Source organism: Aspergillus japonicus (genome assembly GCF_003184785.1).
Source record: "Aspergillus japonicus CBS 114.51 unplaced genomic scaffold BO86scaffold_46, whole genome shotgun sequence".
Classification (NCBI taxonomy): Eukaryota; Fungi; Ascomycota; class Eurotiomycetes; order Eurotiales; family Aspergillaceae; genus Aspergillus; species Aspergillus japonicus.
In genome coordinates, this window is record NW_020291683.1 from 1 (window position 1) to 53,496 (window position 53,496).

At 54.3% G+C, this 53,496-nt stretch overlaps 22 protein-coding genes across 22 annotated transcripts; 11 read left to right on the forward strand and 11 right to left on the reverse strand.

Annotated features, from left to right (window-relative positions):
• The first annotated feature begins 14 nt into the window (after nt 1–14).
• On the forward strand, nt 15–934 carry BO86DRAFT_391051 (uncharacterized protein). The gene has a single exon (XM_025672518.1). It carries the CDS (start codon nt 418–420, stop codon nt 763–765), a length of 348 nt encoding a protein of 115 aa, XP_025525234.1. The 5' UTR covers nt 15–417; the 3' UTR covers nt 766–934.
• A 2,045-nt stretch (nt 935–2,979) lies between these two features.
• BO86DRAFT_391055 (uncharacterized protein) lies at nt 2,980–3,791 on the reverse strand. Its single transcript, XM_025672519.1, has one exon. The coding sequence runs from the start codon at nt 3,463–3,465 to the stop codon at nt 3,187–3,189; it is 279 nt and encodes a 92-aa protein (XP_025525235.1). The 5' UTR covers nt 3,466–3,791; the 3' UTR covers nt 2,980–3,186.
• A 571-nt stretch (nt 3,792–4,362) lies between these two features.
• BO86DRAFT_152877 (sugar porter family MFS transporter) lies at nt 4,363–6,392 on the forward strand. The gene is made up of 3 exons (XM_025666329.1): nt 4,363–4,776; nt 4,843–4,955; nt 5,014–6,392. The coding sequence occupies exons 1-3, from the start codon at nt 4,578–4,580 to the stop codon at nt 6,361–6,363; spliced, it is 1,662 nt and encodes a 553-aa protein (XP_025525236.1). The 5' UTR covers nt 4,363–4,577; the 3' UTR covers nt 6,364–6,392.
• Nucleotides 6,393–8,971: 2,579 nt separating this feature from the next.
• BO86DRAFT_343384 (putative GTPase NOG1) lies at nt 8,972–11,688 on the reverse strand. The gene is made up of 5 exons (XM_025669146.1): nt 11,589–11,688; nt 11,395–11,503; nt 11,176–11,277; nt 9,398–11,091; nt 8,972–9,339 (listed from the first exon to the last, which is right to left on the reverse strand). The coding sequence occupies exons 1-5, from the start codon at nt 11,607–11,609 to the stop codon at nt 9,298–9,300; spliced, it is 1,968 nt and encodes a 655-aa protein (XP_025525237.1). The 5' UTR covers nt 11,610–11,688; the 3' UTR covers nt 8,972–9,297.
• Nucleotides 11,689–11,939: 251 nt separating this feature from the next.
• On the reverse strand, nt 11,940–13,741 carry BO86DRAFT_391057 (polyamine acetyltransferase). The gene is made up of 4 exons (XM_025672520.1): nt 13,595–13,741; nt 12,885–13,476; nt 12,365–12,817; nt 11,940–12,313 (listed from the first exon to the last, which is right to left on the reverse strand). The coding sequence occupies exons 2-4, from the start codon at nt 13,275–13,277 to the stop codon at nt 12,278–12,280; spliced, it is 882 nt and encodes a 293-aa protein (XP_025525238.1). The 5' UTR covers nt 13,278–13,476; nt 13,595–13,741; the 3' UTR covers nt 11,940–12,277.
• Nucleotides 13,742–14,645: 904 nt separating this feature from the next.
• BO86DRAFT_366801 (alpha/beta hydrolase) lies at nt 14,646–15,735 on the reverse strand (the record flags this gene model as incomplete). Its single annotated transcript, XM_025670117.1, has 2 exons — nt 15,043–15,735; nt 14,646–15,008 (listed from the first exon to the last, which is right to left on the reverse strand). Exons 1-2 carry the CDS (start codon nt 15,442–15,444, stop codon nt 14,646–14,648), a joined length of 765 nt encoding a protein of 254 aa, XP_025525239.1. The 5' UTR covers nt 15,445–15,735.
• A 59-nt stretch (nt 15,736–15,794) lies between these two features.
• Nucleotides 15,795–17,232, forward strand: BO86DRAFT_366802 (putative pyroglutamyl peptidase type I). The gene is made up of 2 exons (XM_025670118.1): nt 15,795–16,202; nt 16,260–17,232. Exons 1-2 carry the CDS (start codon nt 16,092–16,094, stop codon nt 16,959–16,961), a joined length of 813 nt encoding a protein of 270 aa, XP_025525240.1. The 5' UTR covers nt 15,795–16,091; the 3' UTR covers nt 16,962–17,232.
• A 161-nt stretch (nt 17,233–17,393) lies between these two features.
• On the forward strand, nt 17,394–18,824 carry BO86DRAFT_391060 (MOSC domain-containing protein). Its single transcript, XM_025672521.1, has one exon. It carries the CDS (start codon nt 17,473–17,475, stop codon nt 18,652–18,654), a length of 1,182 nt encoding a protein of 393 aa, XP_025525241.1. The 5' UTR covers nt 17,394–17,472; the 3' UTR covers nt 18,655–18,824.
• A 3,844-nt stretch (nt 18,825–22,668) lies between these two features.
• BO86DRAFT_436075 (MFS transporter) lies at nt 22,669–24,382 on the forward strand (the record flags this gene model as incomplete). The annotated part of the gene is made up of 4 exons (XM_025675994.1): nt 22,669–22,940; nt 22,998–23,370; nt 23,424–23,507; nt 23,555–24,382. The coding sequence occupies 4 exons, from the start codon at nt 22,669–22,671 to the stop codon at nt 24,380–24,382; spliced, it is 1,557 nt and encodes a 518-aa protein (XP_025525242.1).
• A 725-nt stretch (nt 24,383–25,107) lies between these two features.
• BO86DRAFT_153013 (uncharacterized protein) lies at nt 25,108–26,341 on the reverse strand. The gene is made up of 2 exons (XM_025666330.1): nt 26,102–26,341; nt 25,108–26,019 (listed from the first exon to the last, which is right to left on the reverse strand). The coding sequence occupies exon 2, from the start codon at nt 26,010–26,012 to the stop codon at nt 25,203–25,205; it is 810 nt and encodes a 269-aa protein (XP_025525243.1). The 5' UTR covers nt 26,013–26,019; nt 26,102–26,341; the 3' UTR covers nt 25,108–25,202.
• Nucleotides 26,342–26,731: 390 nt separating this feature from the next.
• BO86DRAFT_343401 (uncharacterized protein) lies at nt 26,732–28,264 on the forward strand. The gene is made up of 5 exons (XM_025669147.1): nt 26,732–26,910; nt 26,964–27,417; nt 27,471–27,557; nt 27,615–27,809; nt 27,877–28,264. Exons 1-5 carry the CDS (start codon nt 26,848–26,850, stop codon nt 28,179–28,181), a joined length of 1,104 nt encoding a protein of 367 aa, XP_025525244.1. The 5' UTR covers nt 26,732–26,847; the 3' UTR covers nt 28,182–28,264.
• Nucleotides 28,265–31,227: 2,963 nt separating this feature from the next.
• On the forward strand, nt 31,228–31,836 carry BO86DRAFT_318678 (FAD-binding domain-containing protein; the record flags this gene model as incomplete). Its single annotated transcript, XM_025668222.1, has 1 exon — nt 31,228–31,836. A coding segment is annotated over one exon (609 nt), but the record flags the coding sequence as incomplete, so codon positions are not given.
• Nucleotides 31,837–32,783: 947 nt separating this feature from the next.
• On the forward strand, nt 32,784–33,107 carry BO86DRAFT_401863 (uncharacterized protein; the record flags this gene model as incomplete). Its single annotated transcript, XM_025673805.1, has 2 exons — nt 32,784–32,849; nt 32,979–33,107. 2 exons carry the CDS (start codon nt 32,784–32,786, stop codon nt 33,105–33,107), a joined length of 195 nt encoding a protein of 64 aa, XP_025525246.1.
• Nucleotides 33,108–33,546: 439 nt separating this feature from the next.
• On the reverse strand, nt 33,547–35,671 carry BO86DRAFT_318608 (CoA-binding protein; the record flags this gene model as incomplete). The annotated part of the gene is made up of 3 exons (XM_025668220.1): nt 33,547–34,672; nt 35,218–35,527; nt 35,587–35,671. 3 exons carry the CDS (start codon nt 35,669–35,671, stop codon nt 33,547–33,549), a joined length of 1,521 nt encoding a protein of 506 aa, XP_025525247.1.
• A 189-nt stretch (nt 35,672–35,860) lies between these two features.
• BO86DRAFT_153098 (Rad4 family protein) lies at nt 35,861–39,312 on the forward strand. Its single transcript, XM_025666332.1, has one exon. It carries the CDS (start codon nt 36,038–36,040, stop codon nt 39,197–39,199), a length of 3,162 nt encoding a protein of 1,053 aa, XP_025525248.1. The 5' UTR covers nt 35,861–36,037; the 3' UTR covers nt 39,200–39,312.
• Nucleotides 39,313–39,350: 38 nt separating this feature from the next.
• On the reverse strand, nt 39,351–41,547 carry BO86DRAFT_391065 (uncharacterized protein). Its single transcript, XM_025672522.1, has 3 exons — nt 41,314–41,547; nt 41,020–41,262; nt 39,351–40,962 (listed from the first exon to the last, which is right to left on the reverse strand). The coding sequence occupies exons 2-3, from the start codon at nt 41,248–41,250 to the stop codon at nt 39,427–39,429; spliced, it is 1,767 nt and encodes a 588-aa protein (XP_025525249.1). The 5' UTR covers nt 41,251–41,262; nt 41,314–41,547; the 3' UTR covers nt 39,351–39,426.
• On the reverse strand, nt 41,402–42,018 carry BO86DRAFT_153096 (uncharacterized protein). Its single transcript, XM_025666331.1, has one exon. The coding sequence runs from the start codon at nt 41,923–41,925 to the stop codon at nt 41,503–41,505; it is 423 nt and encodes a 140-aa protein (XP_025525250.1). The 5' UTR covers nt 41,926–42,018; the 3' UTR covers nt 41,402–41,502.
• Nucleotides 41,734–42,781, forward strand: BO86DRAFT_391066 (HD domain-containing protein). Its single transcript, XM_025672523.1, has one exon. It carries the CDS (start codon nt 42,136–42,138, stop codon nt 42,619–42,621), a length of 486 nt encoding a protein of 161 aa, XP_025525251.1. The 5' UTR covers nt 41,734–42,135; the 3' UTR covers nt 42,622–42,781.
• Nucleotides 42,782–42,855: 74 nt separating this feature from the next.
• On the reverse strand, nt 42,856–43,458 carry BO86DRAFT_318511 (HIT family protein; the record flags this gene model as incomplete). The annotated part of the gene is made up of 2 exons (XM_025668214.1): nt 42,856–42,973; nt 43,046–43,458. The coding sequence occupies 2 exons, from the start codon at nt 43,456–43,458 to the stop codon at nt 42,856–42,858; spliced, it is 531 nt and encodes a 176-aa protein (XP_025525252.1).
• A 421-nt stretch (nt 43,459–43,879) lies between these two features.
• On the reverse strand, nt 43,880–45,791 carry BO86DRAFT_411645 (Mob1 family protein). The gene is made up of 2 exons (XM_025674598.1): nt 45,394–45,791; nt 43,880–45,301 (listed from the first exon to the last, which is right to left on the reverse strand). Exons 1-2 carry the CDS (start codon nt 45,625–45,627, stop codon nt 44,018–44,020), a joined length of 1,518 nt encoding a protein of 505 aa, XP_025525253.1. The 5' UTR covers nt 45,628–45,791; the 3' UTR covers nt 43,880–44,017.
• A 272-nt stretch (nt 45,792–46,063) lies between these two features.
• Nucleotides 46,064–48,125, forward strand: BO86DRAFT_436091 (CobW family GTP-binding protein; the record flags this gene model as incomplete). Its single annotated transcript, XM_025675995.1, has 6 exons — nt 46,064–46,184; nt 46,298–46,381; nt 46,448–46,462; nt 46,560–46,656; nt 46,719–47,268; nt 47,372–48,125. The coding sequence occupies 6 exons, from the start codon at nt 46,064–46,066 to the stop codon at nt 47,726–47,728; spliced, it is 1,224 nt and encodes a 407-aa protein (XP_025525254.1). The 3' UTR covers nt 47,729–48,125.
• A 159-nt stretch (nt 48,126–48,284) lies between these two features.
• BO86DRAFT_318530 (uncharacterized protein) lies at nt 48,285–51,002 on the reverse strand (the record flags this gene model as incomplete). The annotated part of the gene is made up of 1 exon (XM_025668216.1): nt 48,285–51,002. One exon carries the CDS (start codon nt 51,000–51,002, stop codon nt 48,285–48,287), a length of 2,718 nt encoding a protein of 905 aa, XP_025525255.1.
• Between the last annotated feature and the right edge of the window lie 2,494 nt (nt 51,003–53,496).

The following is a 53,496-nucleotide window of genomic DNA, read 5'->3' on the forward strand; positions in this document are numbered from 1 at the left end:
GGGGGGGTAAGGGAAGCGGACTCGGTGTGAGAATCTGTCACTCGGCAAGCCGAGCCGGATGGATCTAGCGACGTCGGTCTCGGGTTGCCGAAGGGCTTCGGGGAAGGGGGAGGGGGGTTTGTTTAGTACCTTTTTTTTTTAGCCTTATCTTTTCGGCTTTTTCCACGCAGGGGACGGGAACCGGCTGGTCCTCGCCATCGATCCCCTACACGTGGTGATATTGGGCCAATCAGGGTGAACAAGAGGGGGGGATGCTCACAATCCCAGATCGACAGATAGGGAATCTGATCTCTTACTCCAGCTACCCTGAACGTTCCAGTTCGCAGATAGCATTTCCCTAAACTGTCGGGCAGTTGCGATTTCGGGGCCATTTCCCCTTAGCTTCCACTGTCAATCCCACCGCCTCGCCGCTCGGGGATGTATGCACGTCAGCGTGCGTGGACCGTGGACTGGGCTCCTCAAAATTGGGACAAAACCTTGAGCAAGATGTCTGGCGTGCAGACCGGCTGGTACATAGAAGATATTCGGCAATTAGGGAGAGAGTCCATTGTGGACCTGACAGGGATCTTCCCTGCCGTAAGCGGCCTAAGACGTAAAACGAAGAGAGGCGATTGCACTGGCGCGCCCGAGGTATATACTACGCAGATTGTAGGTGTCGTAATCGTTGCTGCCAGATATTCTTATGCTTCTTTGCGCTTCGACATGTCGTTCCTGACGCCACTTTTTTTTTTGGTGGTGATGCGTGCGTGGGTTGGTTACAACTGAATGTCTGAAACCTTGGTTTTGAGTATGACGCTGAACTTGGACGTTGTGTTTGGAATTCTCATTTCTCACCGCTTGTACTGGATTGGACTGTTGGCATCCACTATGAGGGTGAGGGTGAGGGTGAGGGTATGATCTCATCAGCCGCAGGGAATTACACCTCCAGCGAGTCTAGACCAGGGAGAGCTAGTGGCTACCTGACTACTATCATCATCGTTGTCTTGGTGTCGGTGGTCGGGATTGCTTCCCTTTTTGATGGGGCTTTCCCTGGCAAGGCAAGATTTTCAAGTTTCAGGATGTATGATGTTGGTGTTGATGTTGATGTTGATGTTGATGCTTGGATTGCGATGACTGCAGATATCCTGGGGAAGAGCCACTGGGACGGAATGTCTTTTGTTGCATACTTGGTAGTGTACGCGGTGAACGGATGTCGGTTGACGGAGTACAATGCCCTCATACACTCTGGCCTCTTACGTGTTCACTGGTTCAATTGGATCCTCGCTATAGACATAGATCAGAGCCTGCAGTGCTAGTCTGCCCGCACCCGGTCCGGTCTGCTTCGCTTACAGTGAGGTTTCGCGTTTGAGGTGGTTGTTTGGTTTGATCCAAACACAGCCAAAATGAAACACAAATAAATAAATCAGAATTCTTTTTTTGTTCTGGAATAATTGAGTTTGGGTTTGGGTTGGGATTGGGAATGAATGGGTCAGGAACCAGGACTGAGTTTTTCTTCTTCGCCGCCTGCTGCCTGCTTGGTGGTGGTGGTTCCTGGATGCCTTAGGCTGGATTTCCTTTTACCCGTAGATGTACGTTGTTTGGAGGTAGTGGTTGGATAGGATTGTTGTGTTGCTACCGGGTATAGTTGTCGGGGGTGTGTTTATCCAGACACCCAGATCGCAGGTCTTCTTTCTGTGTGCCAACAACTGCGAGCATGTTATCTTGAACTATCATTCCTAAGGCCCATTGTTTGTTGTTCTGATCTCGGGTGAAACATCAGGCTGGCTAGACCGCATTCGGGACGGGTGAGAACCAGTCTACGTCGACTCGAAGTGGAGACATTCCTTGGTGAGGCCGGCTCCACTCTGCTTCCGGCAGTGGGCTGTTGAGTCCTCAGTCTAGAGAACAGCAGGTGGTGCTGTTGCCGGTTGGGTGGTTTGATTTCTTCACCCCGACTGGGTGATCTTTTTGGTGGTGTGAGGCTTTGCTGTGGTTGTGTGATGGATTCAGATGTTCTAGTCTGCTCTACCTTCTTGCTGCTGTATACGCTCTTCAAGTCGAAAGAGAAGTGGCATACTGAATGCAGTTCACACTGGAGTGATGATTCGGCCATATCGGCCGAATCACCACGTAGAGCGAGAAAATTTCCATCGTGCACGGGCAAAGCCGAGATAGATGACGGGCATCCGTTGCGCCTGCCAGTGTTGGGCGTTCTCGCCCCGTCCGGCATGCCGATAACAACTCATCGAGAGATCAATTGTCTGACCAGCGAGAAAATTTTCACCGGGCCGCCGAAACCAGTTTGAGCCAGTGCAGATCGGCCAACTTCCGTCGAGTGGTTGCGCGCTCCACCCGCCACCGGTGAGCTTCAAACGGGAAGGATCCAGATTCTGCCTTGGCTAGCGGCCCCTCGTCTAGCCTCGTCTAGTGGGCTAGTCTGCTTTAGCTGGGTTTAGCCTGCTGGGTTCGGCACACCGAGACAACTTTCTGGGTTTGTTTGGCGGTGCAATGCCGATTCCGAGGGATTTTGTAGGACTAGGCTGGGTATATCGGGTGGCCGAGAGGAGGGGTTCGGGTTGGTGCTGACGCTGCACTTGATTTGCTGGTGAGGGGGGGGTGCATGGTGATATCGCTAGAAATTTAATGTACTTATTTCACAGTATGGTATACTCAACACATTGCAAGATAACTTCTTTGTTTTGTCGGATGGTGTTGTGTATATCAGCCCAGACGGCGAGACCGAGAGCGATGACGCTGTGGTGGTGGTGTTGTTCCTGAGTGCGCCGGCCTTGGTTCGGGATCGACACGGGATTCTCTGATTCGGCTGGGAGCAGAAAATTTCTGCGTGCAGGGCGAAAGCACACTAAGTACCGTCCTAACCACCACTGGACAAGCCCCACTTGGCGCCCGCGGATCTCCCTTCACTGGTACCGCTTGCGGCAACTTTACTACGACTCTCACTATCAGGGGTTGTGTGAGGTTCGTTTGGCACCGAGGCGAGGCGAGTAGAAAAATCTTTTCATTTCCTTCGCGTCAATTCTCTGACACAGAGAAAAGCAGAGGGATGGAGGGATGAATCGCTGGTGGATCATGGTCTCTGGTCTTCGTCGTGAAGAAGGCTCTGTTTGTTCTGCTGCGGTGTTGGATTACTTCATCCTGGGCCATGCTGGGCTTTCCTGGGCTTAGTAACTGGACCTAAGGTGTTTTCTACACGTAGCAACCTGAGTAAGGAGGAGGAGGAGGAGGTGGTGGTGGTGGTGGATCATGCGCCCGCCCATCCGCCCTTCCACAGCATCCCATCCACCCATCCGTAACACAACCTGAAGCTGTCATCGGCATGCACGGCATCCTTTGTGTATAGCTGGGTGTAGTGTCTTGTGTCTGGGTGGCAAACCAGCCGGTCTCGAATAAGGCCCGATTGGCGAACAATGGAATTGTCCTCAGTAGGAGGAGTGGTTGATGGGCGCATCCGCATCGCATCGGCATCGCATCGCATCACACGGGCCTCAACCTGGTCACGGAGGGCTGGCTATAGGAAGAATTTTAGATTGCAAGCGGCATCACCATGACGGAGGCCACGAGGCCGAAAAGGGAGTCAATTCCGGAGCCGATGGAAGGATAGAATCGATAGTGCAGAGAAAGACCGCTGTCATTCAATAGCAGTAGTCTTATGCAGTGCAGCAGCAGTACTGAAATAATAATGGAATGCATAAGGTGCAGTGCAGAATGACCGAATCGGGGAGGAACTCGTGACTTGAATGGCCGGATTGGGAGGTTTCCAGAAGGGTTCCATTCCAACTTCCCCATCAACAAATCTCCTCACTCTCTCCTCAATCTCCTCACTCTCCCACTTTCTCCCACTTTCTCTCCCCCCCCCCCCCCAAATTCCTCCCTCCTCGACTCCGCCGTCTTCAGCCTTTAGTCAGGCACGTTTCTCCGGGTTAGTGCCGCTTTCTATCGGCCTTCTGCCCTCTCCAGTCTCCAGTCTCCAGTCTCCAGACCCGGTTTCTCCACTTTGTCCCTTATGCCCAATAATGAGCCCGGAATCTCTCTCCCTCCACTTCCCCCTAGCTTTGCAATGTTCCGAATTCTCCCACCCTCGTTCGTCCCGGCTCTGTTTTCGGGGTAAATCCCGAGTCCAAAATTCACGCGACAAGAAAAAAACATCCCAAAAAATACCAAACTGAGACGCTGAGATCTGGGCCCCCCGTTTTTTCCTTGCCCACGCCCATGGTCCTACCCCGACAAGAATGGGCCATGGGGTGTCTCCTCCAATCCCTGGGATGGAGGCGAATTGCCGACGGATCGAGTGCTGCGTGCTGCGTTCAAAAATTCTTTTCCCTTTCCCTTCCTTGCCTTTTTCAGTTCGTTTGTTGATGACGCCGCCGTCATCCTTACCGAGTCCGTTCGGGTCTTCTTCTCCATCTCTCCGTATATAATTCCTCCACTTCCCCCAGCTTCTTGCTCTTGACATCTTCCCCTTCACCCATCATCAGTTTGTGTGTGCTTCTTTCTCACTTCCCTTTCACACTTCATCCACAACTGTCAAGAGGGTTTCCATTCAAACTACCTTTTGTGTCTGTGAACCCACCGACAACATGGGTGTCCACAACATTATGTCTCGCTTCAAGCCTTCGACTGAGCACTCGGAGGCTTCCACTCCTGCTCGCTCCGACTCCTACGCGGAGAAAGACCACGGCATCGTCGATGACTCTCCCGTCAAGTATCTCACCTGGCGCTCGTTCATCCTCGGTCTCTGTGTCTCCATGGGTGGTTTCATCTTCGGTTACTCGACTGGTATGCATGGCGATCCTTTCCCCCTCTTGACACCCGACTCCCGCTAACACCCCCGCCTCCCCCCAGGTCAAATCTCCGGTTTCGAGACCATGCAGGATTTCCTGATGCGCTTCGGTGAGCAACAGGCTGATGGCTCCTATGCCTTCAGCAACGTTCGTTCCGGTCTGATCGTCGGTCTGGTATGTTGTTCATTCCGTGCTCGGCTACGAGATCGCCCTAAACTAACCGCCGTGTCAGCTCTGTATCGGTACTATGATTGGTGCCCTGACTGCTGCTCCCATTGCCGACCGTTTCGGCCGCAAGATTTCTATCTCGTTCTGGTCGCTCATCCACATTGTTGGTATCATCATCCAGATCGCCACCTCCACCAGCTGGGTCCAGATCGCCATGGGCCGTTGGGTTGCCGGTCTCGGTGTTGGTGCTCTGTCCAGCGTCGTCCCCATGTACCAGAGTGAATCCGCTCCTGTTCAGGTTCGTGGTGCCATGGTCAGTGCCTTCCAGCTGTTCGTCGCCTTCGGTATCTTCATCTCCTACATCGTCAACTACGGAACCGAGAGAATCCACTCCACTGCCTCCTGGCGTATCACCATGGGCATCGGTTTCGCCTGGCCCTTGATCCTGGGTATTGGTACCCTCTTCCTGCCCGAGTCCCCCCGTTACGCCTACCGCCAGGGCCGCGTCGACGAGGCTCGTGAGGTCATGTGCAAGCTCTACGGTGTTGGTCCCAACCACAGCGTCATCATCCGCGAAATGAAGGAGATGAAGGACAAGCTCGACGAGGAGCGCAACGCCGGCACTGCCAAGTGGCACGAGCTCTTCACTGGTCCCCGCATGTTCTACCGTACCATGCTCGGTATCGCTCTCCAGTCTCTCCAGCAGCTTACCGGCGCCAACTTCATCTTCTACTACGGAAACACCATCTTCAAGTCCACCGGTATCTCCAACAGCTACATCACCCAGATCATTCTTGGTGCGGTCAACTTCTTCATGACTCTGCCCGGTCTGTACATTGTCGAGCACTATGGTCGCCGCAAGAGTTTGATGTACGGTGCCGCTTGGATGTTCATCTGCTTCATGATCTGGGCCTCTGTCGGTAACTTCGCTCTGGACCTCAACAACCCCGAGAGTACCCCTGCGGCTGGCAAGGCTATGATCGTCTTCACCTGCTTCTTCATCGTCGGTTTCGCTACCACCTGGGGTCCCATCGTCTGGGCCATCTGTGGTGAGATGTACCCTGCCCGCTACCGTGCTGCCTGTATCGGTATGGCCACTGCTGCCAACTGGACCTGGAACTTCCTCATCTCCTTCTTCACCCCCTTCATCAACTCCGCCATCCACTTCGCCTACGGTTACGTGTTCGCCGGATGCTGCTTCGCTGCCATCTTCGTTGTCTTCTTCTTCGTCATTGAGAGCAAGGGCCGCAGTCTCGAGGAGGTCGACAGCATGTACGTGCTGCACGTTCTCCCCTGGAAGTCCGAGAGCTGGGTTCCTCCTGAGGGCATTGTCGATGACATGCACCACCCTCCCTCCTCTCCTAAGGCCGAGGGCCAGGCTGAGCACAGTGAGCCCACTGAACTCCGCGAGTAAGCGGGTCGTCTTGCGATTCTGCGCTCCTGTACATTGACCATCTCATCTACATCGCTTTTAATGGCTCGCATTTAATGGCTTGCATTTTTTTTTCTTTTGCTTCTTGAATGGGTATGAATGCATCAAGGCATGGTTGTACGACCTGACCTCTGGCTGGGAATCTGATGTTCGGCGTTTGTTGATACCTCTAAGTACGATTGATTGATTGATTGATTGATTAAGAAATGAAAATCCATACACTATCACAAGCATGTTCTGTTCCACGTAAATTTGAGGGTAGTGATTGGATGGATTCTGCCACGTCAACGGTGTCATTGCAGTGTTGGATTGCGGGTCAACGGAGCACAAGGAAGGATGTTCAATCCCGTCTCTCCATACTTCCCGCTTTGATTCGTATCTGCATGTCTCAAATTTAAGCTTTGCATCCCTGTCATGCATATTTGGTCCGATGCGGTTATTTGTATACAACCCGCCTCAACTCCTTCGGAGGTGGCATTTCTGATCTTGTGATTGTTTTTCATTCCTTGAGGACGTGGCGGGGTTGCCTTGACGAGCTGTCGGAGTCAACAAGGATGCGATTGACGGTCCTAAATCTTCGGGTTGAGGTGGTTGTGTAAGCCGGTCATCTGGCCTCCTTGCTAGGCTTCTTTTCTTAGTGTAAGTCCCGCGATGCAGTCCGGATTCCATTTGCGATACGATCCCGAATCCCTAATCCCTACCCTGGGAGCACAATGCATACACTTCCCACACACAGACACACACGCACCCTCTCCGAGGAGAATATGATGCAGTCAGTGGATTATGTTTGACTTGTCGTCTCTGGGCGGGTTCACGTCACCTGAACTGTTTCACACTTCGATCTCGACGCTATTCATACCACGTTGGTTTGATCTGGCTTTTAGCTAACTCACACCGGTCCATCCACTTTTACTGATAAGAAAAATGAGTGAGTGAGAGAGGGAGAGGGGAGGGTCGTATCGCTTCGCGCATGGATTGATCCCTACCATACGTACCCTAGATCCTAATGCCAGGACCTTAGCTGCATCCTGAAGTCTCAGCCGTACGCTACCAGCTGGAGCTAAGCTAAGCCAAGCTACGGCTAGCAAAACGGGCCGGTCCTTCTTTTTCCCTTCGTCCCTCGTGACCAGGTAGGGAAGGTATCGTATACTTGTGATTCCGAGGTAGTGGCACGGTACAGTCCCATTCAGGACCCCAGTACGGACGCTGGGATATTGGAAAGGGACGGGGGAGCGGGGGGTTAGCAATCTTTTACTCATTTCGTTCCTTATCTTTTCATGGTCCCTGGAAGGATCGTGTTGACTTCGTACTGTACCTCGAGCTCAGCTCCTGGTGATCGTTGACATTGATCCTGATAAGTTTCCCCCGATCCCATGCATAACTGTATGTATCCAGTGGGTGACAGCTCTCTCTAGAGGCTATCGCTTCGCAGGCTGCGATGCTTACGCTCAGATGCGGAGCACATCATTTCTTAAGAATAGCGCCTGTGGGGAGATGACGATATGCTTGGGTTTGAACAGTAGCTTCCATAGGCAAAAACAGAAAAAAAAAAAAAAAAAAAAAAGAGAGAGAGAGAGAATACGTTCAACTAGCATCAGAAGTAGAAAGCAACCCCGAAGCTGGGAAATTCTTGAACTGTTGGTTCTCGAGACCTCTCATAGGGCAATGGATCCCCTTCTCGAAAAGTTGAGGGGGGTCAACAAACAGTCTTTGCACGATCATCAACAAGCCACAGATTCTATTGTAGCTGCCTCTTTGTAAAGGAATCCCGTTGAGTTAGAGTATCAACCTCCCTGCCTCCTGCGTCCAGCATCTTAGCCCTCTCTTTTCTCCGGAGTTCCACGGAATGCATGACCTGCCTGCCCGTCAGTGGGATGGGTCTCTGGAGAGGGTTTATGACAGGAGAAGCTCAGCCGTCTTCGGATATTCTAGTCAAAGAGATTTCCAATATATGCGGGTATGAAGTGGGGATACATACAAACAACCCAGTCCCGGGACCGATCTTGGCTACCTTTCGAGAAAAGTCAGGGGGTTTGGAGATGTGCCTGTTGAGATTTCCGCTCTGAAGTCTTTTGCTTCGTTCGATCGTTCGACTCTAGGGGCTGTGGTATGGTGGGGATTGTGTATCTGTCGGGCTGGGTTGGTTATGGAAGGCTGGGTTCTAGGCTGGAGGGGGGCGTGATGTTGCTTGCTTGCTAGGTGGTCGGTGGTAGGTAGTTTTTACCAGGGTACAGCGCTTTTGAATACCTAGTAGTCCCTGAATTTTGACAGTTGATGAAATCGAGTGGGACAAGGGAGGTCGCGTGAGGCATATATAGGCTATTGTTAGGCCGTGAGTATCGATTCTCGTCGGTTGAGGAGGTGGAGGAGAAGTCGCCGCATCGACCCTTCAATATAAGAGAGGAAATAAGATCAACACCAGACGTTCCAAACGTGCAGTGTTTGGGTCCTGGCGTTATCAGGCAGCATACGCCTCATTCTATACACTCTCTGTAAATAGGCATACCTGACCGAAAACCCAGAATGCTTGGTCAGCTGTACGAATAGACCAAACAGGACTACAGATCTACACCTTACAATAGAACACACTCAAGAATCAACAGATCAATTCAACTGGGTACACACCCAGGCATATCTAGGAAAGACTCTAGGAAAGACACAAGAAAACAACTCTTTCACTCAAGATCACTAATCACAAAGAAGACGTGGAACAAACACCCCAAACGCCCCGGCAGTTTTTTGGAATCACCCCTGTTCAATTCATGACCACTTATGTTGCAACGAGGATTGAGCTTTGGACTTGGTGCGCGGTCCGCATTGCGCACAGGCAGCACGCAATGCAGCACGCGATGCGGTAGGTTAGGTGTATTAAGAGGAAAGGACTTCGTCTCGTCATCGACCATCTGCTTGGTCCGCTTAACGACGCTGGGTCTTGCCGATGGTGCGCTTGCCGGTGTACTGCAGCATTGTTAGTAATGGGTCTTGAGACAAAACACAGCGAACACAGCAGACTTACCAAGTGCTTGGGCAAGGAGGCGGTGGTGTGTCGATCGGCCTCTCCCTGGCGGGCCATGCGGTTCATCTTCTTCTGGCCCAACTTGGCCAACCGCTCCGCCTTGCTGCGCGCCTGCTCGTCCGTCACACCGTCGTGCAGACGATCCGTCGCCGCCTGGCTGCGAGCACGGCTCTTGGCCCGGGCAATCGCCTGGCGAGGATCCGAAAGATCGACGTCCATCGAATCGTCCATGTCCACGTCGCGCGTGAGCGGGCGGCCGCGGACCTGGCTCTGGGACCGCGCCCGGCTGGCGGCGGCGTCGACGTCGTAGCCCGCCGAGTCCAGCGCCTCCTCCATCTGGGACAGCTTCTTGGCCTTGGCGCTGCGTGGGATCGCCGCCCGGTTCTTGAGCGACTTGCGCAGCTTGGCGTCGTTCTTCATGAGCGCCCGCTTCTCGCGGATCAGATCCGCCTTCATGCGGGTGTCGGCGTCCTCGGCATCTTCCACACTCTCGTCCGACTCGTAGTAGCCATCGGCCTCCAGCTTCTCCTCCTCCTCCTCCAGCGCGGCCAGCTTGGCCTCGATGTCCGGGTCCACGTAGTCGTAGATGTTCTTGCCGTTCCACACCTCGGGGATCTTGTCGTGCTTCCACTCGTCGTTGGCCAGGTCGTAGGTCTTCTTGAGGTCGATGTTGTAGACACCTGCACCACCGTTCTCCTCCTCGAGATCTCTCTCCAGCTTCTTGCGGTTGGGGTCGTTCTTGTCGTACTTCTGGAGCGTCTTGACGGCATCGGGAATGAAGGTCTCGCGCGTCACGCCACCCATGGGCTGTGCGACGTGGATACGGGCGAGGACATCGCCCAGGCGACCGCCGGGGGTACCGGCGTTGTTGGTGCCAGACTTGAGCTTCTGAGCCACACGCTCCGCGAGGAGCTTGTCGCAGGCCGCGTTCTTGACGTTGGTGACGCCCTCGGTGGTCGTGCAGGACAGCTGCAAAAGCTCGACATCCCCGGACTTGAGGATGGCCTCAAGCTGCTGCTGGTACTCAGGCTCCAGGTCCTCGGGGCGGCGGACATCGATCTTGTTGACCACCAGGAAGACAATCTTGTTGGCGAAGAGGGGCTTGATGCTGTGGAACAGCTTGATCTGGTCACCCACGGAGTAACCGCACTGCTCGGACAGATCCATGAAGTAGAGGACGGCAGAGCGCAAGTGGGCAATGGCCGTGATGGACTGCATTTCGATGGTGTTCATCTCCTCGAGGGGGTGGTCGAGAATACCAGGGGTGTCGATGGCCTGGAAACGAAGGTACTTGTAGTCGAAGTGACCGACGAACAAACTCTTCGTGGTGAAAGCGTAGGGCTGGACGTCGACGTCCGCGCGGGTGATGCTGCGCAAGAAGCTGGACTTGCCGACATTGGGGTAACCGCAGATCAGGAGCGTGCGGGTGTTGGGGTCAATGGCGGGCAGACGACCCAAGTGCTGACGCACCTGCTCAAGGTAGACGAGGGGGTCCTTGAGACGCTTGCAGATGGTGGCCATACGACCGAGAGCAGCGCGCTTGAGCTGCTTGCACTGGAAGAGCGACTGCGCATACTTGATCAAACGAACGTAGTCGCGGGAAACGGTCTCGATAAGGTGCTTAGCGGTCGAGATCTGACCGAGAGCGATTCTGAAGTGGTCGGCATCGTACAGGGTGTTCATCAAGTCCTTGTCTGACGGGAGTTTAGATTATCTGACCGACTAGTCTCAAATGCCGAGGGGCAAATTTTCTGGCTCAGTCGGGTAGCGAAACTTACGGAAAGGGTGAATGTCCTGCAATCTGGGGAAGCCATCGAGAATAGCCTGGAACTTTTCGCAGAAAGTCTCCTGGGTGTATTTGACCTTTCTGGTGTAAAAGCCTATCGGTAGAAAGAGATTTCCGTCAGTCAAAATTCATCTCCCGTTCGGCTTCCGCGATGGTACCCAGCGACTCGACGATCGATGTCGCAAAGTCAACAAGAAAGGAAATCACGGACCTCGAATACGGCTGATGTTGAAGCCCGCACGGATCTGAGTGGGCAACTGTCTCTGGGTGCGACTGAGGACGATGTCCAAAAATTCCTGATGCGTAGGCACCGGAGCGATCTAATCAAGCGGTGAAAATGAGGTGTCAGTTCGGCTGATTTCTCAGGTGATCTGAAATGAATTCAGGATTGTCGGTATGGCTTACATCTTTCCACGTCGTCTTCATGATGGGCACCTGTGAAATAGAGTCGTAACAGAAAGCGACTCGTCAAGGGAACCCCGGGGATGGATAGCAAGAGTTGGTAGCCTCCGAAGTCGAGATCAAACGAAAAAAAAAATATTGCGGGCGGCGGTCGCTGGGCAGATTTTGGCGGGCGGTGAGCGATTGATTGGGTGGTGATTTTAGTTCCGCCGGTGTGTGGGGGAAAGAGGGAAAGAGGAGGCAGAGGAGGCTCTCCGGTGGACGGGTAAGACCTTTTGTGCAGGTTGATTTCCCAGCTACGGGGCGCCCCCTCTTATGTAATCACTCATCTTAACGTAAGTTAGTTATTATGGAGTCTTCATTTACATTGACTATCCGGGAATATGATACATCAACTGGAACATGCGTGTCCTGACAAAACCACCCACGGTCACCCATGGTGTTTCGATCCGGCCATCGTGTCGTCATCATCCCCGTCCCTGAACCCCCCGTCGTAGCCCGACAGAACGCCTTGCTTTTATCAGAAACCACCAGGAAGACTGAAATCCCGTTTAATCAAGCCATAAAGATGCATCAAACCGTCATCGAGGGAATGGGTACGAAAAGGTCGAGTCAAGAAATCATAAAAGGGAAGGTCGCACGGCCGTCCACCACTAGATCATCATCATAAGAAACAGCCCGAGCACGGGTATTCACTCCCGGGCGAAATCCTGGGTGAAGTCAAACACCTGCACGGCAACCGGTTAGTCCAGAACAAAGCAGAAGACCATGACACATACCAAGTCCACCCAGCCACCACCGCCAAACTGACACTTGCTAGGCCCACGGTTCTCAAAGCCAAACGATTCATAGTAAGGGATCAAATGGCCGTGCGCGATAATCGCAAGGCGATCGGCAATCTGCGCATCCTTGATGCGCTGAATATAAGACTTCATGAGGGTGCTGCCGACCGTCTTGCCCTGATGCTCGGGCAGCACGGCGAGCGAGTGGATGGCGATTGTGCTACCGTACTCATCATGGCCCACAGTCTCACCATTCTCCACGGTCATGCGCTCCGTCTGCCAGTTGGCCGGCATCGCCATCGACTTGTCCGTCACCACGGGGCTCGAAGTTCTCGTGGCAATGACATGGCCGACCAGAGTGGGGCGGGGCTTGGGTTCGCCCTCGCGAAGAATGGGGAGAGTGAAGAGACCGAGACAGAGCTCAGGACACCGGCTCAGACGGTAGCGGAACTACAAATTGCGTCAGTCATCGGAGTAGCGTGTCGGCGTGCATGATGTAAGCGACGGGAGGATGTACCTTCTCGCTCGTACAGCGCTCGTGTTGGGGGAAGGCCTCCTCGACCTGAACACAGTCCTCGACATTCGACTCTGTCAGAACCTGCACGAAGGGGTGCAGTTCGTCCAACTTGGTGCGCTGGTGCACAGGCGGGCGGCGAAACCAGTAAGGGTATTCGACATCGTCGTGGTCCACCGAGACATACTCCCCGTCGACCTCCTCTTCGCCCTCTTCCTCGTCCTCGTCATCGATGTCAGCATCTTCCAAAGGAAGACCATTGGCCCGAGCAGCCTCTACCCGCTCTGAATGGTTGGACAACTCGCGCGCGGTGGCGGGAAGGGAAAACGAGTCTGCGTTGGACAACGGCCGGAGCCCGTTGACAGGTTCTTCATAGTGGTTGGATTGGTCGGACATGGTTGCGAGCCGGGGTAGGCGCGCGAGGCGATGAAATGGTGAAACTTGAGTAGAGGATTGATTGATAGTGTGGGAAAGGTGCGATCGACAAGCGACAAGATGACCGAGGATGCAGGTAAGCCAAAAACCGGGACTGGGGCTGAGCTGCGCAAAGGTAGAATTCGGAATAAATCGAGGGGTAGGAAATACGCGGGAAGGCCTAGAGAAAGAAAGAGTGGGGATCAGTTTTTAGCTCAATGCGGACGATAAGCCTCGGACTGCAATTCCAGAAGCTCGATCCGGAGGCGATCATAGTGAATGAAGCACAGGTAGCTTACTCTGGAGGAAGTTCGTCAGGGATAAGAACCGGTACACTTGTAGAGGGACAGTTGGGGGAACTGCGAAGCTACTCAGACATGGAAATTTGCAGGTACGCGCACAAGGGAAGATGAGAGAAGAGCAACAGGCTGAAAGATCAAGCAAGACCTGCTGCAGAGTTTGTGCGGGCGGAGGAACCGATAACGGGAGGAGTGGCCACAAAAATGTAACAACCAGTCTGCAAGGTTGCAAGCAAAGTTGAAAGAAAACAAATTCTCAAATTGATTTTTTCTTCCTTTCATTTCCCTTCTCGTGTCATACAGGGTCGCGATACCCTCAAGCTCCAATCTCCCCAACCTTCATCTTCTTCTACTGCACCCTCCACCAAACCCTACAGATTCATTTCAGTTCCGATTCTTGGTCATTGCTAGCCATACCCATGGGAGATTGCGACAGACAAGTAGGTTGTACTAAAAGGTACTAGGGGTAATTAACCCCGGGAGGTTCTCCGCTTTGCGGCTGGTGGATCAATGAAAACCACGAGAATGGTATTTTGATGGGGTTTTGGTATGGTCAGCCCCAGTCCAGAGCTGCACCCGGTCACTTCCATTGCTGCTAGACTATTGTCCACCGATTCCGACGCCGAGGCTCTTTATCCCTGACATCCATGATTTGAGTACGAGCTGGTTGTTTCAGGTCATGTCCAACACATCCCGACTCGCTTCTGAAGGTGTAGAAACGTGTTTGTCACTGCTAATTTCGACCAATCACGCACAGATCAATGTTTGCCCAGCTTCTATGCGACTACTCCGGAGCATTTGCAGTACTAAATACTGTACCTGACAGAAAGTGACGTAGCTGCAAAGATAGAAATAGAAATCTCCATAGTCAAGATCGTCAGAAATGACCCAACCACGCATTAGTGCCTCCATCCTGGTCGACTTGGGAAGCATTTATTAAATAATGTCGTAATACATACGGAACATGAAAGATAAGGCCCTGCCATATATCACCTAAACTCTAGCCGGTTTCCCCTCCGTGGCTTGGCCTATACGCCAGCCTCCCTCCCGCTCAGGCTATCTCCCCTGCTTGTCGCCTCAGATATGCAGCTACCATGTCCGGATTTGCCAACCACGGCGTATGAGCCGTCTTGACCTTCTCGATTTCAAACTGAGCGCCCTTGGCCCGGGCACTCTCTACCATCATTTCTTGCACAAACAACGGAATAGCTCGATCTTCCTCGCAGAGCAGATAGCTGCATGGGATGTGCAAGTAAGCTGCACTGGTCGCAGGTGTTGTGTGAGTAACATAAGCATGAGGCCGTAAAGACTGCGCCCATGATCCACCGTCCGGAACGTCATGGAATAACACCTGGACGGGTTCTCTCACGGTGATGGTGTTGGCAATCTCCTGGAGGAAACACTTTAGTATGCACTCACAATTCTGGTGCTCGAACAAAGTCACGCACATCGTGGATATACCATTCTGGAGCTTGTCCACCAAAAGCTCCCAGTAGACTTTGACCGACTTCAGGAAGAAAGGCTGCAAGGAAAACGAGCTTGATCACTCCGCCGGACCTGCCAGCTGCTTCACGCTCCGCTTGACCCAGTCCGTCCAGTGCACTGTTCACAGGAAGGCCGGACCAGCTGTGTGAGACCACGATGATATCGTGGCCCTCGTCAGCCTCTTGCTGCACGAGACTCCGGACAGCGCTGATGTCTGAATGGAGATCTTGCACGGCGGTTGCCTGTTGTATGGATGGAAAGGCAACAGTGTGACAGCGATAGCCTGGCAACTTTTCAATGACGGGGTCGAACGCTGTGGGAGGATACCAGGCGCCTGGAGCGAAGATGAGGGTGGGTTTAGCCATCTTCAATGCTAGAAATATGCAACTAGACAGATAAACGATGTTGCGTTGCAACTATATTGATAGCAAATAGATCGGACGCATATTGACTTTTATGCCTCTCCTTCAAAGCCCGTGATGTGCCGGTTATAGCAGCCGTTGCGTGGAGCCAGAGCTTAGCGCATAGCAATCCCATACAAACCCATGAGATCGGGATCTAAGCTTTATCCCGGGCAATCGACCCGATCCGACCTTGCCGATCAAATCCCGCATGAAACATGCCTGCTGTGAGTCCCAGGTCAGACAATCATAGAGTGTTGACCTATAAGGCCCGTTCCAAAAGGATCCGAGGTAACGTCTCCAGTATGCGTAAGTGAAGATCCCCCCATCAGCCATTTTGCTTATCGTATGACGCCAAGACTGGCTGCCCAAAACCGGCCATGAATGCGGGGGAAAGAAAAGCTAACGTCAAGGGAGACCTTCTGGAAATTCAATTACTGACCACCTTGCCTTTCTCCTCCTTCGATGCTCGCAGCTCTGCCGTCTTTCAGCGGAAACACTCCTTGAACTTTCAAGCTGATCAATACACTGAGAAGTGAATAGATTTCTGGCTGACCTGTGGCTGAACCGTTCACTATTCACTTATTTCTTATCGGGGCGCATCTACTATCATGGGCGACTACGGACAAGGAGCGACATCGCTCGAGACGCGAACACTCACCACCACTTCTCCAACCGCTACTGAACCCGACGAGATTTCTGTGCTGGTCACAGGCTTTGGGGTAGGTTCAGCTCCTGTCATCGCGCAATCACGGTCTGATGTGTTGCTCTCTACATAGCCGTTCAAAACGAACCTGGTCAATGCTTCTTATCTAATCGCCTCATCGCTCCCTCCTTCGTTCACATTCTCCACCAACACTCCCGACTCAGCGCCTTGCCGTGTCTCAATCCATGTCCATCCTTCTCCGATTCCCGTCGCCTATTCAACAGTACGGACTACGCTGCCCGTGATACTAGACGATTACGCCAAGACACACGATGGCCGACGCCCGGACATCATCATCCACATGGGCATAGCGGCGACAAGGAACTATTACTCAGTGGAGACCCAGGCCCACCGCGACGCATACCTCATGTCCGACATCAAAGGGCGATCGGGTTACGAGGACGGAGAGCGTATATGGCGAGAGCTTGACTTGCCTACCGTTCTCAGCGCTGGGCGTGCAAGTGCATCGGTGCCATCGGCGAAGAAGTACCTCAACCCTCATCCACCAGACACCGACTTCCTCATGGCGTGGCAGTCGTTCGCGCGCCCAGGCACGGACGTTCGGATCTCGAACGATGCGGGACGATACCTCTGCGAGTTCATCTTCTACTCGAGTCTGGCGCTGGCCTACCAAGAGGACCAGGATCGGAATGTGGTCTTCTTCCACGTTCCTGGGTCCTGCACTGATGAGCATATTGCAGCGGGAAAGGACGCCGCCATTGCGCTGATTAAGGCTCTGGTGACGAGTTGGGTCGTCAGCGGCAGCCCGGCGTAGGCGTTTTTTATTCGCATGCTCTAACCTTTTAGACGCATTGGGAGGCATCATTGCATTTGGCATAGCCTGGTTTTACTACTTCCGTGAGGCAGTGGACACCGTTCGAAATCCAGTTAAATAGTTAGACATGGCGTGGGCAGAAGAAGTATATGTAGTGCTAAGCTTCAACTGAGCTGCAATCAGGGGAATCAAAGAAGATTTCGCCTCGTTTTGGTGCATGACAATGGGACTTTTAGCGCCTCGTCATCTCGGGTAAGAGACTGCCCAGATCAAATCCAGTGATTAGCTTGATGGAATATCAATCGTAATCGAACTTCCTGGGGACAGGCGGCATGAGTCAGACCTCACATAATCATGATCACGATAAGGGATGACTCTCCGCGGGATCCCCGGGGTCTGCTCGCTTATCGCTAACTACTTCTGACCCTTTCCCCTTACGCCTTGTTTTTTCTTCCTTGTCATACTCTGCGACCATGATCTCATAGCCCTGAACTCATTCCCCCCCTTGAAGATGGTCGACCTAGTTCTCCTCGCGATAATTGTCCTCCCACTGGTCGTGTTCCTTCCCGGCCTCAAAACGTGGCTCGCAACTCACCTCCCCCACGCCCTGACGACTCTTATCACCCTGCGCCGCGGCCACCAGCGCCCCAAACAATCCCACGAGATCGTGGCCCTCCGAGTCTACCCCATCAAATCCTGCCGTGGACTCACCCTCCCACGCACGAAGTTGCTGCAGCATGGCCTCGACCTGGACCGACGGTGGATGATCGTCGACGCGACGACGCACGAGTTCCTCACCATCCGCACAAACCCGCGCATGACGCTGATCACCACCGCCCTGACCACCAGCACCAGCACCATCACCACCTCCTCCTCCTCCGAAACGGCGCAAGACAACTCACCCCTGGACCTAACCATCTCGCTCCCTGCCGCATCCACGCAACATCCAGCCGCCAAAATCACCATCCCCGCGCACCCGACGCCGACCTGGCTCGCCCAAAACACCACGCTCGCATCTGACATCAAGATCTGGGACACCACGACCGACGGCTACATCTACAAGCCCGAGATCAACGCCCCCATCGGCGACTTCCTCGGCCGCGAGGTGGCGCTAGTGTACAAGGGACCGACCCCGCGCATCCTGCAGGGCAACGGGGCCCCGCGGCTGCTGGGCCGCGAGCAATCCACCAATTTCCCGGACGTGCATCCCGTGCTGATCGCGTCGGAGGCGTCGCTGGGCGAGTTGAATGAGCGGCTGGTCAAGCAGGGCGAGGCGGCGATCACGGTGGAGCGGTTCCGGCCGAACGTGGTGGTGCGGGGCCAGGTGGCGTGGGAGGAGGATACGTGGAAGACGGTGCGGGTGGTGGCTGGTTCTGCTTCGGCTTTTGAAGGTAGTGGTGCAGAGAGTGAGGGCCAGGCGGCTGGCAATGGCACTGGGAAAGGCTTGGAGCTGGATATCGTGGCGCGCTGCGCGCGGTGTCAGGTGCCTAATGTCGAGCCGACCTCGGCGGTGAAACATAAGAAGCAGCCTTGGGATACGTTGATGGCATATCGCAGGGTCGATGAGGGGATGAAGTATAAGCCGTGCTTTGGGATGTTGAGTGCGCCCCGGCAGGAGGGGGAGATCGCGGTGGGGATGCGGTTGGAGGTGTTGGAGGAGACGACGGAGCATCGGTATATTGCTGGTTTTTAGGGATTCAGGGAGTAGAAGGTGGGGAGGTTTTTGTTTGAGGAGCCCGGGGCTGAAGGGGGGGAAGGGAGAAGTGGGAGTAAATCCATGAGGCTATATAAAATTGTACTGTCTTGTAGGAAAGGAGAAAAGGTGGGTGGGATTGACCTGAAGTAGGAGGAGGTAATAGCTAAGGATGTTTAATTTGTATACACCAAGTATCTACTTGTAATAGTGCTATGGACAAGAGATATCGGGTTTGGACGCATAGCTCCCACTAAATAACAGCTACTATGCCACTACGGCCACCGTATCTCGAAAGAGCTCCGATTCATATACCCGAGTAGAGCAGCGCAGCGAACAATGCCCACTTACCCTGGTCAGTTTTCCTATACAGTCTTGGTGGCTATTCAATCATTACGAGAAAGAGAGTCAGCCTTGGGTGTACAAGACAGAGAGAAGACACCGAGATGAATTTCAATCATAATTCGACACTATTAAAGCTATCTTACTTCCAACAGAAACAGCAAGCAGGAAGGTAGAGAAAGAATCCCGAAATCAGCGATCATCAGAAGATCAACAACTTCAGATCAGATGGTATTGTATCCTCCAGGTTAAGGATCATGTTCCTCTCTTTCTTGCCCGCCTCATCCTGGCCCAGGCAAATGTCTCTTCTTGTCTTGCAAAACGAGGCGAGCAAGAGGTGCTTTCACCTCAAATGACAGATGATACCACTCTTCTGGTGTCCAGGACCAGTAAAATTGTAGGCACCGTGGAAAAGAAAGCTCCGTTGTCCATATGCAAGCTGGTCGGTAGTTCTAGCTACAAACATGTAAATTTGTTGCATATGGGAGTAAAGACCAGCCTTGCTCTCTGCTTGTTCTTGACTCACGCTCCGTGAATTGTCCAGAGCAGCGATGAGAGGGAAAATGCAGGGGAGTTTGGCGGTGGTGGCGGAGGTGTTGGAGGAGGCGTCGGAGGAAACACCGGTGATTGCGGTGGTGTAAGAGGAGGAGTGGGAAGTTGATTAGGCTGTGGGTTTGACATTTTGGTTCTGGCTTTGCTTCTGCGCATTCGGGCTCAGTGTTGGGGGCTGACTGGCTTACGATCCTGTAGATGCTCGCTATAAGTAGCTCTGGGTCCTCTGAAGGAATAGGGAAGTTCTAGGGATAGCGAGCTCAAGAAAAGATATAGGGAATCCTCCAGCGAAGAACTCAGCAGACGACATCTGCGTCTTTCAGTTCTCTGGCACACTGTTCACAGAAGGATTGCTTCATTGTCCCCTTTGTTTACTGGCAGCTTTGGTTCTCACTGCTTCTCAGATGTTCTTTGAAGACTGCTGGTAGCTTGAACATGATGCTGTGGGTCGGGACATATCTCCTTTCAACAATGGCCATTGTCTTTCACATATGCTGAAACAGGGGCGAGTGAAGAAGGCTGTGAATGACCTTGTGAAAGAACAGCCGTTTCTTTGTTTGAAGCTCCAAGATGGGCCTGGCCAGCAACTTTGTTCTTTGATGACATGACTATCAATGCTGAAAGACATTTGAATAATGTCGATTTGTGGATCCTGCCCTTCCTAAAGTTGTTATGTGCGCCGCCTGAACTTTAGAGGTTGCATGATTCTAAGGCAGGTTGCCAGCACCAAGAGGAAGATGGCTCCGAGTATTCAAGCCATATGTTGTCACCCGCTTTCTGTCAGAAAGCTGCATGCGATCCGTCACGGCAAGGACTCCAATGGCTGTCCCTGCGTTGGAAGACCTGAGCACTGGCTTTCTTGGCGTCAATCCAATGGAGCAGTTAACATAGAGATAGATAACTGAATAGCAAACGGTTTCAAAATGTTATAGGAGCTTCATGAATCGAGACCCTACACAAGCAAGATGAAGCGGACGACATTGTCTGAGGCATATGAAATCGATATGTTCTTAACTTAGATATCCAGGCAATCCCGCATTACATATTTTCTGGCGTAAAGAACACATGTAGCGCGCAATATTTTGACATGTTGATGTCGATTAAGGGAGGTCACGGGGCTCCGTTGAAGTCACTGACTGCGGCGCCACTTCCGCCGTCAATTCAGCAACACCACATCACCACCCACTACGGAGTACAACAACACCAGGATATCGCCTCTCATCGACTCAATTGACCATCTCCAATGATTACTGTGTCTTGTGGATATGTCATGGATTCCGACTCCAATCAAGTCACGTCACATTACACCGGTCTCGAGTCTCTCGACCTCAGGCAGAAGAGATCACAATCCACACTGACACATCTCCACATCAAACAACTCCATTTTGTATGAGCAATTTTTTCAAAACCCCCTCAACTATTGCTATCGAAGGACTGGGTTGGACAATAACAGGGCGCCCCAAATTTGAGACACCAGAGCTTCGAAATAAGCTTCTCACCTCCGCCAGCCCGTTAAATTAGCCGCCACGCGTCCGCCACTGAGCCAGCCCAGGGAGCGAGACCATTGCCTCGGTGGATACACCCATGCAGCCAGGCCTTCGAGAACCTTGCCTTTCCCCCTCGGTTCAGAACAGTGTCCCTGGCTCCGGCAACCCGACCTCACCCGTTAAGCTCAACCTCTCGGGGATGAAGCTCCTTTTAGTTGCAGATCCGGCTGCAGATCGGGTCCATATATTGGCGGACTGGTGGATCTCGGAGATCACGCTCACCCGTTATACCTGCCATGATTGTGAGCAGTCTTCGATGCGGTGAGACCTCAAGCGCTAGAATTATGTCGAAGTTCTCGCCAGAAAGAAAAAGTGAGAAAAAAACATACATCATACCACCTGTTTAGTCAAATCGAAAGTGTCCAAGTTGCTGCTGGTGCGACCGTCAGTGACAGTCGGTACGTTGCCCCCGGGAGGATCTCCCGGTCGCCGTCCAGTAGTGTTGGGTAATTGGCTTGGCGATGATGGATACTGCCCGTGCGGTACTACCAAGCATTTCCTGAGTCGGGAGTTAACTCAATTCATAGTTAGGATTGCCACTCCTGATTCCCTGATCTGCAATTCGCACCTGCACACCACTCAGCTCACCATGTACGCCTGGTATGGAATGTTGGCGTCAACTGCTACAACAAATTTATTAGGCTTGCATAGGGCTATCGAGACGTCTCATCGTATATTCGGGTTTCGTAGGGTTCGGAATACTGCTACTCCGTGCTCCAAAATGAACTTTGCCGCTTGCTGAGATGGACCAAGGGTTCATGGCGTTCATCAACTCTCTAGACACCGGCCACGGCACTCTGTGCTATGTCGAAGCACCTACCACGTCAAGCTTCGATCTTTGACATCCGTAAGGGCTTCCAATCTCCGATTATCGCCAGGTTTCACCTATACAATTGGGATCCATTCGCATTCCTGTGGTCAGACATGGCGGGTGGCCACGTCAACAGACAAACATATCCCCAGAATACTTGGAGTCAGATCTTAAGGTCTGCTATTATGATTGAGTCCTAACATTTAGCTTTGCCATAGCGAAAAAAGGGGACCACGAGCTCAGTCAGAGCCCTGCAGATCGGTGGAGCCAACCGCAGTGTGCTACCCAGGGGCTCGCTGCGAGTGGAGCGGAAGCCCAAAGCTAATGAGTGAGCCTGCCCGATAACACGCATGGAACGAGTGATCATGCAAGGGCCTTACAACCGTCGTCATACAGCTCTTGTAGTGGAAAGACACTAGTAGTATCCCATTCACATGTACCCACCACCGTGTCAAGAAACAACGGGCCAGCCGGGGCAGGTTCGGCGACTGGGGAAGTCAGAGGGAACCGAGGGGAGCCCCAGAAAACCAGTCAACTGCACAGCAAGGGCCACATACCAGGGAGATCCGCTGTGTGGACGCGCGTTGCCTCCTCCAAACGAGGAGATTACCCACCGATCTGCTTCAACCAGTCTGGAGCATTGTGCGCTCTCAGCCTTCTATCAGATCATTTATTACCTTGCTTGTATTCATTGAGACATGGCTGGGGTCATTCCGCACAGCATCTTTCTCTTCGAACTTTCTTCAATTGTCTGTGGCCATCATGCCGGGGGACCCTCCAAACAACCTCGAGTACTCTCATGCTTTGAAGCTGGAGTCGAGCCTTGAGAGCGCCGACACGATTTTCGGTGAAAAGCAGGCCATTCACGTGGAAACCGAGGCGATCTACTCGGTTGATAGCAGCGATTGTTCTCAAGATGGGGGTGAAGACTTTGTTTATTGGGATGGGCCCAATGACCCTCAGAATCCTATGAATTGGGCAAGTTGGCGGAAATGGGTCATCATAGGATTGATCTCCGCGAGCAGTTTCAACGTGTAAGTCTCTACCCTGTCATGAAGCCCATGGACAAATACGACTGACTCGCTTCCCAGCTCGATGGTATCCACAGTATTTTCGCCCGGTGTGCCAGATGTCCTGAAAGAGTTTCACATCACCAGCTCCTCGATTCAGTCCCTCTTGACTACGATCTATGTCATGGGGGCTGCAATTGGCCCCATCATTCTGACGCCCATTACTGAGATGAGCGGGAGGTTGCCTATGACACACACGGCAAACGTACTTTTCACCGTGGCAGCTGCAGTCTGCGCCGCTAGTGTGAATATGCCCATGCTGATCGTGTCGCGTCTGATCATGGGAGTCGCAAGTTCAGTGCCGGTGACTGTCGGCGGAGGGTTCGTTGCCGACATGATGCCGATGGAGAAACGCGGAACAGCGATGACGATATGGACAGTGGGACCACTTATGGTACGCAACCACTCTAACAACAACTTATGCCTGAAACCTAACTATTGCTATAGGGAATGGTGACTGGCCCTATATATGGTGGCTACATGGTTCAAAATATTGGGTGGAGATGGACAATTTGGTTGGAAGTCATCTTGGTGAGTCAACTTGATTCGGACCCACAAGCTGTATCTAACAAGCACAGGGTGCGGTCATCGCGATTGCCTCACTGATCCTACTTCGCGAGACATATGCTCCTACAATTCTGCAGCGAAAGGCAATGAAGCTACACAAAGAAACTGGCCGTTCTTACAAGACGAAGTACGACACCGACAAGACTGCTGGACAGCTTCTCTGGGTCTCATTGACACGGCCGATCAAATTCCTCGTGCTGTCGCCTATCGTGTTGATCGTGACATTGTACAGCTCCGTCACCTACAGCTACATGTACATTCTCTTCACGACGTTCACCGATGTGTTCGAAAACGTCTACGGCTTCGGCCCCGGCGAAGCCGGACTCGCCTACATGGGACTGGGGCTGGGCTTCTGCTTCGGACAGGTGACGGTCGGATATTACTCCGACCGCTATCTCAAGAAGCAGGAGAAGATCCACGGAAAGATGAAGCCCGAAGACCGCCTCCCGCCCCTCGTGCTGGGATGCTGTCTGGTCCCGATCGGGCTCTTTTGGTACGGCTGGACCGCCGAGTACCGACTGCACTACATGGTCCCGATTGTGGGGACCTTCTTCGTGGGCGCGGGAATCTACTACGTCCATCTGGTAACGCAGGTGTATCTGATCGACTCGTACACGCTGTATGCCGCCAGCGCGGTGTCTGCGGAGCTCGCGCTGCGCTCGATCTTCGGGGCGACGATCCCGCTGGGCGGGGGTCCGCTGTATGACAAGCTCGGCCTGGGCTGGGGCAACAGCGTGCTGGCGTTCATCGCCGTCGCATTTGCGCCGACCTCTCTGTTCCTGCTAAAGTACGGGGAGAGGATTCGGACAAACCCCAAGTTCCAGCCCCGGATGACATGAGTGCGGCTTTTTACTCTCTAGTTAGCATAGCGATAATTTTCAGACAGGTACGGGGTAATTGTTGAAGCGTGGGGGGCGCTGCTCTGCATGTACTGTACATATTCCAGTTTAGATATGGAGCCTGTTGTGTGCATACAATAAGCAAACTTGATCCCAGTTTATAACTCGCCTGTCCCTTTCCGTTTCTCTGTGTTGTTTGATGATGATGATGGGTGTGGCTGGATGACAGCCAACAACGAGATGAAACGTCTCCCTTTCCTTGGCAGGGACATACCCCGGCATGTTGCTGCGAAGCAAGTACTGCATAAAACCCCCAACATTACTGGGCGAAGCTCATTAGTGCTGACCTAGTGTTCCAGCACTGACTTCATCTCCATGATGTTATTACATTCCGGCCCGCACATCTATTCTTGGAGCAGCCGCCGGTCCGACTGGACCATCTGACAAAAGCCTACGGGCTGTGCAATACCTTACTGTGCTGTACAGTACATGCATGCATGCATGCATGCATTATTTATGCTTATGCTTACATGCAGCACAAGCGTATATGGACAAAGTCTTTACTTGCTAACGAAAGACATGATGATAATTTAGGATCACTACAGATTATAGATTAAATTCAAATAATTTTATGCATCCATAAACACGTGAAGAACTGCACACGGACTCAAGAGCGAATGGATCTCATCGCCCTAGCCATGGATTGATTATATTTGATATTAGGTATTAGATTATGATAAGGAGCTAACCACCTTAGGCCAACAACATCGGCAGCAGCACCAACCTACATGAAAGTACAGTACAGGACCCCTCTCTCACCTCACCAAATCTCCATCTGCTCCTCCGACAGCCGCGGCCTCGTCGCCTCCCACACGGCCCGCCGGTTCAGATACCACCGCCACTTCTTGTGCGCGTACTGCTCGGCGAACATCCACGAGAGGTTTGGGATATCATCTGCCAGGGAGAAGTCGGGCTCCTCGAGCTGGATGATGCGTTGATAAAGCTCCGGGACGCGACGGAGGTCGTGCGGGACGTGGAACAGTGATTTCAGGGCGGGTTGGTAGCGGACGAATTTGCCTGTGGTTGTAAGCTTGGCGGGGACGGTGGGGAAGGTGGAGGGGTGGAGGGAGGTGAAGATCTGGATGAATGGGGGGCATTGGATCAGGCCGTGGATCGGCGGGGGGGAGGCGGGTTGTGCTTGTTCTTGGGGCCAGAGGGGATCTTGGCGGTGCTGCTCGAAACTACACCACTGCAGCAGATTGGCGATGGCTTTGTCCCAGTCGAGGTCGCCGACGGGGCAGGTGTAGATGTGGATGAGGAATCGCGCGCCCTGGACGTTGAGGGTGTGCATGTCGTCTGGGAAGCTGAGGACGGTGCAGCCGGCGTAGGTGTGGGCGATTGGGGCGCTCCAGTCTTCCGGGTCGAAGGCTGGTATAGGAGTCTCCGGTTTGGGAGGTGGTGTACTTGCTAGAGAAGAAGTGTCAGAGCTTGGCGTCGCTGCTGTCTCGAACACTGAGTGTGGTGTCGGTGGAGCAGATCGCTGGGATGCAACGCTGGATAATGCTTCTGTGTCGCTGGGCTCGATAGGAGGAATCCTCTGCTCGTTGGCTGCGTGCTTGGATGGTTCCATATGATTGCTGGGGTTGGATGTGAGAAGATTTCAAGATATGCAGGAGGTGTTGGACGTAGAACCTCTGGCAAACAAAGGGAGATTTATACCTGACACCATGGTTGGTCTATGGTCATACCTATCTTTTGTCAAACAGCAAGTAAGACATTATGACGGAGAGAGCTGTTGTATACTCCTGAAGGTCTCTTTGTCTCTGCCTTGGGTCTGTCTCGTGGGAGAAATCTCATCTTTGTGAGCTGCGTGGTGATTCTCGCTAAACCTTTCATGGTGAATCCCTCTAAGAAAAAACGATTGCTGACGAGACACGCCATGAATGATATTGAATTGGGTAGATGTTGGATGGATAAGTTGCGGATAAGGCTGGATCCTGTGAGATGCTAAGCCTTGGTGCCTGGGGCTTAGCCGCGGGGGGGTTCCGCCGTCACCTGATCCATGCCTCCAATTGGCATCTCATCCAGTTCTGCAGCCAACATCCGTCGATCAAACAACATCATGCACTTCCTATATACCGGATTAGGATATCATGAGCCTTGGCTTTGGCCCGACACATTGCTTACCATTGAGACTTTGTCTCAGGACGTACCTACGACGGCACACCACCTTCCGCGCGAAGCACAGCCCTCGTGTGTGATAATGTCGCACCGGCTGCATCGCCCCCACATAAGACGGCGGGGTTCACCATGATTCAAGTTGTAGAGACTCCTGCCAGGACCAGGAATCATGAGTTGGAGGTGATATTTGTTTGTCGATATTAAGCTGCTTTGCCCCGTACCTTTCAGACTCCAAGCCATGTGTGTGTGTCTCTTGCCATACCAGCACCGCTTCCAAGATCATCATGTCAACTGCATTCATACTTACAGGCCTGCAGGATGCCAAAGTATCGAGGCCCGTCTTTACGGTTCGTATTCTTCTTGCGAGCCTCGAAACTCATACATCTGACAGCATCGCTAGGGAGTCCTCTGGACCTTCACTGCATCATCGACAGTCTTCGTTGTCGCTCGCATCATCATCCGCCTGAAGACCTTCCGACGACTCTTCCTCGATGACTTCTTCGTGCTTCTTGCCTGGGTACTCTCTGTCATCACCGGCATCGTCTGGCGGATCGAATCCCCGGTACTCTACGAGCTGTATGCCCTCAGCGCCGGCAAAACGCCTTTGACGCCGGGTGTCGTGCCGCGCTTGAACGCGTTGATGCGATTCGAAGCCCCATTCATGTTCCTCTTCTACACCACGCTCTGGTGTGTCAAGTTCTCTTTCCTGACGTTCTTCTACAAGCTGGGATCCAAAATCCACACCCATCGCAGATGGTGGTGGGTGGTCTCCGTCATCACCCTGGCAGTCTGGGTGATCTCGGTTGGGGACATTGACTACCAATGTAGTCTTGGAGGCGTGGAGTTTATCTTCGGTGAGATTGATGCTGACCTCATCCAACTCAGCTTATCTAATATTGGAGACAAGAGCAATGCAGCAAGCCCTACCACATCCGCTGGCAGAATGGGACCTTCTGGGCCAACTGCGCCGGGGACGTGATCACCGATCTTCTCAGTGAGTAGACCTACCAATATCGCTATACCTCCTTTCTCAATCCGCTAACAGACACAGTCCTCTCTATCCCCATCCTCATCGTCTGGAATGTGCGGATCTCCCTCACGAAGAAACTGATCCTCCTCGGCATTTTCGCCGCGAGCATGGTCATCGTGGCCGTGGCCATCATCCGCGTCGTCACCAACCACGCCCTCGACCACAACATGGATATGACCTGGCTGTGGATGTGGAGCTTCATCGAGATGGGCACCGGTAGGTCTCTCCGTCGTGTCTGTGGGTGCCTGTCCCCGGAGCTCACAAGTAACTGACCATCTGTCAGCAATTATGATCTCCTGCGTCGCCTCATTCCGCCAGCTCTTCGTCACCTCCCAGAACCAGCATCTCTACAGCCACTCCGCCTATCATCCGGGCAATCCTTTGCTGACAGCCCTGCAGCTACGGCAGACCAGATCTCCGACTGCAGGCCACAAGACCTGGCGCGGGTACGATAGCAGCTCCCAAAAGAGCGAGACGGCTTTCGTGGCGGTGGACCAGGTGCAGTCTCGGGAGCAGGGCGAGGCCGCTAGCATCCGAACCGAGAGTGAAGCAGGTCGAGGGCGATTTATTGAGCATGTCGCTGTATAGTATAGCCTGGTGTGGCCGGTGAAGCTCGGACCTTGGGTGCTGGTCTCGTAGAGTATGATTTACGTAGTATGATGTATGAGCTGAATATGATTTGATTGTTGGTCTCGGTGGCGGGCTGTCCCCTTCATATCGAGGGTTTCGCTTCGTGCGGATTGCCTTTTTTAGTGATTTCATCATAAGTGAGAACTTGTCTGACAAATGCTGTAGGCTATCCTCGACTCCTTCCGCGCTCATTCAACCAGTGATGGGAATAAAAGAGAATCTGCTGATATGAGTCAATACCCAGGCAGGCGGAAACCACCACGAACATCTACCCACAACAACCCCAATCCCCAACCCAGACACCCACCAGCCACCGAGATGTAAAAGCAATCACGAAACTCCACCTTTAAGGCTGAACCGCAGGGACCGTGTTACTCTCTACGCGTCGCCAGGGGCACAAACCCCCCTCTAGCCAATGACAGCGCCCCCTCCGTCGAGATGTCAACCGATCACGAAAAGCCGCATTTAGGGCTATTCCACCACTGAGCAGAGTCCGGGACGCGTCGACAGGGGTCGGATGTGACGGGGGCCAATCAGAGCGTCGGCGCTGGGCGAGATGTCAACTGATCACGAAAAGCCACTTTTAGGGCTGGGCTCCGCTCCTTGGACGTGTTGGTTGGGACGCGGAGAGACTAGCCTTGGGTGTGGGGTGGTGCCATGTGGGATGGCCGGATGGATCTTATCTGATGGTGCTTCTTGGAGTGGTCGGGTGGAAGGTGGTGTACTGTACAGGAGGTGGATGTGTAGGTGTTGAGTCATTAAAGAAGTGGGTGGTGGTGGTGAGGTGAGGTGAGTTGAGGTTACATTGTTGTATCAATATCAATCTCGATATCGGCCCATCCATATTTTTGTTAGACAGTGTATATCAACGCCACTGAAGTCTGAGTTCCTCTCCCACTGGTATGGTAGTGTGAGCGGACCAAGGGGTGGGCTATTGACCTATTACACCTTACACCTTGAGTACCATCACTCAAGGCGTCTGTTGCAGCTAGCGCAGCCACCATTCTGCGTTGGATATCCACTGACACCTTTATCAGCAAGACCCACTCTCTGCTTCACAGGATGAGCGCCATAGTCGCATCCTTTAGACAGCTCAGCCTGCATACCTGGGCCCTTGTGGGAGGGACTCGGATACAGACCCATGTCTCAAGCAAGTCGAACGATAACCCTAGCTAGACCCAAGTTGCCAGAGTCATTCATATTTGTCACAGACCTGCAAAAGTCCTAACCATCCCCCAAGCAGGGAATAAGTGCCATATCTGCTCCTTTGGTAGGAAATGCGGGTCAAAAGAAGTGAAGGCCGGCCCAGATCCGGGTATCAAGGTGATCGGGAAAATCGACCGCGTGAGATAGGTCGATATCAGTTTCCTCCTCGCGGTGGGCCAGCCAATTTCCTTATAATCCCCCGTATACCAATCGGGCAGTCCATTACCAAGCTCACGATTCTAATACTCGATTTATTTCTGTGTCAGTAGAGTATCGCAGCCCGACCAGAGTGCCTGGTGCCTGTTTAGCCTCACCAAACAGGAGTTGAGCCGCTTCTTACACTCCCATTGCCTATTTGGGACAAACACATTGCAGAGTTGCCGAAATGTGAGAGTCCTCTAGCCAAGTAACACAGTAGAATAACAGTATTCGCTGTGGGTGAATAGTATGACTTGGGATCATGGAACGATAGGCAGCCTCCCAGCCCCGCGCGCCGTTTGCTCTTCATTCACTCGCCTCCAAAAACAACAACCATCCTGCTTCTCTCCCTCTAGCTTTTTCTCCTCCTCTTCTCTCTTCAACCCTCTTGAACCTTCTTCATAGATTATATTCTTCAACACTATTCATCATATATTCTATCCTAACCCCTCAACCTGATTCCGCTGTCCTCCAGCTGTCAGCAGCAGCTTCTCTCAGAAGTCGGCCACACCGATACACATCCACTGCTGCAGGCTCTCTGTACACGCAGACAAATATTTGGATTTGATCGTGGGACTCAAACCTAAGCATCCCGTTCCCAGAGGCACGGAGCCACGTTGCTATGGCTGACCTCAAATATTTCAATGAAAGTCTTTCCCGTTCGCTCATTGCAGCAGCATCATCGGCAGATCAGCTAGCGGTAGACACAGAGAAGAGGGCTGCATCTGTGACCTTGAACACGGAATCACCAACAGATCAGTACCTTATTACAGCTCACCTGAATTCGCTGCTGAACCCCCTTTTCGACTCGCGTGATCATGTCTCGGTGCTGGAAATGAGACCCGGCCCGAAGAGCATCCTTCATTATCTCTCCCCCCGTCTGAGACGCAAGGTCTGGAGATACACCGCAATTGAACCGGATGATAGGTATGCTACAAGGTTAGAAGAATGGCTTCACTCCACATCTGAGACGGGCACTCCTCTACCTTGCCTCGAAAGCCCGCCGAACATCCGTCGAATCCCCCTTGACATGGCTTTCCCTACATTGAGTGGTACCAGGCCAGTTGCATATGATAGCAAGGAGAAGTTTGACGTCATCTTATTCTCTCATGAGACACACTCCGTGCTTCGATTTGCGTCCATGCAATGGACATTGAAAATGCTCGTGAAGCGACCCGAGGGTGGGATGGTGGTGATGATCCATGACGGTACACTGCCTATGTATGTGACCGGATTAGTGTGCCACAAAACAGTTTCTCTTCCTCCCCGAACTTTTCGCGTGGTAGATGACGATAAAGTGCTGGATCGTCTTGCGCATTGAAGCACACTGTCCAACCCCGGGAACAGGTGGAAGAGATTCTGCCGCGGCATGGGCCGGTGCGAGAAAAAGGACTCCGATTATCTGTTGTTCGACTTGCCCACAAGTATTACGGTCTTCCGAGAGCATGCGAACTCGTTTGGTAAGCTGACAAGACACGTGCCCATGTAGAACGAGCCATTGAAGGATCGAGTGGCCCGCCTCAATCATTCTCCCTTGATCGTTATACCGCGGAACATCCAACATGTTCAGCATTGCGTTAGATGGGCCCTGAAGCATGGGTCTGGTTTGACAGTCATTGGCGGGGGTCACAGTGGCCACTGTATGCGGCCCCACATTGTCTCAGTCGACATGATCGAATGTCACGGAGTACATATTGTCCCGGTTGAGGCTGGCACTGGAGATTCGAATTCTGATTCTGGGTCTGTGGTAGTCGCTGGAGCGGGCTGCAAGACAAGCGATCTCATCAAGAAGACTATGGAGGTGGGCTTGACGGTGCCCTTGGGGTCACGACCGAGTGTAGGAGCGGGACTGTGGCTGCAAGGCGGCATCGGGCACCTGGCTCGGCTATGCGGGCTTGCATGCGATGCCATTGTTGGCGCTGTACTTGTCAGCGTTGACTCAAGCCAAGTCCTCTGCATAGGCGATGTGCCAACCAAACACAGGCCTGCTGGTGCTATCCGCCCGGGAAACGAATCCGATCTACTTTGGGCGATAAAAGGCGCTGGAACCAACATCGGCATTATAGTCAGCGTCACTTTCAAGGCTTTCGCAGCTCCGACCTATTCCGTGCGAAACTGGGTCCTCCCTTTGACTGATAGCTTCTTCGGATGGAAGCACTGTACAGTACAGTACTCAACCTATTTATTCCTCTTCTCCTCCAAAATGTAAAATACTAGGAACTGGCACATCCTCCAGATAACAAAGGAGTCCACCCCTCAAATCGCTGAAGACAATCATCGAGGACATGAAAAGCACAGACCCCGGCATGGATCATACTGCAGTACACGACAGCAAGCACTGTACATGTAAGTTTGCTTCCACTGCACTGCACGGCACTGCAGTGCATTGCAGCCACCACGCAACCTTCCATGCCTCTGCCCCTGCAAAACAGCCAGCGCTTGCACCCTTTCCTGTCTTATCAATTATCAATTATCATTAACCAAGCAAAGCTTGTTCCAGCATGAAAGCAAGCCACATGCCACCCTCGCGAAGCCAGCATTCCAGCCTGTCTGGCTGTGTGTCTGCTCGTCCGTCTTGTACTTCCACATCTCTCAGCACAACACCCTCATGGACATAGAACATATCAACCGGATCATTCAGAACGAAACAAAATAAAACAAATAAGATGTCTCAGGCGCCCCTCATCAACCAACTACCACTTATGCATTGAAAAAGAAAAAAAAAAAAAAACCATGAAAAACATCAAGTCCAACCACAACCCCCTTCCCCAAGAATGTTAAGACACGCCCCAATCATCATATCATCCCTTCTTCCACCACCACCACCCCTTCCACACGCCCTCAACGCGATACCCTCGAGGGATCGACACTCCGAAACATACCACACCCAGCACGAGCACCAGCACCGTAGCATACATATGTACTGTACACCTCACCCTCGTAGCCCTCCCTCCCTCTCTTCTCTCTCTCTTTCCCGTGAGCAACCGCCATCCAACAACAACCACCACCACCACCACCACCACCACCGACAAATCCAACCCAAATCTAACAGGTACAGTACACCACCACTCCTTCCCTACCCTCTCCACCCCAAAAACCAACCAAAAAAAAACAAGAACTAACATCAACCACCAGCCTTTCCCTCCCGAAAAAAAAATGAGATTCTCCATTGCGGTCGTCACCTCCGTCCTCGTCGCCATGGGCGTGGCGATGCCGATTCCCGTGCGTTTTCCCCCCCCACAAACACCCACCCACTCCTATCAGCACTAGCACTGTTCTATACGTTTTACTCCACCCCTGCAGATACAGTCGGAGATACAACTACTAACACCACGCTGCCGCAACTACTAGACCACGAGCAAGGCTCCCCGCATGGACGGGTCGGATCTGTTCAGCATGATCGAAGGCATGGGCGGGCTGGACGGGGTGTTGAAGAGTATCCAGATTTCTTCGCCGTTGAATTCGGCATTGGGGCAATAGATGGTGGGATTATATTGATCGGGTTATATGGTTGGTTGGTGGCGGTATGTCTGGAGAAAGGACGGGGGATTACCGGGTAAGGTATGGTGTGGCGATGAGTCAATGAATCTTCATTATTCAAAGTGCGAGCATCAAAGTCAAAGTAGACATGTCATTCGTAAGGTTTGTTTTAGGGAAACTATTCGTGGGACTGGGAATAAGAATATCGTTCTCGGAAGAGTAGGCCGTATCACACACACGGAATCAGTGCTTCGAGCCTGACCTCTGGTGTCAACAAAAGAAGCACTCGTTTTAATCATGCAATCATCAACCGAATTTCATCGCTGTCGTGTCGAATCGTAATGAGCGTGACGAGGTCGTATAACAACAAAAACAAGAGTCCAAGTAACAACAAAAAAAAGGAAGGGTATCAGTTTGGGTCATCCAATAAGGAAGGCCTTCAATCTTCCATGTCCAAGTCGGTTACCTCCACACGGGTAGCCAGCGCCTGGGTACCCTCGCGGATCAGCGCCTCGAGCTTCTTCTCCATCCTCCGCATGCTGGCGTTCCCCTCGCGCTCCATGCGTCGCATTTCCGCCATGTGGCGCTGCGTGTCCACGGACACCGGACTCTCACGCGGCATGGCCGGCGAGGAGAAGTAGGGTTGACTCGGCAGGGACGGCGCATGCGACTTCAGCACCCGCTTGTTTTGGGGTCGTCCCCGACGTGAGGCGTGATGGGCGGCGGTCGTAGTGCGGCGGGGAGCCCGCCTGGGAGTGGTGCTGCGATTGGTGGCGAGCGAGGACGACGGGCTGGACGACTTGCCGGCGGAAACCATCACCCAGCTGCGCTGTAGATCGTCCTCGTCGGGATACTCGCCGGGGAGAGGGGTGGATGGTCCCCGCTGACGCTGACGCTGACGGAAATGGGCGGTGGGAGTGGCCGGCAGGGATTCTTTCTCGCTGGCCGGGGATGGGAACGACGGCGAGAGAGCATCCTCCTCGCTGCTCATGTTGTATCCGCGGCCGCCGCCGGCGTAGAACCCCCGAAACGCTCCGGACCAGCAGAAATCCCAGACCTTGCCGACCACGCCCAGAACAGCCTTGCTCCAGCGGACGGGTGCGGCATCGGATGGGTCCGGTGTGACGTTCGGAGGAATACCCTTTTCATCCGGGCCGGTGGGCGAGGCAGCGATCAGGGAAGGGTCCCGACGACTGCGTTTGCGACGAAGACCGCCGGCCTCGCTGAGAGAGTCGACGCTGGCATCGAGAGGGAATGGATGGGCCGGCTCGCGATACCGGCTGGGTCGATAGTCGAGGTCGACGATACCATCGGCGCTGTGTAGGAGGTCGTCGGGGCTGATCAGTGACGGAACGGTAGGGCTAGAGGCGCCATCGATTTGCAGCCAAGAAGAGCGTTGGTCGAGGTTGGGACGAGCCCGTTTGCGAGGCGGGATGGCGATAGAGCGATACAGCGCCGATGAGGCTGACGGCGAGGGAGGGACTTGGAAGAGCTGCGAAGGCGCCCCGGCCAGATCGAGATGAGGAGGAATGGGCGAATCCAGAGTGATCGAACCGGTGGGCATCCTTCTGGTGCAGCAATCACTTGTAGAGGATGTGCCGATCGAGATGAACCATATAGAAGAATGAATCTGAGTGATAAAAACAAAACAACAAAACAAAAGGAGTTGGGGAGGAGGGGGGATGTTGATGCAAGTGGGTGGAGTTGACGGGGGGGGGGGGGGGGGGGGGGAAAAGGGGGGGGGGGGGGGGGGGGGGGGGGGGGGGGGGGGGGGAGATGGAAAAGTGAGAGGGAGGAAGTGAGGAGGAAGAGGAAGAGCAAGAAAGAAGAGAAGAAGATGGGAAGGAAAAAAGAACGGGGAAACGGAGGTGAAAGAAAGTCACCCCCCAACAATACCTCATTTTTCCGTTTACACCCCAACCAACCTCTTCTTTATCGTTGCTTCTCTACTTTCTTCATGGCTTCTCGAATCCTCTCTCATTCACATAACACATTACAAGAAGTCGAGGAAGTAAAAATGGTCTCATTTAATTCGTCCTTCATCTACAGCTGACTCTTCCACTCTCTCCCCGCAGCGCGCAAGCCATCCTCGCCATCGACCAGGACACACCAACCCTCCGAGCCTCGGCCTCCCGCGCCCACCACCGCCGCCGCAAAATGTCCCTCCAGGTAGTCCAGCACCGCCTGGTCGTAAGTGCCAGGCTGCAGGAAGACAGCTGGGATGCCGACCGCATATGCTTCGCGAAGGAGAGCGAGAGTCACCGCGGGGGGAGTCACCACCGACAGCGACGTCTCGGTCGGAGCGGGCAAGTCGCGCACCGAGGCGACCGTCGGTAGACTGGTCGAGTGCAGTTGGATGGAGGCAGCGCGCGGGTTGAGGGGCGTAACAGGGAGTGAATGGTGGTAGTACCACGCCAGAACTAACTGCGTCAGCTATGGTTTTCGTGGTTCTTATCGAGCAAGATTGGATAAGGCCTACTGCGATGGCCGAATTTGGCCGGGTCGTTGCTCGCGCCGGCCACGGCGAAGCGCGGCGAGCTGAAGAACACTTTGACGGCTTCCATCGTAGCAGACATTGTGAATGGGCCTTGGTTGGTAGAATCTTCAGCACAGAGGTAAATCGAGTTTCTGAGACTGTGAGGGATAAACTGGTTGACGGTGCGCAGGTGATAAGAACCATCTGGGGAAGAAAGTGGAGAAAGAGGAAAGCCGATGAGGGGAAATCATTTCCTCATTTCCTCAGCGTTTCTGCTCGTTGCTCTTTGTTCCGCCTTCAGCACATCTACTGTACTGTACAACACAACACGACAACCACCACCCCTTCCCTTCCCTTCCCTTACCATCCACTCACCTCCCTCCAATCCAACTGATAGACTACACACTTCTCTCCTCCGATTCATCCTCCCAAGTAGACCCAATCAATTGCGTGCATGCCCCCCTTCGTCTCGCGCAAGCGTGTCTCCGACGAGGATCCGCCCGCGCCCAAACGTCATAATGCGACGCCCGCCGTCGCCGCCGTACTCGACGATGACACCGACTCCTCCTCCACCGACTCCTCACTAAGCGACGTCCCTGACGATCTCCAAGACACCCCAAATCCAGGTAGTACCAATGACTCCGCCGAAGATAGCAGCAGTAGCGAGTCCGAGGAGGTCGATTGGGAGGATGCGTTCGAGTCCGGCACCGGCACCGCCAGCGCCAGCGCCGGGGGGGCCGCCACGCCACTAACACCCTCGATCCTCGCCCCCGTCCACCAACACCAGGACCTCGAATTGACCCTCGACAAGAACGAAGTCCACCTGGCCGACATCGTCGAGGGCAAGAAGGCCCCCTCCAAGATCGAGCGCCAGATCCGCATCACCACCCACTGCCTGCACGTGCGCTTCCTGCTCTACCACAACGCCCTGCGCAACGCCTGGGCCAACGACCCCAAGCTCCACGAGATCCTGCGCCGGAAGCTCCCACCCGCCCTGCACCAGGAAGTCAAGAAATGGCGTGTCTCGTCGGGGCTGGAGCTGCCCGACCAAAAACCGCCGGAGAAGAAGCCCACCCGCAAGGGCAAGGGGAAAGGAAAGGGCAGGCAGCACCAAGAAAGTCGACCGTCTGAGCGGGACTGGACCGAGGGCTCCGAGCGGCTGGAGGCGGGACAGCCCGACTTGAGTCGCGGGGACCCGATCATCCCGCTGCTCAAGGTCCTGGCCGCCTACTGGAAGAAGCAGTTCACGATCACGGCGCCGGGCCTGCGCAAGCAGGGGTATCGACCGATGGCGCAGCTGGAAGCGCAGATCGCCTCGCTCCGGAACGACGCGCACGACCCCGCCATCCACGGGGAGCGGATCGCGGACCTCGACGAATTCCGCCAGGCGGCCGAGCGCATGCAGGGCTCGCGCGATCTGGGCGCGCAGCTCTTCACGGCGCTGCTCCGCGCCCTCGGCATCGAAGCCCGCCTGGTGGCCAGTCTACAGCCGCTGGGGTTTGGCTGGACCAAAGCCGAGACCTACACCCCCAAGCAGCAGTCCACTAAACCCGCCGACACCGAGCCCGCGACCGACGCATCGACTGCAGCGGCCGATACGGACGAAGTCATGGGCCTGGAATCCGACAGCAGCAGCGACGCCGCAACCGAACCGCCATCGCGCAGCAACAGCAAGAACCTCAGGGGATACGACAAAGACCTCCCGTTCCCGATCTACTGGACCGAAGCCGCCTCGCCGATCACGCACGAGATCATCCCCGTCGACGCGCTGGTCCTCCCCAACGCCGTGGCCACCACCCCGGAGCTGCAGGCGGCCTTCGAACCGCGGGGCGCGAAAGCCGAGAAGGCCAAGCAAGTGATCAGCTACGTGATCGCCTACTCCTCCGACAAGACGGCCAAGGACGTCACGACCCGGTACCTGCGGCGACGGACCTGGCCCGGCAAGACCAAAGGCTTCCGCATCCCCGTCGAGAAGATCACCATCCCCACCCAGCACAAAAGCAAACGCAGCAGCCGCCCCGCAGCCCCAACAACAATCACCTACGACTGGGCGCGCGTCGTGCTCCGCGTCTACGAACGCTCCCCCAAGCACGAGACCGCCATCGACGCCCTGGAAAACAGCACGACGCTCCTGCCCAACCAACCCGAACGCAAGAACGCCACCGCCACCGGCGAGACCCCAGACACCCTGCAAAGCCTCCGCGCCTCCCCCGACGTCGTGCTGGAACGCTTCCTCCGGCGCGAAGAGGCCCTCAAGCCAGGCGCGCAACCCGTCCGCACCTTCACGGCAGGGAAGGGCCCCAAAGCCAAGACGGAACTCGTCTACCGACGCGCCGACGTCGTGCGATGCCAATCCGCCGAGAGCTGGCACAAGGAAGGCCGGCAGATCATGGCCGGCCAGACGCCCCTGAAACACGTGCCCATCCGCGCCGTCACGCTGCTTCGCAAGCGCGAGGTGGACGAGTACGAGCGCGAGACCGGCCAGAAGCCCAAGCAAGGGCTGTACGCCAAGTACCAGACCGAATACATCATCCCCCCGCCCATCGTCGACGGCGTCATCCCCAAGAACGACTACGGGAATATCGATTGCTTCGTCCCGAGCATGGTGCCCCGCGGCGCGTGCCACGTCCCCTGGCCGGGCACGGTGCGCATCTGCAAGAAGCTGGGGATCGATTACGCCGAGGCCGTCACGGGGTTCGAGTTCGGGTCCAAGATGGCGGTCCCCGTCATTCAGGGGGTGGTCGTCGCGGCGGAGAATGAGGAGCTCGTGAAGGATGCGTGGCGTGTTGAGGAGGCGGAGAAGCGGAGGAAGGAGGCCCGCAAGGCTGAGGCCAGGATCTTACAAACCTGGCGGAAGTTTTTGTTTGGGTTGAGGATTGCGCAGCGCGTGCGGGAGGAGTATGGGGGTGGGGATGGGGAGGCCGGGGAGGGCGATCGGGAGAGGGAGGAAAGGAATCCGTTTACGAGGCAGGTGGTGGGACAGGTTGCGGAGAGTGCGGGGGGGACACCTGGGGTTGAGGCTGGTGCTGGGGAAGGGAATGGGGATGGTGGCGGGTTCTTACTTCCTGGCGAGGATGAGGAAGATCGCGGCGGAGGCTTCCTCCTTCCTGGCGAAGACAGCGAGTCAAACCGAGGCGGAGGCTTCCTCCTCCCTGGCGAAGACGACTCGTCAGATCGCGGCGGAGGCTTCCTGCTCCCCGACCAAGAAGACGCCAACAACGACGAAGATGACGACGACGACAACGACAACGAAAAGCTGATCATCGTCCATCAACGTCGCCAACGGGCTACCCCACCTCTCGCCGTTGCTGCTGATACTGGCGATGATGATGACGACGACAATACCCCCGCTACGGCTCCCAGCGATAGCGACGAGGAGATGACTGGCGCCGGCGCTGGCTCTGGCGCTGGCTCCGGGAAATCCCAGGCAGACGCCATCTCGCTCAGCTCCTCCAGCTCCGACAAGGAACTGTCCCCTCCTCCGGACGAGATTCCCGACTCGGAAGACGACGAGGAGAAGTTCGTTGCCGAGTATAAACCGCCGACCACACGCAGACGGACGCGTGGTGGGGGCAGAGGAAGAGGAAGAGGCCGAGGTCGAGCGAGAGGGAAATGATAGCCTGCTTGCTTGCAGCCCAGGCGCTTTCGGTGTATCTTTTGATCAGTGGCGTTGGTGGATTGTAAACCCTAATCGGAGCATGTAGAGGAATGGTGCACAACGACGGGATGTGAAATGCAAAACATGTATTATATTATGATGTATGGGTCTGTTTTCTACTATATTGGCATGGGTATAACTATCAACGTAAGCATGGCTCATATACGGTCTATCACGTATCATCATCATAATCTTCGTCTGGAGGCCAACGGCGTCTGATCAAGGTACCCTCTCTCGAACTCGTCCACATCTATATCGGCGTCCAGGTCGAAGTCCCCAATCGGACTGATATGCACCGCTGGCGACGCGATGGGACTATGCGCGACGCGCGGCCGGGACTTGAACACACTGGCGTAGTCCGCTTCCTCGTTGAACAGTTCATCGCGCGGGGTGGAGGCCCGGCTGGGAGATGGCTGTTTCCGGGGCGTCTCGAATTGGTTGACAGGGAACGAGGGACGAGGCCGATGTGATCGGAATCGTTCCCGAGGCTTGATGTGTGTAGGTGGTGGGACTAGAGACATCGATTTGCGGGTTCGTTCAACAAGGGTAAATCTATTGCTTGTGTTCGTATTGAGTTCGGGATGTTTCTCGTCTAAAGCGGAGCCATGATGGTCCTCTGTCTGTGTTGGTGGAATGTTCTCTTTCTTGGTCGTGGTGGGTTGAGCAGGTTGCTCTTGGTCGACAGGCGACAATGTGTTGCTCTCTTCAACCGGTGTGCTTTCCTCTGCCGGTGCGGAGGGAACAATGACAGGCAATTCGCGCAATTGTCTTGATTCGCTGACATGCCGACGATGTGTGGAGGGCCGACCATTGATGCGTGCGATGGCTTCTGTCATGGAGAACAGAAGGGTTCGGTCTTCGGCCTTCAGGGAAGCCCTTTCCACCGGCTCTCGGATGGCCCTGGAAATACTCGCAACGGTCAATGCTTGATGATCACGAAACACCAACGAAGGCTGTGTCTTCTGGGAGCTGGTCGACTCTACGCGATTGTGCTTCCGCATATCAACGCTGTATTGACGCCAGCGCTGCATGCGGGCGCGCTGACGGACGACTCGTGACTCCAGGTCGACCAGCAGATCCGGCCTAGTGTTCGCGGTAAGATCGTCGACGCTCGACTCCTTCGCTTTTGCCCAGGCAGACTCAAAGGGCAGATCCAGAAAGCTATCATTAGTGCTCTGTGCGCCCGAGTGAAGCAGCGCATCAACCCATTGCTCGCGGCCATGCCAGTTGGCTCTGAGTTCGCCAGCCAACGCATCGAAGTCGACGTCATCACTAGAAATCGGTGGCGGCTGCTCAGTCGAACGCTCATCCAGCTGCCGTTCTTTGAGGTCCAGTAGCTGAGAGAACCTCGCCTGTGCATCTCTCGCTTGATCATAGTCGCTGTCAATATGGTTCAAGGAGGCCCGGTGAGCAATAATCAGAGGCAGCATCAGCTGATACTCCTGGAGGGTGAGGCCCTGAGCCATTGACAGGTTGGCAGCCACATTCTGAAGCCTGGAATCTGAAGAAGCAGCCAGCGTTTTCCGTAAGACGACAGTGGAGAATGAGGCAAGGAGCTCGTCGAGTTTCTCGCCTCTACAATCATCCAGCATTGACTTCCGAAGGATTATTTCCCTGCCCAGGTCACCTTGCTTCTTCAACTCGGATAGCACGCGGAACAAGGCGGCGCGCAGATTGACGGACTGCAGCGGCTCGAGTGGAGGGAAGAAGGGGCGGAGTTTCTAGGCCACTGATCAGTCGGGCATGTTTGTTTATGTCAAAGGTAAGCGACGACGTACATCGCGTGCGGTGTCTGGATCCCAGATGGTGACTAGCTGGTAGAGAGCCCATTCGACGAGCTTGAGGCGCTGGCGCTGGTTCTGCGAGGTATCGGCCAGCGAGCGGAGGGTGATGTTGGGCCAGTCACGGTGCGTCTCCAGTTGGAGCAGCCGGAGGTTGCGGACAAACACGACGAGGGGCGGCGGGGGGGACCAGTTCGGGGTTTTGGGACGGGGAGTTCGGGCTTGCATGATGAATTACATCTGGCGATGTTAATTGCTGACCGTGAGAGAGTCAGAAGACAGACAACGTACCAGGATATACGGTAGAGGGAAGAGAAAGTCACTCGAGTGACGGAGGAGAGGCAGATGGGCGGGGCGAGAGAGAGCAGGTCGTCGGAGCCAACCCGGGAATATGAGGCGTCAACTTAAGTCAACAAAGAGCCCAAACGAGCAGATGGGTAGGACTTGGCAGTGACCCCACGATCAGACCTGTCCAGCTGATCAGAGTGAGCTCCAATTGCTGCTGCCACGACGGGGATGGCTCCGTAGGGATTGGACTGGAAGCATATCCATGCTGAGATGAAGATGGCGGCAGCAGCTCAGCGCACTGCATCCTCTCCTCCTCCCCGATCGGTGGACCATCCGAAGCCAAACCCAATCAGGTAAACACCGCTTTTTCTCCCCGCGTTTGCGTTTCTCTCTCTGCCTTTCTCGATCTTGCGATTTCCAGTCCTTTTCTCTTCTTCCCCTCTTCCTCTTCTTCAACCTCCTTCCTCTTGGGCTGTGATCATATACCCCTAGAACATCCACCAACCCTCTTCCTTCGCCAAGCAAAACACCTATCCCGCTCTCAAAATGGGCTCCGAAACCCCCACCAACGCCCTCTGGACCACCCAGTCCGGTAAGTAGACCCCTCGCAAACATCACCACGCTCCAAACAAACTCACCTAATTAAACTCCAACCAAGTCCTCGCAACCCTGCCCCACCCGCCCGAAGAGAACGCCAGCACGCCCATCCCGTTCTTCCACCTCCTGGAGCGGCTGAAGACGACCAAGCGCGAGGGCTGGCGCCGGTTCGGGATTAACGCGGGCGAATCCATCTCGGACCACATGTACCGGATGTCGATCATGACGATGCTAGCGCCGGCGGCGCTGGCGCCGCGGCTGAACCTGGCGCACTGCATGAAGATGGCGCTGATCCACGACATGGCCGAGTCGCTGGTGGGGGACATCACGCCGGTGGACAAGGTCGACAAGACGGAGAAGGCGCGGCGCGAGGCGGCCGTGATGGACTACATCGCCGGCACGCTGCTGGCCGGGGTGCCGGGCACCGGCGCGTCGACGGGGCAGGAGATCCTGGCCGTGTTCCACGAGTACGAGGCCAACGAGACGCTGGAGGCGCAGTTCGTGCACGACGTCGACAAGATGGAGCTGCTGCTGCAGATGGTCGAGTACGAGCGCGCCAGCGGCGTGGACCTGACGGAGTTCTGCCATGTGGCCGGCCGGATCCAGTTGCCCGAGGTGAAGGAGTGGGCGGCGACGGTGATGCAGGAGCGGGAGGCGTTCTGGGCTGGGAAGCAGGCGGCCGCTGCTGCTAACGGGTCGTCGTCGTCGGCGTGAGAGCGGAATGATGGGGCAATGACATATCTCCGGCGTTGTTGTTTTTGGGAGGGGCGTTTGATTAGGAAACCCACGATCACGATGGGGAAACATGAGATTCGGACATAGAGATTCGTTGAACCTACGGTTATAGACTAGCATGAATCAATCATAGCGCTCTACATCTGCAGCACTGCACTGTACACGTATATACTGGATATACAACGCCCCCCTTCCCCGAAGCCGACGCAAAAATCACTCATCCCCCTCCTTCTCCATCTCCATCTCCCTCATCAAAAACCTCGCCTCTTGCTCCATCTCCTCCAAACTCCTAGGATGTCTATCCTCATCATCCACCTTGGGAAACTTCCTCCTTCGGCCTCCATTCTCCCCCTTCCCCTCCACCGCTACACTATCCCCCGGCCCATCCTCCCGCTTCTCCGACAAGATCCTCCCCAAATCGCCCTCCTCCCCCTCCAACAACTCATAAACCGCATCCACGCCGCCCCGCGCCTCCAGATCCAGCTTCTTCCTCGGGATCACATGCGCATGCACGTGCGGCACGCTCTGGCCGGCGTCCACGCCATCCTGGATGGCGATGTTGAGGCTGGAGGCGCCGTACACGCGCTCGACCATGCGGGCGACGCGGCGGACGGTCAGGAACAGGTCGGAGGCTTCGGGCGGGGTGAGGTCGGCGACGCGGGGCACGCCGCGGCGCGGCGAGACGAGCACGTGGCCCGGCAGGATGGGCTTGAGGTTGACGAGGGCGTAGGAGTAGCGCGTCAGGTGGAAGACCTGCGTGGTCACGGGGAAGGGGCCGAAGTGGATCGGGCTGGCGTTGCGGATGGCGGTGGCCATGGCGGTGGACAGTTTCGTGGCGGCGGTGGTTGCGGACGCCGGGGTTGCGGGGGGCATTGTTGGTGGTGGTTGTTGTTGTTCTTGAGGTGTGGTGGAAGGAGAAGAGGAGGAGGGTGGGTTTGGTGGGGGATCGATTGGCATTGGATTGAGTTGTCTGGTTTTATGGGGGAGGATTTGGAAGGGAGAGGAGAGGTTGGTAGGTATATAGAGCAAGTAGAAGGAGATGTTGACTGAAGATCGCAGCGCAGGGTTGAAGTAGAAACAACTCAGTGGAGACCGATCGTCATAGCTCGAACTAGCTCTGAATGCACAAAAAAAACAGCAGCTCCTGTCGCCGGATTTAGCCGGACTTTACCACATCTCTACCTACCTAGGTATACATCTACTCTACTCGCCTCCCACAACAAATACAACACCAGTAGGGTATCATTAATTCTCGCTCGAGTTCGTATATTACATCGCTTTCCCACCCCCTCGGATCCAAAATCACACAAAATACAAACCGTGGTATAGACACAAGGCATCACATGAAAACGGAAACAATCGCGCAGCCGTACCTTTACTCCTTCTGCGCCGGCTCGGCCTCTGTGGTCTCAGTAGACAACTCGTCAGCTGCTGTCGTTTCTTCTGTCGAAGGTTCCTCCGTCGGAGCTTCTTCCGCGCCATCCATCGCCTCTACTTCGGCCTCCTTGGGCTGCTCCTCCTCCGCAGCTTCCGGCGCAGCCTCAGCTTCAGCTTCAGCGTTCTTCTCGGCCTTGCTCTCGGGCTCGGCCTCAGGCTCAGGCTCAGTCTCGGTTTGTGGTGCGATCTCTGGTTCATCCGCGTGTACCTCTGCAACAGTGACTTGCGATGCAGGGCTACCGGGTGACGTCTGCTCAGCAACCTGCTTGGGCTCTTCAGTAGCTTGCGGTGCCGGTTGAGGCTTGCTCGGACCACCGGCAGCGGCGGCAGCGGCGGCCACTGCGGCAGTAGCCGCGGCCACAGCCTGCTGCTTCGGCTGATCATCATCCTCAGCACTCTCATTGATGGTCGTCACCCCGGAGCTGATCGACGAGCTGCCCTTGTGCCGCCTCGTGGTGGCGCCCGTACTGATCGACACGGGCTCCATACTCACCGGGAACGGCTCGTTCTCCTTCCGCAAGATCGTCACCCTCCGTCCATCCCCATGCTCCAACCCCGTCGTCGCCCCCGCCGCTGCCGCAGCCGCCGGTTGCTGCTGAACAGTATCCAATCCCTCCGCTTCGGCAGGCACCGTGTAATTATCCTCTGGAATCAGACTGTACATGTCACAGACGGTCTTGAAGAAGATATAGAGTCCATCGTGGCCTTCCACCTGCCAGAACACCTCCCGGTGCTGGAACCACGCATGCGCGAAGATGCGATACAGCCGGCGGAAGATGTTCGTCAGGTGCCGCATGCTCGCCTGGGCGCCGCCGCCGCCCTCCGCGGCCAGCGTCAGGCGACTGGGGAAGTATTTGGGCGAAGTGAGGATGTTGGTCGCCCAGTCGAGGGTGTGGCAGCAGTAGTCGATGGCGCAGCAGGCCTTGGGCGGGTCGTGGACGGCGCAGAGGTACTGCCACTCGGAGGCCCGCATTTCCGGGCAAGTCTGCGCGGAGCAAGGGGGGGAATCGGCGAAGAAGGCGACGATGAGGTTGTTGACTTTCATCGTCAGGAAGCGGCAGAGCTCGTACAGCCAGAGCGAGCGGTCGACGCCCTCCGGGGGCTCCGCCAGCTGGATCGCAACATCGCGGCTGATGGGAATAACGGTATCGGAGCCCTCGGGTCGCGTGAAGTGGTTATACAGGGCCTTGAGGTGTTCCTGAAGTTGGAAGGGGGAGTCGAGCTACAGAGCCGAGGCAAAGGAGGCTGGGGGTCAGCAGGAGGGAAGATAAGCAGTCTCGCGACCAAACCCGGTTGGCAAAACTCATTCCATACCTGTGAAAGAGGAATCAACGGCGGACCAAAGGCCATATCGATGGCTCGAGTGCCCGGGCGAATGCGGCGAGTTGAGCCATCCTCGGCGGTTTGCGAAGCGCCCAGCAATTGCTCCGTCTCGGAGTCGAAGGACTCGCCGACCGAGGGTGATTTGGGCCCGATCTGCACCTCAGTAAACGGGGGCGGACTGGGTAAACGTGGGGAGCTGGCTTGCGAAACTCCCGCAGTAGCCATGACGGGTCAGAAAGAAAAAGGAGTGAAACTGAAAGAAGGAATGGAGTGGTTCAGAAGAAAAGCGAATGAAAGAGTAGTATTCCAGCCAGCTGGGAGGGAGAAGGAGGAGGAGGAGGAGGAGGAAGAAGCAGATTAGGTAGACGAGACGACAGCACTGCAAGGTCCGACGGGGGTTCGATAAACAAGCCGCTAAGAGTTAGATAAGATGCCGCGCGGGAAAGAAAGTTCCAGCCGCTGCCGTTCACCGCCCAACGGACCGCCTTTTGCCCTAAGCCCTAGGACCTGGCCTCATGGGGGAAAACGTCATTCCCGGAGCCATTCATCCCCCGGCTTTACTTCTACTACTACTACTGCTACTGCTACTACATACATACTATATCTAAGTCCATATCTTATACTCAGTACCTCTGCAAAGACCAACACCTACAACTACAATATGGACGACGAAGACGCCCCTCCCCAGTTGGTGGATGTATCCCAGCTACCAGCATCAGCGCCATCGACGTCAGAGGACACCCCGGAGGTTCAAGCCCGCGTGCCCATCACGCTTGTGACTGGTATGATGCGCGCGCCGCAATCCGTTTTACGTACCTCTACTTCCTAGAGTAGTAGGAACGAACAAACAAAATAGAACCCTGTAGATTCTAATCCTCGTCATCATATCCACAAGGCTACCTAGGAGCCGGCAAAACCACCCTCCTGAACTACATCCTTACCGAGAAGCATGGCAAGAAGATCGCCGTGATCATGAATGGTCAGTTATTTTTGTCTTCTAGTCCTTAGCTCCAGACAAATCTGGGAGGTATATACTAAGCTCAAGTAGAATTCGGAGATTGTAAGTTAGGAATCTCCAAAGATTATGTGCTACACCACCTCAGTCCCTGGTGCTTGGACCTTTGACACCTTTGGCTGATACACACCGCAAAAAAAAGCCACCGATATCGAAAAGCCCCTCACAGTCAACCAAGATGGTCAGGAGGTGACCGAATGGATGGAAGTGGGGAATGGCTGCATCTGTTGCTCCGTAAAGTAACACTCATCCCTCCTCTCCCCTCCCCACCCCAAACAAAGATCCTAATCCCACAAACCAGAGACTCCGGCGTAATGGCCATTGAATCCCTCATGGCCCGCCGGGGTACCTTCGACTACATCCTCCTCGAAACCACCGGCCTCGCCGACCCGGGCAACATCGCCCCGATCTTCTGGGTCGACGACAACCTGGGCAGCAGCATTTACCTCGACGGGATCGTCACCCTCGTCGACGCGAAGAACATCCTACATCTGCTAGACGCGCCGACCCCGGAGGAGACGGTGTCCAGCCACGCTACGACCACCTCCTCCAGCACAAGCCACGATCAAGATCACGACCACGACCCAAACAGCCCCGTCCTCTCCATGGCGCACATGCAAATCTCCCACGCCGACGTGATCATCCTCAACAAAGCCGACCTGGTCACCGCGGCCGAGCTCGCGCGCGTCCGCGACCGCATCGTCGCCATCAACAGCGCCGCCCGCATCCACGTCACAGACCACAGTCAGACGCCGCGGATCGAGGGCGTGGTGCTGGATCTGCACGCGTACGACCACCTCGACGATGGGGCGGTCGAGTTCGCCCAGAAGGGGCATAGTCATATCGATCCGGTCCGTTTCTGCCCCCTCCCCCCTGCGATTTTCTTCTGTTAAACTTGCCGGGAGAACCCTGACTGACTTTTATCCTTGATGTGTCAATTCCAATGGTGAACAGGCGATTTCCACCATCGCACTTACAACCGGCCAAATCACCCCGGCGCAAGTCCCCCTCGTCGATGAGTGGCTGCGCTCGGTTCTGTGGGACTCGAAGCTCCCGGCTATCGCTGGGCGGGAGGCGCAAACCCCCAAGCTGGACTTTGATATTCATCGGCTGAAGGGCATCCTCGTGATCGAGGATGGAACGACACGGATCATCCAGGCCGTGCGCGACGTGTTTGAGATCCGGGATGCCGAGCCCGCGGAGGACTCCAAGACGCAGTGCAAGATTGTGCTGATCGGGCGGGGACTGGGGCCAGACGCGCTTCCATGGCAGCGCAACTTCGAGGAATACCTCAAGCGAGACGGGAAATGAGGGAATGATACCACGAAAGAAAGAACAACACCACTAAATTCATTTTCAGAGTAATACAGATGTTACTGGAAGGTTATGAAGAACCACTGTACATAAACGGCCTTAACTGGCGCAGGAAAGGTAAACCCAAAACAATAGTCAGCCGTCTGGTCGTTAGTCATGAAAAGAAATGCAAAGACAAAACACCAAACTCCACCCAAGATTCTGAAGCTGCTGTCAGGTTCTGTCGTATCTGGTAGAGAAGTATCTCATGATCAAAAGAGAAGCCAAGCAAATTGAAGGAATGTCCACCGATCACCTGGCAAGAGGTATAGACAACACTCAATAAATCAGGTTAGCCGAGGATAACGTGGCAACTCCATTGCGCCATGTGCCCGCTAGAGAGAAAAAAGCAAGTATCGAAAGATCGCTTGAAATTAAAGTAAATGTACAGTGCAAAATCGCTAGGGGTATCGCGCACTGTTGGGTCTCACATCTGGGACCCACAAACATGGCTGGAAACAACTCGTGGTTTTCCTGTGAAGGACTTTTCTAGATGCAATTCGCCGTTTACGTGTCACACACACGCCGATGTCTCTTCTTCAAGTGCTGGGTTGATTGGTAGATGGGAGTCGCATAAGTAATTGGTTGGTTCGTGTAAGCTCTGGCGAGGAGCATATCCCAGGGCGGAACGAATGCTGATGGGGGAATATTGATCAGTCTCAGTGTCCAACTGCTTCGCCTCGCGGGACTTGATCGCGGGGTTTATAGGTAGAATCGAATGCATGAGAGAAGAGACTGAGCGCGACGATTCTTGTACGGACCAATCCGGGTCGTCCATGAGAGCATGTCCGAGATCTGCCAATGGGGCCGGATACAGATCAGTCGATTGCGTGGCTGCCGACGAGATCGGAGACTCCTGCAGCCTCCCGTTCTCAGACAAGGTGTTTACTGAGTGAGGCTTCAGCGAGTAGGCCGAGTTACACTCAACCTCATCGAGTTCACGAAACAGGTGGGCCGTATCCGAAGGCACATCATCCGCATGGTCTCTTGTGTAATTGCGATAGCATTCGTCAATTCCCGGGTCGAATCCCAAGTCGTTCTCATCTAGTCCTCGAAGAGTGATACCATAGGACTCTTGGCCGTTCTCGAAGGTCGTTGGGTTCAAAACTCCTGCTGCAGTTGACCCTGAATATGCATATCCACTTGACCTCCGATGTTCTAATGGTGCTGAGCTACTCTCAGCAGCCTTGTCGTCTTGTAAAGAAGCCTGCTCCCAATTTCTATGCACAGCGTCCTGCTCGCTGCCCGGCGAAAGACCGAACCGTCCATTTGCATCCTGCAAGGACGTGCGACCGTCATAAATATAGCTGCCGCTATCCATGGGGGGACGTTGTTGAGGGAGAAATGTCGCTCGGACGTCGTAAATCGGCAGCGTGCTATTGTGCAACGCTACACCAAGACCAGTGTGAGTGGGAGGCATGCGAGAAATAGTCGAGACCATCGCTCCTCGCTCGCGTGGAAACAGACCCAGCAGTTCTTTTGCTGATAGTCGATGTCGAGGAATGGGGCTCAGACAGATCGAGACTAGCCTGCGGTAGTAGTCAGGCACATCCACCTCTTCACCTAGCATCAGAGGCCGTGGCTGACGCTCCGGCTCATCCTCCTCCATTGCCAAGGCCCATAGAGTCATTCCCAACTGGAAGATGTCGGTCTTCACCCCAATATACATGGATATCCGCTGATTACTCTCGATCTTGGCGGCGATCTCTGGGGGCTCCCACCCCACCGGGCAACCCCGGCGATTGATATCAATGATCTTGGCGTTGTCGTCAGCATCCACCACAATGTTGGACAAAGTGAAGTCTCCCTGCACGTAGCCAGCTTCATGAATCTCGCACAGTCCACGGACAATCTGTCGTGCCCAGCGCTCCCGGCGTTCCCATGATATCGTACCCCGGTTCTCATATAGAAGATCAACCAACGCACCCTTCTCGGCGAAACCGATAAGCAATCCTTTTACATTCTCTTCGTCATCATCAACCACGACTCCCTCCACCTGGACAACATCCGGGATTCCCTGCAAGGCATGAAGGGCGTTGATCTCGTATAGAAATTCGTCCACCGTGTCGGGGCCAGGAATCTCCTTTTTGATGAATGTCTTGCCATCCAGCTGCACATTGTATACGAATCCCGACAAATGTGACTCGAAATGCAGTTGGTTTTCGCGAACTAGTCGTGCTTCTGGTAAGTGTCCAATACAAGAAACTGGCGGGTAAGGGATTATCTCGTTCACATCCTCGGTGACGTGCACATGCAGCCGACCGTCTCGAGTTTCCAATTTCAGGTTGGTGACGGTGTCATAGAATTGTATCTCTGGCAATGATTCGCGGAGAGATTCGTAGATGCGTGCACACTTGTCGCGTTGGTAGCGTAGCTCGCGGAGGTCCTGCTCCAGGGAATCGAGCGGCGCACCGCGATAGTCGCAGGATATGGTGACTCTCCGCCAACGGTTAGGCGTCTCTGCATAAGTAACGAAGAACTTTTCTCGTTCGGAGCGATCCCGAAAGTGCATGCTCAAATTCAGAATCCAACGCTTTTCCAGCTCCATCTCGAGAGTCTCGGATGGTGGCTCCTCGGGAACATCTGTCATGTCAGGGTAGGGGTTGGGGTTCCATTCCGAGCGGATCTCGTTATCCTCATTCGTCTCGCTCGGGAGGTCAACCGTGGGCTCGTTCGGGTCTTCGCGCCACTGAACCTCGGGAGCGGACAATCTGGGGTCCAGGGTGGGCGGTGGGGATCGCGTAGTTCGCTGGGACTGAGAACTCAGGGGACGACGTCGGTCGGCGGACACTGTCCGACGGGGTTCAAGTTCAGTTGGGGACAGCCGGTCGCGTCGCTCGGAATTCTGTCGTTTGAATGTTGTTGCCCGAGGCAATCCCACACCAACCTTGCGGGACAGTCGCCGAGTGAGATTATCGTGGGGCCTGCTTGGACGAGGGGGGGAGGACTTTGCGTCATGGTTATTGTGGTGGTGGTGGTGGTGGTGGTAATGAGAATGACTATTGTGGGCGGCCGGTGAATTGGGTTGTTTCGCAGTGGGGGACCCATTATTGTTGCCTGCGGGGGAAGATTGGGACGAAAGGTCTCGATCATCGCGGCCCAGCCATCGCCGTAGACCCAGGCGATGCCACATACTCTGCTTGGGACGTGGAGGGTCGGCCTTTTCCTCCAGCAACAATCCCAACGAACTCATCATCGGACTACAGGAACTGTCTGCAATCGAGACAGCCATCCGGCACGGCACGGTCGCTAATCGGTCGTACAGAGAACGACTGAGACACCCGAGGGGTTGGGACCGTGTTGTCCATAAGAATTGCCGACAGGATCTCTGGCGACCAGCAGCTGTGACTGTTCTCGCCCACACTCTCAAGTTATGCACGGGTAATGAGTCAACAAATAAGAGCAGATACGGAGGAAAGAAAAAAAAAATCGGTGGGTGGCAGGGCGCAGAGGGTTTAAAAAAAGAAACCAGGGGCCAAAAAGCAAAAGACCACCACCAGAATTTCACAGTGCGGTTGAAGGGAGGAAAAACACCAATGGACTGCAGGGGAACTGATTTATGAAACGGGATTGAGGAGATATAGAAAATTTTTCCATGTAGCTATGAATCATATGAATGAATCAAATAAAGTACCGGTAGTAGAAATGATAGATAAATACGAAAAATGATCACCCTGGAGAAGTCGGTGTGAATTTGGGTTGCTGGCTAAGGTAGACGCTGCTTTTGCCCAGTCCCACTGAGTGGTCACACAATGTTGTCAAGGGTGGTGGTATTACTGATGATGATGATGATGATGGTGATGGTGATGATGATGGCGATCGTAGGTGTTGGTTCCTGTCGCAGTGGTTTTGCTAGTGAGAATCAAAGGTAGAGGAGGTGACAATGTGATCAGATACACCAAGTATGGAGCGACCCAGAGCAAATGAAGATGAAGGGGAGGGGGAAAAGAGGCGGGGATGACGAGGAAGGAGAACCGCCAGAGAACCAGCAAGACAGACTAGTCGATTGTAGCCCGGCAGGCAGTCTAAGGCTGGTTGGGCTGAGATTTGCAACAAAAGATGAAAGGAAGAGAAGACCAAACTTGAAGGATTGGAGAGGAGGAGGAGAAGAATGGGCTGAGTGGTTGAACTAGAGAAACGAACAGAGAAATCAGTCGAGGTATGAATGACTGGAAAGGATAGAATTAAATTGAATAAACGCCTGCAGGTGAAATGGGAAATGGAGAAGGAGAGCAGGACAGAAACAATTTCCACCACCTATAAGGAATAGGGAGTGGAAGGGTGATAGAACATCACATAGAACAATCATCCACTAGTTTAGCTGATGACTATAAAGTACTTGGTTGCTTGCTATGAAGTCACTCTACTAACTATGTATGCTACACCCACCCAGTAGATTAACTAAACTAAACTAACAAACTAAACCGATTCACCAAAATACAACAAATCTGAGATCCAATGAGCAGCTTAAAATGCACGGCGGCCTGACAGACCGTGCCTGCCTGACTGATAATAAGAAGTAAACATCCACGGCAGCCTCAACCGAGAAGTAAAGAGAGGAGAAACGACGATAGCCTCAATTCTTCATCCCATCGCACGGCATCCGAACTACTGCAGACGCACAGCCCAAGTTCCTTCTCGAAGCCTGTCCCCGTTCGCTCGTTCCTCGCCCCGATTTCTCCGATCATCCCAAAAGCAGAATATATGATAGTTATATTTTTCTTGACATCCATCCCGCCGGGCTCCTCTTGTCTATTCCGGAACAGACTCAATCCTCTCCCTCCCTCCCTCCCTTCCACTTCCCCCCGCCCCAACCCAACCATCACATTTTCGACTACAACGTTCAGGTTCAGGTTGACACTATCGGGACTAATCGCAATGACGAAAAATGCGGACCATATCGCAATATCACCCACCTCCTGGGATTTCCAGGGTACCCGAGCGTATCGCGCAGACCAGCTTGGAACCAGCCACGCTGTACAAACAACCAGCCGCTCGGGGAGTGGGTGCGGGCATGCACCTGGCAGGGCAGAAGATTGAGCTTCTCTGTATGGCTCTGTACTGTACACCTGGATCCAATCGCCCGGCAAAGATAAGTGACGATGGTTCGTCTTTATACTTCAAACGGCCGGTTTCCCAACTTGAGTATACCTCGTCATCATCGTCACCCACATACAGCAAACAAGAAACAGAAACAGAATAAGAGAAAATGCTGCCTTCACCATCAACCACTGATGCTCAGGATTGGTTTAGACTTTCATCTAGTTCTTAGAAAGTGAAGCTTCCACTCAGATAAGGAGAAACCCGAACTGCAAACTTCTCGTGCAATCGCCGGCCAGGATGATGCAGCCAATCACTCTCCTCCAGTTCAGGCTCCCGGGCAGTTCCATAACCTTGGAACCTACTGGACCTCCAGCTTACTCGTGACTTCAATTTCCATTTCTTAATACTTCTTAAGCGTATAGGTAAGTATAAACTGACTGATTATGGAGAATTAAGTAGGGATAAGGTATTGAAGCAAATACCCTTGTAGTCCAGCGTCCAGCACTAACCATGCAGGTTACTCCCCTCCCACTTTCCCCCTCCTTGGCCTATGTATCTATCCCCCCCTTCTCCCCCCTCTATACAGCGACAACACAGCCTACCCTCATCAACGAATCCACCTCAGCACAGTAACCTCTATAATAATCCATATAGCCCCCCATCCAAAATCACTCACCACTCCA

Coding starts and splice junctions, on each gene's coding strand:
- BO86DRAFT_153098 (XM_025666332.1), top strand. CDS start 36,038: ATGCCCCCCTTCGTCTCGCGCAAGCGTGTCTCCGACGAGGATCCGCCC.
- BO86DRAFT_153096 (XM_025666331.1), bottom strand. CDS start 41,925: ATGTTTGCGAGGGGTCTACTTACCGGACTGGGTGGTCCAGAGGGCGTT.
- BO86DRAFT_391055 (XM_025672519.1), bottom strand. CDS start 3,465: ATGCCGATGCGATGCGGATGCGCCCATCAACCACTCCTCCTACTGAGG.
- BO86DRAFT_391060 (XM_025672521.1), top strand. CDS start 17,473: ATGGTCGACCTAGTTCTCCTCGCGATAATTGTCCTCCCACTGGTCGTG.
- BO86DRAFT_153013 (XM_025666330.1), bottom strand. CDS start 26,012: ATGGAACCATCCAAGCACGCAGCCAACGAGCAGAGGATTCCTCCTATC.
- BO86DRAFT_391051 (XM_025672518.1), top strand. CDS start 418: ATGTATGCACGTCAGCGTGCGTGGACCGTGGACTGGGCTCCTCAAAAT.
- BO86DRAFT_343384 (XM_025669146.1), bottom strand. CDS start 11,609: ATGAAGACGACGTGGAAAGAT. Junction 11,278..11,394: donor CAACATCAGCCGTATTCGAG/GTCCGTGATTTC, acceptor TTCTACCGATAG/GCTTTTACACCAGAAAGGTC. Junction 9,340..9,397: donor CCTCCTTGCCCAAGCACTTG/GTAAGTCTGCTG, acceptor ACAATGCTGCAG/TACACCGGCAAGCGCACCAT.
- BO86DRAFT_391057 (XM_025672520.1), bottom strand. CDS start 13,277: ATGTCCGACCAATCCAACCACTATGAAGAACCTGTCAACGGGCTCCGG. Junction 12,818..12,884: donor AGCGCTGTACGAGCGAGAAG/GTACATCCTCCC, acceptor CGCAATTTGTAG/TTCCGCTACCGTCTGAGCCG. Junction 12,314..12,364: donor GTGGTGGCTGGGTGGACTTG/GTATGTGTCATG, acceptor GTTGCCGTGCAG/GTGTTTGACTTCACCCAGGA.
- BO86DRAFT_391065 (XM_025672522.1), bottom strand. CDS start 41,250: ATGCAAGCCCGAACTCCCCGTCCCAAAACCCCGAACTGGTCCCCCCCG. Junction 40,963..41,019: donor ATCCAGACACCGCACGCGAT/GTACGTCGTCGC, acceptor TCAGTGGCCTAG/AAACTCCGCCCCTTCTTCCC.
- BO86DRAFT_411645 (XM_025674598.1), bottom strand. CDS start 45,627: ATGGCTACTGCGGGAGTTTCGCAAGCCAGCTCCCCACGTTTACCCAGT. Junction 45,302..45,393: donor CGTTGATTCCTCTTTCACAG/GTATGGAATGAG, acceptor TCGGCTCTGTAG/CTCGACTCCCCCTTCCAACT.
- BO86DRAFT_152877 (XM_025666329.1), top strand. CDS start 4,578: ATGGGTGTCCACAACATTATGTCTCGCTTCAAGCCTTCGACTGAGCAC. Junction 4,777..4,842: donor CATCTTCGGTTACTCGACTG/GTATGCATGGCG, acceptor GCCTCCCCCCAG/GTCAAATCTCCGGTTTCGAG. Junction 4,956..5,013: donor CCGGTCTGATCGTCGGTCTG/GTATGTTGTTCA, acceptor CCGCCGTGTCAG/CTCTGTATCGGTACTATGAT.
- BO86DRAFT_391066 (XM_025672523.1), top strand. CDS start 42,136: ATGCTAGCGCCGGCGGCGCTGGCGCCGCGGCTGAACCTGGCGCACTGC.
- BO86DRAFT_343401 (XM_025669147.1), top strand. CDS start 26,848: ATGTCAACTGCATTCATACTTACAGGCCTGCAGGATGCCAAAGTATCG. Junction 27,418..27,470: donor AGGCGTGGAGTTTATCTTCG/GTGAGATTGATG, acceptor ATTGGAGACAAG/AGCAATGCAGCAAGCCCTAC. Junction 27,558..27,614: donor CGTGATCACCGATCTTCTCA/GTGAGTAGACCT, acceptor TAACAGACACAG/TCCTCTCTATCCCCATCCTC.
- BO86DRAFT_366802 (XM_025670118.1), top strand. CDS start 16,092: ATGGGCGACTACGGACAAGGAGCGACATCGCTCGAGACGCGAACACTC. Junction 16,203..16,259: donor TGCTGGTCACAGGCTTTGGG/GTAGGTTCAGCT, acceptor CTCTCTACATAG/CCGTTCAAAACGAACCTGGT.